This window comes from Musa acuminata, chromosome BXJ1-4 (assembly GCF_036884655.1).
Source record: "Musa acuminata AAA Group cultivar baxijiao chromosome BXJ1-4, Cavendish_Baxijiao_AAA, whole genome shotgun sequence".
Lineage (NCBI taxonomy): Eukaryota > Viridiplantae > Streptophyta > Magnoliopsida > Zingiberales > Musaceae > Musa > Musa acuminata.
Window position 1 is genome coordinate 4093068 of NC_088330.1, and position 61933 is coordinate 4155000.

The 61933-nt window shown below is 39.2% G+C and overlaps 8 protein-coding genes across 10 annotated transcripts; 5 read left to right on the plus strand and 3 right to left on the minus strand.

Annotated features, from left to right (window-relative positions):
• Positions 1–494: 494 nt before the first annotated feature.
• Positions 495–13864, minus strand: LOC135642410 (uncharacterized). Its single transcript, XM_065158544.1, has 8 exons — positions 13524–13864; positions 13103–13198; positions 8000–8083; positions 7004–7164; positions 5690–5807; positions 3687–3822; positions 1052–1230; positions 495–840 (listed from the first exon to the last, which is right to left on the minus strand). Exons 1-8 carry the CDS (start codon positions 13779–13781, stop codon positions 601–603), a joined length of 1272 nt encoding a protein of 423 aa, XP_065014616.1. The 5' UTR covers positions 13782–13864; the 3' UTR covers positions 495–600.
• Positions 13865–14224: 360 nt separating this feature from the next.
• Positions 14225–17792, minus strand: LOC103980626 (leucine-rich repeat receptor-like protein kinase TDR). Its single transcript, XM_009397074.3, has 2 exons — positions 14827–17792; positions 14225–14745 (listed from the first exon to the last, which is right to left on the minus strand). The coding sequence occupies exons 1-2, from the start codon at positions 17495–17497 to the stop codon at positions 14342–14344; spliced, it is 3075 nt and encodes a 1024-aa protein (XP_009395349.2). The 5' UTR covers positions 17498–17792; the 3' UTR covers positions 14225–14341.
• Positions 17793–24670: 6878 nt separating this feature from the next.
• On the plus strand, positions 24671–26680 carry LOC103981555 (probable L-gulonolactone oxidase 6). Its single transcript, XM_009398307.3, has 3 exons — positions 24671–25351; positions 25440–25695; positions 25783–26680. Exons 1-3 carry the CDS (start codon positions 24671–24673, stop codon positions 26595–26597), a joined length of 1752 nt encoding a protein of 583 aa, XP_009396582.2. The 3' UTR covers positions 26598–26680.
• A 1692-nt stretch (positions 26681–28372) lies between these two features.
• LOC135642420 (probable U3 small nucleolar RNA-associated protein 11) lies at positions 28373–32563 on the plus strand. 2 transcript variants are annotated; one of them, XM_065158558.1, is made up of 9 exons: positions 28373–28494; positions 28570–28793; positions 28889–28979; positions 29060–29151; positions 29224–29317; positions 29411–29490; positions 30961–31044; positions 31938–32037; positions 32139–32563. In XM_065158558.1, exons 2-9 carry the CDS (start codon positions 28738–28740, stop codon positions 32229–32231), a joined length of 690 nt encoding a protein of 229 aa, XP_065014630.1. In that variant the 5' UTR covers positions 28373–28494; positions 28570–28737; the 3' UTR covers positions 32232–32563. The 2 variants fall into 2 exon arrangements, with proteins under 2 accessions (XP_065014630.1, XP_065014635.1); XM_065158563.1 differs by having other exon boundaries at positions 28383–28494; positions 28565–28793.
• A 1294-nt stretch (positions 32564–33857) lies between these two features.
• On the plus strand, positions 33858–37699 carry LOC135672323 (monocopper oxidase-like protein SKU5). Its single transcript, XM_065180779.1, has 9 exons — positions 33858–34242; positions 34315–34424; positions 34634–34904; positions 34970–35108; positions 35373–35739; positions 35971–36336; positions 36426–36504; positions 37081–37280; positions 37366–37699. Exons 1-9 carry the CDS (start codon positions 34081–34083, stop codon positions 37466–37468), a joined length of 1797 nt encoding a protein of 598 aa, XP_065036851.1. The 5' UTR covers positions 33858–34080; the 3' UTR covers positions 37469–37699.
• A 4936-nt stretch (positions 37700–42635) lies between these two features.
• Positions 42636–49002, plus strand: LOC103980630 (uncharacterized). Of its 2 annotated transcripts, none has more exons than XM_018824434.2 (11): positions 42636–42870; positions 42944–43127; positions 43228–43302; positions 43391–43628; positions 43708–43832; positions 46448–46481; positions 46570–46616; positions 46785–46919; positions 48287–48351; positions 48422–48494; positions 48577–49002. In XM_018824434.2, exons 1-11 carry the CDS (start codon positions 42756–42758, stop codon positions 48707–48709), a joined length of 1224 nt encoding a protein of 407 aa, XP_018679979.2. In that variant the 5' UTR covers positions 42636–42755; the 3' UTR covers positions 48710–49002. The 2 variants fall into 2 exon arrangements, with proteins under 2 accessions (XP_018679979.2, XP_018679980.2); XM_018824435.2 differs by having other exon boundaries at positions 48425–48494.
• A 287-nt stretch (positions 49003–49289) lies between these two features.
• LOC103980631 (rac-like GTP-binding protein 5) lies at positions 49290–53742 on the plus strand. Its single transcript, XM_009397079.3, has 7 exons — positions 49290–49692; positions 51193–51280; positions 51408–51517; positions 51634–51697; positions 53100–53164; positions 53245–53310; positions 53402–53742. Exons 1-7 carry the CDS (start codon positions 49594–49596, stop codon positions 53501–53503), a joined length of 594 nt encoding a protein of 197 aa, XP_009395354.2. The 5' UTR covers positions 49290–49593; the 3' UTR covers positions 53504–53742.
• A 1674-nt stretch (positions 53743–55416) lies between these two features.
• Positions 55417–60322, minus strand: LOC135642441 (SKP1-like protein 1). The gene is made up of 2 exons (XM_065158595.1): positions 59902–60322; positions 55417–55771 (listed from the first exon to the last, which is right to left on the minus strand). The coding sequence occupies exons 1-2, from the start codon at positions 60208–60210 to the stop codon at positions 55598–55600; spliced, it is 483 nt and encodes a 160-aa protein (XP_065014667.1). The 5' UTR covers positions 60211–60322; the 3' UTR covers positions 55417–55597.
• Positions 60323–61933: the final 1611 nt, after the last annotated feature.

Below are 61933 nucleotides of genomic sequence, written 5' to 3' on the forward strand. Positions count from 1 at the left end.
TGTAGTCTGACCTAAATCCTTAAGGCAGCTTATTCGTCTCTATCATTTATTCCTCTCAGCAAAAAAAAATCGATATAAAAATCAGAAAATTCTATGTGGAATACATCTCTCCCAAAAAAAAAAAAAAAAAAAATTATATGCCGGTATTACCTCAGTATGGGTGAAGACGGTTCCGACCTCCTCCGCATATCGTCAGTCAAGTTTGATACTGTAATCCCTGACATGAGAAATAGTAACCACCTTTTAAAGCAATTTACAAAGAGGCATATATCTTGCAACTACAAAATAAAGAGATCAGCTGTTTAGGATCAAATACATAATTAACGCGTGGAGTACAATCTTTTGAATGTTACTCTACACAAAACCTAGCATCACCACAAATGTAGAACGAAATCAAGGCAGTTTCATCACAAAAACTTCCGACACAAAATCAATTTTCTTCTTTCGGAACACAGCCAGAGATTTATTCTCGCTTCTTGCAGATGCATGGTATCTAAATGATAAAATTACTTTTTCATGGTTTGCTTGATCATTCAGTATGTTGAAAAACAAGGTTGCCAGTTCGAGGCAGTTCAAAGAAGATTATTAGGCGACACCAACTCAAACAATTGCTGGGTCCTTGTAAATTTTGAAAATACGCTCAATCTCATCTACAACTTCGGGTGGCAAGGGCCGTGGTGCTGTACTGAATGCATCGATATCCTCTTTCAGCTGATCCATGTTGGTTGAACCAATAATTGTACTGGTCATGAAGGGGCGGTCACGCACAAACCCAAGTGCGAGTTGGACAGGGCTAAGGCCATGCTTCTTGGCAAGCTCAATGTATTTTTCAGTTGCCACCTGCAATATGAAATATGGTACAACATTGACCAAACTGAACAGTACAGTTGTGTATAGCAAATAACAAAGCTAAATAAACTGAAATAACAAGGAAAACATGGAGGCAAGGCTTAGAATCATGGAAAAGAGACAACACTATAAATTTCTCCTGCAAAATTGTTTATTACTACAATAGTACACTAAAAAAACATTGTATTGTCGATGGGCGTACCTTTGCTAATGATCTATTATATCTCTCCATATACCCGGGAAATAAATTTAGCCTGCCACTTTTAGCAGCTTCAGAGTTGGTATCTAAATACTTACCACTGAGTGTACCACCACCCAGAGGGGAGTATGCAAGAAGCCCAATGTTGCAGTTTTTTGGATGGCATACCTCCACAAGATCAACTGGAACATAATATTAGAGGCGTATTGAGAAATTGCAGCACATAATATTAGAGGTATAAGGTTTTCAATGATCTGAACTTATTGAATTGACTAAACTTTAAGATGGACACCACGAAACTAGCTACATTGGACTAAGCTGTCATTATGCCACAAAAACTTAATTGTGGTATTATAGCAGTCAATTCACTTATGGTCTTGATAAAGTATCCCAAGCAACAATTCGAGTATAAATTTACAGTGAAATAAGCAAAAAATAAAAGTTAGAGGTCGACTAGAAAAGGTCATATAACTTTGGAAATAAAAGCATGAGTAAGGTTAATATGAAGTGGTTCGTTCTATTCACCTGCTAACAATGTGGAAGCAGAGACCTTATGGTCCCACACCAAAAATACCAGTACTGGAAAGAATGATGCCCTAATTTTGATATCTTACTTCATGTGATAAAAATTTCAGAATAAGAATGGCTTAGAAGATATTAGAGACAAGGGTGGTTAACTGGTGGTAGATAATTTAATGCATGAACTGTATACAATTCAGGGAAAAAATGTTACCTAGAAAAAGATCAGTAAACCAAAGGGTTTTATCAATAAAAATACACTTTTAGTCAGAGTTCCCCAAGAGTAAGTGAAAAGTTTGGATCAATTGCTGCAAGATAAACAGGAAGTCCCAGGAATTGCAGTTGATATTGCATTGGTTCATCGGAGACAGCATGGTAAATGCTTTAGTGATGGTTTCGTTATCTCCTCAGTGTTCCTAGCTTTCAATTTTCCCAGTGATTATTATCCACACCTTTACAACTTTAATCCGCTTGTTAATTTAATTCAAAAAGTGCCTTCTAGTTTCCTGTTCATCTTATTTGTTTCTTTGATTATTTTTCTTGTTGCTGCTGATCTAAAAATCCATCTTTGATAACAAGGCTGCTTCAGTCAAGTTTTAAGGACCTTGAAATTGATCTTTCATTATAAAATCAAGGAATCATGGATAAGTTAAATCCCCTGCCTACAGCTTCAAACCCTCGATGACAAAATATTGATCTCCTGTGACACCTCATCTGAGTTTTTCATTTTCAGTCACATTCTAAGAAACCTCCATGAACAAGGATTCTCCAAGTCATGAATTATGCACCATCAAAACATCCTTGTCTGGCATCACTTTAAATGGAACCTTATAATATTATCGGTTTAGATCAAATCTATAGCCAAATACTACATGATATAAGCTGAGAATTAGAAGGTATATTGTTTCGCAAGTTCCTAGTGGCTCATCAAGAGAATCCCTCATCATGTTTACAAAAAACTTACTTATATACCATTGTTCCCTCCTTGACTACAGCTTCTTTTGCCACAGATGACTAGATATGTGACATAACCAATAATGACTTTACAGTCACTTGGCCACACTATGACAATCTACTAGATGAAAACCTAATTATTAAAACACGTTAACACCAACCTCATCACCAGGACCAGCTTCTCAAGTGGATAGTGTCCTATCCAATCTTTTCTCTATCCCTACAACCAACTCACCTAAGTTGGCCAAGAGTGTTAAATGATTCTAGTCAATTTGTCCACTGTACAGTTTGGATAATTCATAAGAAATTTTGATCAATTGGATAGATGTTCAAGGCTGTGGCAGGAACTTAATTGAATAAATTAAGTTGGAAATTTGGAGTATATACTTGGAGTCATGGTTTCTGGTTACTGGAATCTTGAACACTTGATCTTTCCATGAAGAAATAAAGACTGCTGGTTTTCATTGCAATCAGAAGTCAGTTTAGAAATGCTGTTGAATTGGAGATAGCTCACAGATATAGCCTGGCCAAAATGATGATTGCTTTGGTAGGAGAGTTTGCTGCACATATTTCAATTATTTATTTATTTTTTGTTTACAGAGAGGGTAAGTTGTGAAGGCAGATCTGGGCCCAGGACCTTCAAATGATCTGCCAAAATCTTTACCAGCTAAGCTAACTAACACCTTCAATTATTTATGTTGTATTGCTAAAGATCTAGATTGTAGCTTCAGGGTAAAATGCCTCCAAGGTTAATGTTTGTGTTTTATGGGGAAGTTTACTTGGTATTGCAGTCCTGTACACTTGGTGCTTCTACTTGTAGTAGAGAGCAGCTGGCTTAACTTTGCAAACCGTCAGACTATTAAAGGTTTTTTTAAGTGCTGAAGAAGGCTTTCGTCACTAGAAGTAACTTGCTAGGGTGACGGTGCAAAGTCCTTGTATAGTGGCTTGACCATCAGGAGTTATAATTTGAAAGATTCTTTAAAATGTTGATAAGAAATTGTTTGACTCACTGTGGTAAAGGTGTCCTGAGCATTAGATAATCATGATTGCAGAATGACCATTGTACTCTATGCATTTTGGTGATTATATATAATTGAACAAAAGAAAATCTCTCTTACATTCAGAAGAATTACTACAAGTTAAACATGCAAATAACAAGAATTACCTTCAAATCGGCACCTAGCAAGCAAACTATAGCTGTTTTGAATGCTGACAATTTTCGGAAGCCCCCCAACTTTTGCAGCGTGCACAAACTCCATTACTCCATAAGAAGTTTCATTAGAAACTCCTATATAACGCACCTGGGACATGAAGGTAAACATGAGATGCCAAAAACTAGAAAATCTTGTTATGAATTAAAAATACAGTTCAATCCACACAACACAATGTTCACAATGGCATAATTAGAAGGTTTAGCTGATTAAACCTGAACTTAGATTGCAATAAAGAAGTAAAATTTGTCAGTTTAACAGTGATGAATGCTGTAAGATACGTCTTCAACACAGTAAAATGCTTCCACAAGAACTCAATCACCCAAGGCGCTGATCCATAAACTAGAATGAGCACCAACAAATACCATATTTTAGTTATGCAAATGGGTGTTCACTAGAAAAAAAAAAATCAAATTACCTTTAAAAGCTTGTGAAGATTCTCAACCATGAAAACTAGTATTAAGCTCATGATCTCTCATATAACTGATTAGAGAAAGGTGAAATGTTTGCTTGATTTGAAAATTGAAATGCAAGCTCGCAGACATGGATCTGGCTGTTATCATAGGATTTTATCATATTAGAAGTTCACAAAATCAATGGCTTCAACCATGTTTGATAAGTTTTCTGCATTTTGGACATTCATTGGTTGCACTCATCCTCGTATCATGTGCACACATGTTTTCTTGGGGAGGTGGGGGTGGTAGGGTGAATGTAGCTATTTTTTTACTAAGACCAGAAATGCAATTTTAGCTCACAAAACATCCCCCTAATTGATCTCATCTTAGCAAGACTTCACCATTTATTCAGTGGCCTGAATATTACGTTTAAACCTTAAGTTGTCATCATCTCAGTGTTTCAAGAACAATATATTGAGGAATGACATTGACAAAAGAATTATGATAACTGGCATTGGCAAAATTCTGAAATAGATGGTAGGACAAAGAGGAGCAAGGAAATGTTAAAAAAGTGCAGATCAATGTCAGTTACTCTCAAGGTTTGTGTTTCCAGGTATCAGACTGGTATCAGTCCATGGGTGGACCTATACGGGTCTGGTCTGTCAGCATGTACCAAGGTATGAGGAGGAGAAGAAGAGGAGAGGAGCGAGGAGGAGGAATACTGAGTTCAGCAGGCAGTGGATGTCACAAGTAGTGGGCGGATGGCGGGCACTGCAAGATATATACATACATATATATATATATATATATATATATATATATATATATATATATATATATATATATATATATATATATACATTATGACAATAGAATAACCATAGAATGCTATTTTGTCGAATCCAGTATTTATTGGTCGGTTTTTACAAACTCGAGCATGAGTCGGGATGCGGACCATCTCTTTTAAGATGGTCCAGTCAGTTCATTTGTCTTTTTAGGGTTCTACAGTTACCTCTCTCTCTCTCTCTCTCTCTCTCTGGGCAATACTGCTTCTTAGCTGCCCATGTACAAAAATTGTGACAGGGTGAGTAATAAGATGGAGAGAATAAGAGACGATACGGTTCAAGCAGGGACAGGTAAAAGAGGATGGGGTTCAAGCAAGGACAGGATCTAGATGAGAAGCATATGCCAACCTGCAGACGAGAAACCTTGAACTTTTTAATTGTCATGAACACATGATGGGAGCAACAAAGAGATGTTCGATAACATATCAAGCTGTGAGAAATGTGAGGTTGGAAGCACAAAAACACCTTTGCCCAAAAGCACTCATGTAAATGATACATGGGGATGTAAAAGAAGGTGAGTCAAAAGTCTCTGGTTCTTCATTTTTGGTGATGCCAATCATGATTTAGCTTCCTGCCCTAACTCTATGCTCATTAGCAATTCCATGATATACAGTAATAAATCTATATTCTATACCACATACTTGACCATTCTAGTATAAAAGTAAGACCGATCGAAGAGTTTTTATGTTGAACCTAATGTTAGTCAGGAAATATTACCTTCCCTTCATCTATAAGCTCCTGGAAGGCCTGAAGTTGTTCAATAAATGGCACACTCGCCCTCCATTTTGCAGAATCATATGTCAATTCACCAAATAATGGTACATAGCGATCTGGCCTAAAATGTGTTACAAAAATCTCAAGCGTCAAAGCTTAAAAGTTAAATCAGTGAAAATATAAACAAAAGTATAATTATATATAGCATGCATAGGTATAATTATATAAAGCATAAATGAAACTAACAAGAGCATATTTAATCATATCCATCTTCAATTAATAACCATCGGCCAACTTATCTGAAGGTTCAAATGCTACAAAATAAAAGAAAAAACGGAAATATATTTACAGAAACAGATCTGGTGACTTCATCTTATGAAAAGCCATTTGTAATATGGGACAATGAGTAAAAGGTCCCTTCTCTAGAAGACTTCCGAGATATATTAGATCTCCCGACAAATCATAAACAAATTCACAATCCAAATTCATTAATTTTAACCATTTTCATGATACATTTTTTTATCCTCAAAATATCGATATAAGGGGGGGCATAGGAAAAAGTCCTATAGGTTATTTGCTAAGAAAGAATTGAGAGAACGAATGTTTTGAAGAATAAAATATATTCACCTTCAAAGGATCAAATTCTTTGTTGTGTTAATTTCATCAGATAGTAAAGTTTTAAATAATTAAAATATTGATGTCAATTGAAAATCATTTCTCTATTAGCAAAAATTATTCAGCAGTAAAATAATGTTAAACAAAAGAACAAGCACAAAGGTAAAAGACACTAGAAGTCAAAAAATGAAAAAAATAACAATCATGTTTTGTTGAATAAGTCCGACTTGTAAGAGGTGAGAACGAAAAATTCTCGGCAAGTGCCGATGTCTAGTGTTTGGAGCACAAATATGATGCTACACTGTGACAGACTCGTTGAAGCTGTAACTCATAATGTCATTTGTTGAGAGGCAGCCGACCTCTCAATAATCAAGCTAATGTAAATCATATGTTCACATCACTTAAGAAGTCAGAAGTATTCTTTTATTATCATCAAAAAAATGTCAAAAGTGTTATCCAGAAGTTAAAGAAGCTTCCAAAGTTAAATTTTAACAGAACATGCATAACCTAATATAGTTTTAATTGAAAGAAATATGCAACATTAAATTAGAAGCCTATCCAGAAAAAGAATTTTATATTCAAGAAATCCAATTAGATAAACACTGAAAGTTATGGATTCCAGAAATTTGTCAAAATCACCAAATTTAGTCTGGCTGCCCAGATCAGATTAGAATGTAAATCACTGACAAAAGAAAGGCTGACCAGTGTATCTGAAGTAAATCAATGTAGTCAGTTGACAGCCGCTTAAGGCTCTTCTCCACACTCTCTCTTATGTTAGCAGAATCAACACGCAAAACTTTTGCATTTTCTCGTTGATAACTTGATCGCTCAGAGTATCCAGAAACTTTAGTAGCCAATATTACCTACAGAAAGAACAAACGTATGACTCAAAGTGCCCAATCTTTGGATTGGATGACTTTAAATACCTCAAATTATTTTCTACAAAGAAATTTGAATTTCTGGATTATTTTTCTTATATATATATATGAAATCAAATGTCACAATTAAGTCAGGAGAAAATTTGCTACAGCATTCATATAATGACAAAAACAGGAAATCAGCAACAACTTTGTATGCAAAAAGCTGGCAACAAATGAACCATATTTAATAGGTTTAAACAGTTTAATTGGTCTAAAATTATAAGGCCCAAAGCAAACCCAGCTCTTCTCAAGAATAACTCCATCTCCAACATTCACAAACCATCACACACCAACATCTTTCATCCATACTGATGGTTCCATCTGGTATTTATGGTCCAATGCTAGACCAAGGAATTTGGCTCAGTACCAGTTCATACCAGGTTTACGCTCACCTCGCTCTTGACGGCCACCCGCTGCTTGCACCTCCTCTTCATATCCTCCTTCTCTTTCTCCTCCCTTGTCCCCTTTTCTTGGTATTGCATATATGTACCATGTGTTGGTACACCGGCTTAGAGATGGGACCCTTACTAGTCCAGATACTCAAAATGACAAACCTTGATCAATATTATCCTCTCCATTGTTCCTTTTATCTCCTTTTTCTGCTTAATCTTTGTCTCTACTCCTCCTTATTCTCCTCTCGTATCTCTACTATCTCCCCAAACTTCTCTCGGAGGCTAAAGGGCTTATATCACCAAAACAATGAAAAGGTATATTAAGAAAATTCTTTCAATAAACCAAAATTTAAATTTTAAGAAAAAAAAGTGTATATACCAGATACCTTATCACGAGGTTTAGACTTCATCCAGCTACCTATATAAAGATCCGTCCTTCCTTGTGTCTCCTTTCTTGGTGGCACTGGATACTACACAATGGTAAAAGTAGAAAATTTAATCTTACTAATCTGCCATTAATATGATAATTAACTGAAAATGTCACACAAAATCCTAGAGTGAAATAACAAAATACAATGTGGCTTATGATCAGAGATCTTATTCAAGTACTGGCCTGCTATATGCCACCCATACTGCAGTCTATTTATCAATGTGTGATGCAGAAATAAAAAAAAAATAAACAAACCACATAAGATTCACAAGTTTTGGCTGACGTCAACAAAAACCTGACTGAACTCAACTGAGATCAGTTGAAACACACTAAAAAGAATATGACACTAAGGCTTCAATCTATCTCTCTCCCATGTTATTACTAAACTTCCACCTTCGACCCATGACCACTGATGCGGAGGGCATCTGTTTGAGCCGTGGCCTCGGGGCCGACGCGGCTCGGTTCTGGGGTCCGGATGTCGGGGATCTCGGGAAGACGTCCCTCGGGGTCTCCCTGCGGTCGGGATCGGTCGTTCGGGTCGGGAGGAAGCTCCGCCGCGGCACCGGGAAGAGGTGACACCGTCTCGCACCTGCACACAGGTCGGGCCGGGAGCTCGGCCCGACCCCTCCGACGATCTAGTTAGAAGATGTGGAGGGGGTTTTAGGAGGAAGAAGTGTAATCAAGTGTGTTCAAACTTCAAAGTGTTCCCCCTGTTCGTTTAGAACTCCGAGGTATTTATAGATGAGTTGGATGTTACCTGATGTGCCCGCTTGCAGGGGCAGGACAATACCTCGCGTGGCGTCTGACATTGCCACTGGGGTTGCGTGGAGAACCGGGCTGCCGCAGGGCATGGGCGAGCTTCGGTCGATGTGCTCCTGTGCCTAGGCCGAGCGCACGGGGTCAAAGCTGAGGTGGTTGGCTGAGGGCTGGTGACGTCGGCGCACGTCGAGTCGGCATCAATGCTTGCCTCCTCGGGCAATGCGTCCACCTGGCGTGCTGACGTGGCGCGTTGCCATTTTTGCCCTTATCATATTCCCCCCCCCGAAAGGAGCTATGCGTTGGTTGTCACGCAAGGGGAGTCCGATGCATGGCTTCTGTCTCCAGGTAGGCTGGCCGTGCGGACGCAGTTTCGGGGAGATCGGAGCCGCGGGGGCGAGGAGCACGACACAGGCGGGTGAACCGCACAGGCGTGCCTCGGGAGCAGGGGGCCGAGGAGCACGACGCGGGCGGGTGAACCGCGCAGGTGTGTCCCGGGAGCCGGGGGCCAAGGAGCACGACGCAGGCGGGTGAACCGCGCAGGTGTGTCCCGGGAGCCGGGGGGCCGAGCAGCACGACGCAGGCGGGTGAACCGCACAGGCGTGCCTCGGGAGCAAGGGGCCGAGGAGCACGACGCAGGCGGATGAACCGCGCGGGTCTGCCTCGGGAACATAGGGACAAGGAACACGACGCAGGCGTGCAGGCCGCGCAGGTCTGTCTCGGGAACATGGGGCCAAGGAACACGGCGCAGGCGGGCTAGGGCCGTGCAGGTGTGGTCTCGGGTGGCGTAAAGCCGAAGAGCCGAGGAGCACGACGCAGACGGGCAGACCGCGCAGGCGTGGTCGCGAGGGCCATGCGGCCGAGTAGCACGTGCGTCGGGCTGACCGCGCAGGCGTGGTCGCGAGGGCCATGCGTCCGAGGAGGTAGGCTCGGGCCAGGAGACAACTCAGGCGGGCAGGCCGCGCTGAGGTGAATTCGACAGTGAATGACCGAGAAGCTCGACGCAGGCAAGCTGCGGCCGAGTGACACCGCTCAGGCGGGCAGGCCGTTCTAAGGGGAGCTCGGCAGAGTGTGGGCGAGCCGTGTGAATGCAAAAAGGAGGGGGGTTAGACCTGAGCTAACCGTGAGCCGAGAGGCGATCAGGCAATCATGAAGCCTTCGCTTGGAAGAGACTGAGGAAGGGGCTAGATTCCTGGCACGAGGATTACACCGGATAGCAAACGCGGGTGCTTGACCGCTGCTACGGGGCCCGTCGCCCAGAGTCATTCCTCTTTCTTGCGGTCGCCCAAGCTTCCGCCGCAATGTACCGGCTGGCTCGCTGGAGCATATTTTGTACTGTGGTGGGGGGTCGCTCTACGAGGGACCAACAGAATCTGGAAGGTCGCAAGCCTACCATGAACGCCTGCACCAACAAAGAGGGGTGAGTGTCCAGTAAGCTCCGGATTTGCGTGGTAAAGCGATCCACGAAACGTGAGAGGGGCTCGTCCTCTCTTTGTTTGAGTCCGAGGAGTAGTGCCGCGGAGGGCCTCGGTCGGGCATGGGCTGCGAAGTGGAGCTCGAAGTCCTTGGCGAGTTGGCCGAAGGAACTGATCGTTCCGGTCTTCAGGCCGGCGTACCACATGCGGGTTGGACCCCTCAGGGTCGTGGGAAACGCCCTGCACATTAAAGCGTCGGACGTCCCATGCAGCGCTAGTTGGGCACGGAAAGCGGCAACATGGTCCGCTGGGTCAGTGGCGCCGTCGTATGCGTCCAGAGAAGGGAGCTGGAAATCCGGGGGAACGGCGTGATCTCGTATCTCTGGTGCGAACGGAGATCCTCGGTGTGTGTCCACCCCGGGCTCTCCCTCTGAGTTGCGAAGCTCCTTCTCTAGTTCGTCGAGCCGCTGACTAAGAAGGCATAGCTGGGCTCGCAGGGAGTCCGTTGATTCCGAAGATAATACCTCGGGCTCCGGGCGGCCGTTCGGGTTTGTCCTTACTGGATCCCCGAGTGGGGTCGGTCTGACCCGAGGGGAAGTGGAAGACTCCGAAAGCGTCATGTGGGCCCGAGCGGGCGGCTCTTGTTGCCGTAACGGCTGAGTCATAAGTGGGGGTGTCGGTTGGAAGACGAGCGGGATGATGGTTTGCACCATATCCGTCAGAGCTCGGACTTAACGAGAGAGGTCGTGAAAGGCCTCGGATGACACCGGCGAGGGGACGCTCGGAGCGTCCTCGGGCGGAAACAGATCAGGATTGTCGAATGAACGCCAGCCACGTTCAGAGGTCGCGGGGAGGTCGTCGGGATCAGCCTGAGGATCCCTCGACATCGGGCCCTTCCTCTAGTGCCAAAATGATACGGAGGGCATCTGTTTGAGCCGTGGCCTCGGGGCCGACGCGGCTCGGTTCTGGGGTCCGGATGTCGGGGATCTCGGGAAGACGTCCCTCGGGGTCTCCCTGCGGTCGGGATCGGTCGTTCGGGTCGGGAAGAAGCTCCGCCGCGGCACCGGGAAGAGGTGACACCGTCTCGCACCTGCACACAGGTCGGGCCTGAGCTCCCGGCCCGACCCCTCCGACGATCTAGTTAGAAGATGTGGAGGGGGTTTTGGGAGGAAGAAGTGTAATCAAGTGTGTTCAAAGTGTTTCCCCTGTTCGTTTAGAACTCCGGGGTATTTATAGATGAGTTTGATGTTACCTGATGTGCCCGCTTGCAAGGGCAGGACAATACCTCACGTGGCGTCTGACATTGCCACTGGGGTTGCGTGGAGAACCGAGCTGCCGCAGGGCATGGGCGAGCCTCGGTCGATGTGCTCCTGTGCCTCGGCCGAGCGCACGGGGTCAAAGCTGAGGTGGTTGGCTGAGGGCTGGTGACGTCGGCGCACGTCGAGTCGGCATCAATGCTTGCCTCCTCGGGCAGTGCGTCCACCTAGCGTGCTGACGTGGCGCGTTGCCATTTTTGCCCTTATCAACCACCACACACCAATTCCTTCCAGGCTGAGAGAAACGGTGACAATTCCTCCACAACAACAACAAGAACACAACATATGCATATAAAAAATGTTATTATTAGGTCAATTTTATCAGTTTCCTCCCTCCCTCCCTCCTCTCCTTTTTTCCTCTTTTCCCAAACCAGTATCAATGGTACACCTGAGCACACCACTAATAAAATGGCAACACTTAATCTTATTAATCATGATGAGCTTGTTATGGTTATTTTGATAGAGACTAATTGTCTCCTGCATGACTTGAGTAAGAATTACTGGAAGATACTGATAGTTTAAATTACTAATAACCAACCACAGAGATGGATGGGAGTGCAATTTACATCAAGTTACTTCATAAATTGCCACTAGGTCAACACGGACCTAGCTTAACCTTTTAAGCAACCCAACTTCCTTGCACATCAAGATATGATCATATAATTGCTCCTTCACTTATAAAATTGTAATCTACGCTAATCAAATCAAATATCAACATTAAACTTTTTACGTTCACAGCACATCAACTCAACATGTTGTTTGCAGATTAAGATTATATCATATGGCCTTCTACTCATTGGTGATTTGCTAATAACCAAATCTAACTTTAAACTTGACCTACTCAGTTCTGCAACCTATCATGACATCAAGCTCATCATTTTAGCATAAAAAACATTACAGTAAATTTAGTATCTAAAAACAATATAAATGGAATAATGTTCACTGCCAAGATGGTGGTAAGTCATGCAAAGAGACTTGGTTCATGAGAACCAATATCAATATTTTCCCTGCTTTATTCCTAGCACTAGATCAGAGAGCAAGAAAGATATGATGGGTATGCAGTTGTTGTTAAAACAAAGGTGATGTGTGAAAAAGAAACGCAAGTAGCTAAAGTGCTTATTCTTTATTTTCATCCAGATAGGATCACTAAGGCATCAGGTTCACAAGTCAAAAGTTGGGCACTATTTTTTCCATGTTTGAATAAGAATTTATGTTTCTTCAGCTTCCTTTCTGTGATGATAAGTCAAAACTCGTTCTTCTGTTAATGAAAAAGGATCATTGCAAGCTACAGCATTAATAAAGTGTTTATCGTCACAAGTTACACATGAAAGAACCATTACTTTTATCTTTGTAAAAAGATAACAATGACCATGGCACTATAGCAATGACACCCTTAATCAAATTCTCCAGAGGATGAAGCAGAATTTATCAAACATCATTATTCTCTTCCACAAAATTTTAGACCTCAATTCTAAAGAATAGTTACTAGCAACAAAGACCTACACATAATCAATCTGCTGATAGAAATATTCACTGCAAATGTTTAAAGTGATTGCAAAGAAAATAATAGACCATCTCCGCCGTATCCAAGGCATTGATGCCATGCAAGAATGCATAACTGAGCTGATCGTGGGCCTCCTTCTCTGTATTCTGCTCCCCAAATGTCATCTAAGACAGCAACAACATGCGACAAACGATATATTAAGTAGCATATCTTTATGCCAATCTGACCATGATGTTGAAATTTTCAACAGGAAAAGAAATATATAAAGGAGAATCAATTCGGACTGAATTAAATTCCGTTCGGTTTGGCGCTCAAAACTAAATCACATTACGGAAGAAGAATCAATTCGGACTTTCAAATGGCCGTACACATATGAAGATCGACACGAAAACTCCGATCGGGGTTCAAATTGAACGGGCGAACACAAAACACTACACATTTTGGAAGGGCAAAGGGCACAACAATATAACAGCGGTAAGAGCAAAATACGGTTCCCAGCGTGATTTCGCTAATGTGAAGATCGGAATCGCCGAGCTTCCGGTACTGCAAAGGGTTCTCTCCTCCGCCACTTAGCTTCGCCCTGATGCTGAAGGGCCAAGCCCTCCTCCTCTGCCTCCTCACACCAGCACTAACATCCGTCGAAGGAAGAAGAACACAGCACGATGCCTCGGAGAGATGGTTGGATTTCGGCGCCGATGACCGTAAGGTTGTGGTCATGGCATTGGCGGCGGAAGCCAACGTCGCCATCGTTATTCCTCAGCGGGAGACGCAACGCCTTATCGTTCCGCCCGATTGCGAGGCTAAGCACAGAACAGCAGAGAATGTTCGATGGTATACGTGCACGAGCTTGCCACGTGCCATGTACATATTTATGGCATTCAAATTTCGCTTAAGCGGACTTGAGAGCGCCCGACGGTGGTTAGGCCCAGCCACGAGCGAAAGACCACAACGAATGGACTCCGAGCGCGTGTCGGATAGCTTGTATTAGGGGGGAATATATATATATATATATATATATATATATATATATATATAACGTATTTAACCGGTGGTTAAATCACTTAATTATTCCTTCAATTTATTTATGGCGGTCCCTAAAACACTTCTATAACTTCATTACGTAGGCTTTATCAGAGGGTGGCATGTTAGGATGGTTTGCATGTATACATATTAACTTGAATTTAGCCATATGAATTGGAAAATAGAAGTTAATATTTCACGGTGATTGGTTTGTAGAGAGAACCCACGAAATAAAGAAAAACAAAAACCAGAATACACGCACTACACAAACACAAACATCTTCCGCGTCACTGTTGCAGCCGGGAAGCGCTGCCACCGAGGCCTTGATGCTGCTGCTGCTCGGCGATGGCCGCCTCCTTCCTGTTGGGCATTGCTTCTCTGAGCATGGAGAGCACGTCCCTCATCGATGGCCGGTCCTTGGGGTTCCTGCTGGTGCAGAGCAAGGCGATGCGGAGCACCATCATCATCTCTTCCATCACATCCTTGCAGCCCGCACCGGCGGACTGGTCGAGCACCTCCCACGAGCCTCCCCCTTCTGCCCTCAGCATCTTCCCCCTCACCCAGTCCACGATGCTGTTCCCCTCCCCGTACTCTGCCTCCACCGACCTTCTCCCGCTCACCATCTCCATCAGCACCACGCCGAAGCTGTATATGTCGCTCTTCTCGTCCACCTGAAGCGTGTACGCGTACTCTGTAGACCCAAGCCAGACAAGAAGGTTTAGCGCTTGCAATCATCGGATACCTCTGGATGCGACAAGGGTTGATTCATTACCGGGGGCAATGTAGCCGCAGGATCCAGCGATGACGGACATGGACTGGTTGGTGGTCCGTATGAGCTTTGCCACCCCGAAATCCGCCACCCGTGCCTCCATCTGCGCGTCCAGCAATATGTTGCTAGGCTTGAGGTCGCGGTGCACGATCACTGGTTTGCAGTCGTGGTGGAGGTAGCAAATGCCCTGCGCGATCCCGACCGCTATGCGGTACCGCGTCGTCCAGTCCAAGCTCATGCCGCAGCCCGCTCCTCCCTTTCCACCGCCGCTGCTGCTTCGGTCTCGGAGTAGGTCCTCCAGACTCCCGTTGGGCATGTACTCGTACAGCAGTAGCGTCGCCTCCCTGTTGGTACAGCAGCCTAGTAGCCGGACGATGTTGCGGTGCCTCACGGATCCCAGCACCTCCACCTCCGCCATCACGCCGCCTTTCCTCCTCATGAGCCTCCCCGCCTCCTTCTGCGGCCCCCAGAGCTTCTTTACGGCTATGACCTCTCCGCTAGGCATCTTCGCGCGGTGCACAATCCCCGTCGATCCCATCCCGATGATCTGGTCGCTTGACGACACACAGGCTGCAACATCCTCCGCCGTGAAGTTTAGACGCTGGAATGCCGTCATCCGCCACTGCCCGGGTCCCAGCTCCTCGTCGATCTCCTCCTCCCTTTGCTGAGTCCACCGAGTTCCGAGTATCAGAACGACCAACCCTGCTGCCACCGCTGCAGCAGCGATCCATACGATCGCCGCGCCTGCCGAACCCCGAGCGGTTTGCTGCGGGGCAGCCGTGCCTTCGACCTCACACGGCTTTCCCACCAGCTCGCCGCAGAGACCAACGTTTCCAGCGAATGCCGACGGGTGGAGGTTCCCGAGAACGGCACTGGCGGAAGGGACGGCACCGACGAGACGGTTAAAGGAAACGTTGAAGCTCTCCAGGGTGCTACAATTGTCGAACACCGGCGGAATGGTACCGGCAAGTGAGTTCCAAGAGAGATCGATGTCGGCTATTGATGGGAGCTGCGCCAGCTCCAGTGGAATGCATCCTGTAAGTCTGTTTCGGTCCAGTTTCAGATTTAGGAGCTTCTGACAGTGGCCTATGTCAGCGGGGATGCTCCCATTGAGCTCATTACCCTCCAGCTCGATCTTGTAGAGGTTCCGACAGCCGGAATCGAAGTCAGGTATCTTGCCGCTCAATCCACAGTAACTAGCCACGAGGATCTGAAGACTCGGCGCTCTCCAGATGGACTTGGGCAGCGGCGTCAGGAGCGGGTTGCCTGAGACGTTCAAGTACTCCAGTCGGGGGGCGTTTCCCAGGTCTTCTGGTATGCCTCCCGAGAGGCTGTTGCTGCTGAGGTCCATGTAGGTCAGGTTAGGCAATGAGCCAAAGCCCGTGGGTATGGGGCCGACGAGGCGGTTCCCCTCGATGCGCATGCGCCACAGGGACGTGCAATTAGCGAGTGATGGCGGAATCACCGAGTCGAAGAAGTTCGAAAAGAGGATGAGCCTGTCGAGCCGGTTCCCGTAGCAGAGACCTGGCGGGATCGGACCGGTGAGCGAGTTGGAAGACACATCCAGCTTCTCCAGCCTACCATGCACGCCAAGTTCCCTCGGGAGCTCGCCGGTGAGCGAGTTGTTCCACAGAAGGAGCGCTTGTAGATTCGGAAGCGTCCCGATTCCGGCGGGAATCTCGCCCGAGAGCTGGTTGTTCATGAGGCTGAGCAAAGTGAGGTCGAGTAGACTCGACAAGCCCGACGGAATTTGGCCGCAGAGAAGATTATCGGATAGGTCGAGCACCTTGAGAGCTCTCAGATCGGACAAACTCGCCGGAATTCTTCCGGAAATCCTGTTTTTGAAGAGGAAAAACGACTCGAGCTGGGTGAGGTTGCCGACTTCAGACGGCAACTCGCCGGAGACGTTGGCCGACGAGATGTCAAGGTAACGAAGATTCGTCAACCTCCCGAACTCGGGCGGGACGCCGCCTTGGTACGAATTATACCCAATCTCCATGTGCTCGAGCAGTGTCAGCGAACCGAGCTGGTGCGGCAGCCTCCCGGTTAGGAGGTTACCAGCGAGGTGAAGATAACGAAGCCGCGGCAAGCTGCCGAGCCCGAGAGGAATACCGCCTTCGAAGAAGCTCCCACCTAGGTTGAGATGCTCGAGCTGGCGGAGCTTCGTGATGCCGCGCGGCACCGGGCCTACGAAGCTGTTGCTGTAGGCGTCGAGGAGGGAGAGAGAGCGGAGCTTGGAGACGCCCGGCGGGAAGGTGGAGTTGAAGTCGTTGTGACTGATGTCGAGGGTCCGGAGACGGGTGAGCTCGAAGAGGAACGGAGGGAGGGGTCCGCCGAAGGAGTTGCCGCTGAGGTTGAGGTGGGTAAGGGACGAGGAGAGCAAGCGGATCTCAACGGCGATGGAGCCGGACAGGTTCTTGCGAGAGAGGTCGAGGGCGGTGATCCCACCGCTGGCGTCGCACGTGACGGCCGTCCAGAAGCACCACGGCCGTGGCTCACCGGATAGGTTGGCGGAAGGGTAGGAGGACCAGTCCCGTAGGGAGGAGAAGGGGTCGAGGAGGGAGGAGCCGAGGGAAAGGAGGGCGACGACAGGGAGCGGTTCTGCCGCGGCAGCTGCCGCGGTGGCGAGGAGGAGAAAGCAGAGGAAGGCGACGGTGCGTGTGGCGGCGGACATGGCGGGGGAGCGGAGGTGGCAGCAGCGCTAGAGGTGGTGGTGTGGATGGAGATAGGGTAGATAAAAGGAGAGGGAGGAGTGAGGTCTCTTTTTAGGAGTGGAAATGCTGCGGGGATGGGGAGCAGGGCCTGCGCCGTGGTCATCATTGGGTTAGCGCGGTGGGAGATGATCTCGTGCTCGGGTTTCATGCATGCTCAATCCCTTGTTCTTCTTCTTGTTCTTCTCCTTCTTCTTCTTCCTCTACATCACCTCCTCCTACTCGTCTTCTTTTCTTTTGCAGAATGGGAATGCGCTGCTGTACACTGTCTCTTTCGCTTTTTATTTTCATGCGCCTTTGTCTCTTTTATCATATGCATCGGCGGTGTGCAATCCATTCTGCTCGCTTTTTGGTTTCGGGTGGGGCAGCCGATTCGACTGCTCGTCCAGGCTTCGACTGGAATACTGTGGGGTGGTGCAGTCTTCCTCGTAAACAAATAGAATTCGTCTGTGTTGGGGTTTGACCGTGAAATAGGTCAAGAATATTTTATACGTCGGTTTAGGGAAACCTTCTCGGCGTTGTCAGTTATCACTTCCTTCGAATTCGTTATGTCAAACAATGACCCGACGACCGGAGGAGTCAACAGTCAACTTAATTTTCCATCGATATTTAGCATTGCGGGTTTGGTTTCACTGTTTCACCATTAATTTTCAGCATAGGATATTTGAAATTGATATTTCCGAGAATATCAAATTATATTTAAAATTTAAAATATAGCATTGGCAACGATAGAAAATAATTTTAAAATGATTATAGTACGTTGTGCCCTTAGATGTGCATTGATGTTAAAAGCGATTATGTGTATTTTTCAACCTCAATATAATCATGTTATATCGAATCTACGAGACATATGCATGCTACAATACAATTAATAATATATGGGGGACGAGGTCGATGATGTATCGATTATATAGTATCGAGATGTTATGTTAACTACGTGACTAAAGTGACGATCAGTTATAAATTTTAATTTTAGGTTTTGGTACATTCAAAGTAATTTTTACTAATTTTGTATATTTTATCAAATACTAAATTAAACATTCCTTAATGTTTTGAATCAAACCCAAAAAAAGAGAAAATTGTGAAAAGAGATTAATAGACCAAAAACCTAAACCAACTTTGTCTGAGAAGCAATACAGAAATATCGAAAAGTGAAGCTCTCCACAACCAAAAAAAAAAAAAGAAGCAAATTAGAGACTTACAAAAAATGAGTTAAATTGGCTGACATATTTAAAATATATCAAATGAGATTTTTACCTTAAGAGAATGATCACGAGAGCTAATCTTTTTAAAATATTTCTTAAAATAATTATCAATTTATGCCGATCAGTAGTTTTCTGATTTTTGATGGTATGTATAACTAAAAAAATTAAATTTATTGAGTATAAATCATTAATTCAAAATGCTTAGACATAAATGAATCATTCAAATCATCTTTCATTTTCGACTAAGATGCGTTCTGAGAGAGAAAGAGAGAGAGAGAGAGAGAGAGAGAGAGAGGGTTGAGGCGTGCTGTGGCAAGCGTGAATGATGTCTCGGAGAATGTGTGTAAGTAAGAAAAGTGGAAAGGGCGGAGGAGAAGCAGTGTTAATGCTGTCCGGATGCGTGCTACGGGGATGATGATGATGATGGTGATGATGATGATGATCTCGGTGGGGGCTCCCCTCCATGATTCGTTAAGGACGCCTCTTTTCTTCTTCGTCTTCATCATCATCATCCTCCCCGGCGTGAACCCTTTACCTTTATCGCGGGACCCACTCTCTCTCTCTCTCTCTCTCTCGATCGACCAAATTGCCCTTCGTCTCCTCTCCTTGCTTTTCCTTTTCTTTTCCTCGACAACCATTTCCACCCCTATTTGGCTCGTCGGGTAACGTGATGCCATGCCGACGTCATCTACGGGCCCACACGTCACGCATGCGTCAGCGCCACCTGAGATACATACATATCATGAGAGAATACGGTACGTGAATACTCTTAACTTTATGTCGTATATGTCGGACCGTATTATCAAATTGATCGTTTCGATTCAATTATTGGATCGGATGCATAAAAAAAAATCAAAATAAAACATTAATAATATAATTTATATAAAAAATATTTAACTTATTTTTTATTATTTATTTAAAATAATATTTATGTCTGATATGAAAAATAAATTAAAATCGATATGGTTCGATGTAATTACCACTAGTGTTTATGTTTGTAGTATTGGTTGATGATATTATCGATTTAATATTTTAGATTTGTATTATATATAATTATTAATAATTCTAATTTTGGATAAGAAAAATGGTATGCAATTTCAAGGTTAAAAATGACATCATTGCAGCACACACATTACAAGTAACATTATTGTATTTGAAGACCAAAAAGCTACCACTATATCACATCTTTTATCTGAACATTTATTTTATTTGTGGAGTAGCTATAAGCTTTAGACATAGTTTTTGTAAGGTTATTTGTTAGCTTGATTCCTGTCCAATATTAATGACATAAAATCCATATATATATATATATATATATATATATATTGTTACAAAAATCGATAAATAAATGGTAAATTTCATTTCATTTCATTTGTAAAAATGCATAAAAACACATGCAGTTAATTTACATTGCCATGATTAAACAAGCCATAAGAGGCATGAGAAGATTATCATACCCTATTATGACTAAAGAATTAGAATATTTTGATTATCCGATATAAAATATCGTCGATAGATTTTAGATTCGAGTCCCTTAAGATCATCTTATATTTAATTAAATATAATATTCATGGATGATATTAATTTTTTAACCGAATAATCAAATTATGTAATTAATTTCTTAAATAAGACATCGAGACACAGTATTGTTGCACTTACCAAACCTTTTAGGAAGCCATATGGAATTCTAAAGAGTTAATGATTGATGTTCTCATTAGAAATACATGAATCTTCTTTGTAGTGTGGATGTGGAAGTTTTTGAAAGAAAGTTTTAGAGGAACCATTGTGAATAGTTGAGACAACCATATTCATTTTTTATGCTTACGAGACCTAAGGTTAGATTATAATATATTGGTGTTACCAAGATGCAAGCCAAGGTCTTCTTGATACTTCTCCTCATGGTAACCTAGAAAATGAGCTTCTTATTCCAAGGAACTTTATGTTTTTATTAGAAATATTAATACTCGATGAGATAAATGAGAGATCCATGGAGAGAATAATCTCATATCATTAAAGATTAAATATCATTAATCTCATATATATATATATATATATATATATATATTTCTGATTAAATTAGTGCCTATATATATATGCTAAAATTGACCTATTTGATTTAAACTCATTATTACTATATTTATAACATGGTATCAGACTCAGTGGATAAAAATTGATTAGGATGAGTTAAAAGAAAAAAGGTTTGAGTCATCATAATGGGTGGATCGATCCTATCATCCGAAAAGATACGAGGAAGATAATCGATTAACATATGAATAGGGAAAGATGTTAAAATTATTTATATGTGTGAGATAAAAAAAGGAGATTGAGAGGATATATGTTTGATTTGGGTGGATCGATCCTAAATGATAAGAGGAAGTTAATCAATCAACACATGAATAGGGAAAAATGTTAAAATTATTCATATGTGTGAGATAAAAAAAAAAAAAAGAGATTGAGATGATAATCTCATATTGCTAAAGATTGAGAGAGTCAATATATAACAAGTTTGATCGGTAATACTAAAGTTTGTGCTTTTGGGTTGAATTAGTGTCTTTGATCTTATATATACTAACATTGACTAGTTTGACTCAAACTCATCAATACTGTATTTCTAACTTTCATTTGTATTGGTTAATCCTCCTAAGGTGCTTTGAGCTCAACATATACTAGTTATAAAAATAATTTTATAAATAACCAAAAAGAAAAAAAAAAGAAAAAGAAAAAAGAAGAAGGGTATGATACCAAGAAGCCAGTTAAAAACGAGTAGACACGGTACTAAGAAGCCAGTATGGTGAACAATTACAAGCTTTTGAATTTGTGGTTGTTGAGCAACGATTTGCTACGTAAAAACCTTGTGGTGGAGTATTCCTTAATAGAATTGACTTTTTATTTAGGTACTTTATCATTATTTCATATTAGTAATCATGGTTAAGTCATGTGGCTACCTATTATTTTTTTATTTATTTTTTTATTTAGGATGGGCCATTAATACTATAGTAGGGGGTGCATTTTAATCTAATGAATGGGTTCAAAATAAGGAGAACCAAGAAGTGAAACTTAAGGGTGTGCTACCACTAGTAGTTTTTCTTTTCAATCCTAGTTTACTATGAATGAGATGGAAGACGAGCTAATGAAGTGATTTAGGATGGAACAAGAGTAAGTTTAGAATGCATCGAGCAAAAGATTTGTCATTTTTTATTTATTGGTTAAAACATGATGAATAGTACTTTAGATTGAATAATGAATCTATTAATTTAGTATCGATAATATTACTTAACTTAAAAGTCAACGAGTTATGATAAACTAAGATGATATAAGAAAATTAAGAGAAAAACACATAGGATTGTTAACTTTTTAAGTTAAGTACCGATAATATTACTTATCTTGGAGAAATAATTAATCTGGTTCAATTATCGAATTATAATAAGCTTAATTGGATCGAGCAATAGGTCAATTTACTAGACCTTAACAAATTATTAACTACTGTTATCCTAACTTAAGAATTAATCTAAGTATATTAGATTAATTATTGGATATAATGATGGTTGGAGTCAATCCCATTAACAACTTTGACAATAGTTGGATCCGGTCAAACTTTTCCTAACCCAAATCTCCTCGAGAGTGATTCCCATCAAGTGAAAGTGACTTAAAGGGGATTATAGTGTTTCTATAATCATCTCTTTGCGTATTATGAAGAAGATTCAAATTACAAACGGCAAGAGTATGCCAATGGTGCAATTAAATTCTCCAAGTCTAGACTTGAGAGCTTAATTTAATTGTGTAGATCATAATGAATCAAAACAAAAGAATTTAATGTCATTCTTGCCGAAATATCGACGGTTTATCCTTTAAAATGTAGTTTGAATAGCCTCTTTTGTTTGGTTAATGAGATCGCTATAGTTTCAATTTTTCCGAGGATGATACATATAAGCAATAAGGTATACATTTGATGGTTGAGTCTCAGTTAGCGTCATGGATTCAAGTGATGGCAAGTGATATGGGCAATTGATCCGACTTTTTTGTTTTTCTAGTTTTTATAATGTCTAGAACCCTTCGAAGACATGAAATATTCGTATCTTATATCTCTAAATATAAAGTAAGAAATTCTCGTTGATAGAAAAGATAGAAGATAAAAATTAAAGATAGAAGAACCTGTATTCCTGATATGTTTTTCTTATTTATACAGATTAATATGGAAGATTTTCTTCAACAAAGCAATAAGATTTTCTCGTAAAGTTGACGAAATCTTATTTGCTATCATACATATTGATGAGGGTAATAATGACGATAAGACTCGGGTTGACGTCAGCTGCCTCAGATGATGCCTCGCGCCTCTGTTAACTTGACAGCATCTGGTCAACGCTGACTGGAACGCCAACCGAGGCACATTAACATCCTGTTCAGGCTCGATCCTTCACGCCACGCCAACGTCGATGTCAGACGTTACCGGAAGTACGATCCTACTCCCTACGAGCGGGCACATCAGGCAATGATAACCTTCACTATAAAAACCCTCGCGCTTCGAGGAAGAAAAGGAAGAAAGAAGGGAGGACAACCAAAAAACCCCCTTTGACTATTCACTAACTTGATCGTCGAAGGGGTCAGGTCAAGCTCTCCCGACCCGACCTATGTGCAGGTGCGAAGACAGAGGCCTCCCACTAAACGCCCAGACGAGGAGCCCCCTCTCGGAGGAAATGATGACCCCTTCGCGATCGGACCACCGCAGTCGGTCTTTTGTAGTCTCAAGGGTCGTCCCAAGAAGATCCCCCATCATTCGGACCCGAATCAAGCCATGTCGGCCCCCAGGCCACGGCTTAAAGTTGTTTACACCAACACATATCATAACCCGCTTCAGTAGATTCCTACAAAGGAATCTGGTAAGAGTGTGTTTCCGATAATTAAATTGGTTTCAATTTGTTGGTTGTGAGCGAAGAATTACCTGTAAATATAATGATTTCACGAGAATAGGGATCATATCAGTAAACACGTTTGCTTGTGCTACCGTTGTCTCTTCTCCCTATGGCCGGAGTGATAGGGCAGCTAATACACAAGTGAGAGTCTGTGGTTGTTGCTAATCGATTTGTTCTTGCTCTCCGAAGCCTCTATTCTCGTCCCATCTGTTGTCTTCTTACAATTAGTGCCCGAACATTAATATGATATGCTCGAAACCATGTCCATGGAATTAAGACTAATAAAATCCGGCCTGCACATAATGATTCAATGGAAGCTAGCGAACGAGTGTTGTTTGAGCATCAAATAGTAATATCCGGAGATTTAGAATCCCCAGAGATCTTAAGAAACCTTCTACTTCCAAAAGATCCTGTCATCCACCTGAGTCTGTACTCTTTCTTTTCTTAGATCTGCTGCTTCTCTTCTACTGCTTTTGGAGGTCAGCGTTCTAATCCAAGCTTCTATTAGTTTCCTTATTCCACGTTTATAGCGCATTGCTGTTTGTTGCTCGAAAAGAAGACGATCCAGCAATAAGATCTATTGGACAATATTAGTGCAGCATAACAAAGGATATAAAGCGATCCAACTTGTCGGTGGGAAGCTCCCAACCCACTCTAACATGAGTTGGAGAGCTCACTGGCATTCGACCTAAACCATACTTGTTCTAAGAGCGACAAATAGTTTGCCGCACATATACTAATCAATCCTTATGAGGAGATACTTTGTCGGACCTCAGAGAAGATGACTCTAACAATCGTCAACCCAGATAGATAGCAGATGCTACTTGCACTCATCCTTTGTCTTCTCTCGCACTGTGTTCCCAAACACAGCACAGTGTTAGGATCGGTGGAGGACCTCGTCCACCTGTTCTCAGTATGCGAGGTGGAAGCGCCACTAATGTAGTCATCATAGAATTTGCGTGCACGCCATCGTCTACTTAAGGGGAAGCCTCTGCTTCGTACTCGCACAGCTCGGTTCATCATGCAAGGGTTTAGGAGACTAGTTAGGGCCGGTCTCTTGCTGCACTGCCTCCTCCGATGGATCTATCTCGTGAACTCCAGTCCTCCACCCGATCCGGTGCAGTGCTCGTCAGGCACTTCCGACTGCACCGTCACCAACGCCTACGGGGCGTTCCCCGATCGATCCGTATGCTCGGCTGGCGATGTCGTGTATCCGACCAGTGAGGCGGAGCTTGTCAAGGCCGTGGCCGAAGCAGCAGCTTCCAAGAGGAAGATGAAGGTCGCCACGCGATTCGCGCACAGCATCCCGAAGCTGGCTTGCCCCGGCGGCAGTGACGGCCTCATCATCAGCACGCGGGACCTCAACCACATCGTGAGCACCGACGTCGCCAAGATGACGATCACGGTCGAGAGCGGGGTGATGCTGGAGGACCTGATAAAGGCAGCAGCGGCGTCCGGGTTAGCGCTACCCTACACACCCTACTGGTGGGGCTTGACGATCGGCGGCTTGCTGTCGACTGGTTCGCACGGGAGCTCGGCGTGGGGGAACGGGAGTGCGGTCCACGAGTACGTGGTGGGCATCAGGTTGGTGACGCCGGCATCGGCCGCAGAGGGCTACGCCATGGTTCGGAAGTTGGAGGTGGGTCACCCTGACATGGAAGCGGCAAAGGTCTCGCTCGGAGTCCTCGGAGTTATTTCGCAGGTACGCTGGCTCACTCGAACTGCATCAGATATGAGTGCAGCTCAAGATTACGTATGAAAGAAGCTGTGAGTCGTGTGCCGTGTGTCAGGTAACGCTGGCTTTGCAGCCGCTGTTCAAGAGGTCCATCACATTCTCAAAATACGACGACGCAGATCTTGCAGAAATGGCTGTCACTTTCGGCAACCAGCATGAGTTCGCGGACATGGCGTGGTACCCGGGCCACAGCAAAGTTATCTACCGCATCGACGATCGAGTCCCCTCCAATGCTTCCGGCAATGGCCTGTTCGACTTTACAGGGTTTCGTTCCACTGTAACCCTAGCAATAGAAGTTAACAGATTGGCAGGTAATTGAACGTGGATCAGATTTGCATGCATGTCAATCTGAGAGCACTCATAAACGCTGTCTGTGATTCTTTCTAACGCACGAGAAGAGGAGAAATTGGAAGCAAAGGGAAACGCATTGGGGAAGTGCCTGGACTCCAAGCTCACCACATCTTTGATCTCGCTCGGTGGCTACGGACTGACGAACGATGGCTTATCGTTCACGGGCTACCCGGTGATCGGCAACCAGAACAGGCTTCAATCCTCGGGAAGCTGCATCCGTAGCCCACGCGACGCTCTCCTCACCGCTTGCCCTTGGGATTCCAGGCTCAAGGGAGAGTTCTTTCACCAGACCGCGGTCAGCATCGGCTTGTCCAAAGCGAAGGACTTCATCCTTGACGTGCAGAAGCTGAGGGACATGAACCCCAAAGCGCTGTGCGGCGTGGAGCTGTACGACGGCATCCTGATGCGCTACGTGAAGGCTTCTACCGCTTACCTCGGCAAGCAGGAGGACGCCATAGACTTTGACATCACCTACTACAGGAGCCATGATCCGATGACCCCGAGACTCCACGAAGACGTGCTAGAAGAGATAGAGCAGATGGCACTGTTCAAGTATGGCGGCCTCCCGCACTGGGGGAAGAACAGAAACTTGGCGTTTGATGGGGTGATCAACAAGTACGTGAAGGCCCAAGATTTCCTGCGGGTGAAGGATGCCTATGATCCCCAAGAACTGTTCTCCAGCGAATGGACGGATCAGGTTCTCGGTGTGAGGGGGACGACGACGATAGTGAGGGAGGGTTGCGCATTGGAAGGGCTGTGCATCTGCTCCGAGGACAGCCATTGTGCTCCTGATAAGGGCTACTACTGTCGTCCCGGTAAGGTGTACGAGGATGCCAGAGTTTGCACCCGCCTATCCAAATAGCACCTTACTTTTTGGCTGTTATCGAAAGATCTAAGTCGATGCAAAGAGCAAAGTATCAATCTGAAAGAATAGTCCATCAATCATAGTTGGAGCCAAGAGATTTGCTTGAGTTGTGTTGGAGTTTGAGATAATATAGGATTCATATAGTCTATTTTTGTCGAGAAGGGAGAGAAAAATTGAAAATAATAAAAAAATCAAGTATCAATAAATAAAAATATTTATAAAAAATCGATAACTTCGATAATTCTTATTTATATATATGTAGAAAATTATATTATTTATCACATAAAATCAATTTAAAAGATACTTGAATTATCTATTGCCACTCAAATCCAGTATATCCTCTCATACGAACATTTGTCTCTTTTTTTTTGTGTATAGATTATATATATATATATATATATATAAGATATTTATAAAAATTAAAAAAAATAATTTTATTTAGTTTTTTATTTTTTAAATGATCAGAAGAAAGGAAATGAGTACAACAAAATCATTTAATTTCCCAATAACATGTAACAAATCTTTGACTTATATTAACTATCACATCAACACATTTTGCTTTATTTTATAGCCCAATTTGGCTTCACTGAATTTGAGCCGTCTTTTTATTTATTTATTTATTTATTTATTTGTTTACTTATTTTATTTAAACAGCAAGCATCACTTGACTCTAATTCTACGTAGATTCTTTTCTGAAAGAAATGGGATGGTGGCAAAAGAAAAAGGAGAAGATGACAAGAGAGAGAGTGAGAGACATAAAAGACAAAAAAAGTAAAAGAATAATAAGTCATTTCGGCAACAAGGAATAAATAATAGTATTCAACGAAGAGGAGAGAGACAAAAGGAAAGGATAGAAGAGAGAGAATGACATACAAGTAATAAAGTGTGCATTGAGAAAGTGTTTTTTTTCCTAAAAATAAAAATAAAAAGTATCCATATTTAAAATAAAAGTATCATCATCAAAATTAAATTAATTATCTTAATTTTTTAATATGAGACTAATAAATAGTGTTATAGAGTAACGTAATTCGCGTTCAAAAAAACCAAGTGAATCAAATCTCTCATAAAAGAAGACTTAAAAGTGACATTTATAAATGCACATTTACTTTCTTTCTATACAAAAATTAAGCAAACATGAGAGTTGGAAGCAACAAAATTGTCATCCATCAATATTTATAGGATGCTAATATATTTTTTAAAAAAATTAAATTATCTTATGATATTATAAAAAATTAAGAAATTATCAAAATGATCCAATGAAAAACTAATATGATACATATTTTCTATAAGATGAAATTTTAATATTTTATTTTTAAAAATGTATTTGTGTGGTTATAATTTTATTTATTATATATTTGGGTCATATGGATTTTTTTTTAATTATTTTTAATTTAAACAATTAATAAAATATAATATAAATATAAATATTAAAAATATAAATTGATTATAAAAATATTAAATAAAAATTTAAAAATATAATTTTACCAAACAATACTTACGTCAATCTATTGCTTATCGAACATTAAAATATTCTATAATTATACATTTATTCAAACTTTTTTCTTCAATTATAAATTAAAAATACAAACCAGATATGTGAATAAATGAAGAAAATAATAATAACATTAATCGAAATTTCTTTGCTAGCGTTGACCAGTACGTTGACATTGTCAATTAACCGGACCATAATTGGACCAAAGAAACGGCTCAATAGGCCGGGCCGGGCCGGGTTAGTTAATGCCCATCAATCGGACGGTCATCCTCCGGACGGTGCGGGCTCCTCTTTTGGGAACGCCAGATTAGGTTTCGGGCAACAAAGAAGCGGTCGTCTGCGGCTCTCTCGTCGTCTGCTCTTTGGAGTTCGCTCGGCACCCCTGCTTCACCATCCGCTTAGGTACGCTTTTTTTTATCTCTTTTCGATCTCTGGGTTTACATTTATGGGTTCTCTTTTGCTTTGGATGCAGAACAGGCTAAAATCTCAGTCAGAACCAAAGTTTCAGATTGGAGACGGAAGAAGGGGTTAATTTTGTGCCGTTCCTATCTCCTGATCGGTCACGGCTCGTCGCTGGACCTCTTCCCTTATCGTTTTGTGCCCTTCAAGTAATTCTATCATCTCGGACTGAGGAATCGAACAACCATGTCGTCTCTGAGGAACGCTATCCCTCGAAGGACTCACAAAGAGCGAGCTCAGCCGTATGTGAACTTTCTTGGATTGTTCCTTTGTTTTCTTTTCTTTTCCTTTTTCCTACGCTCACGATTGCGATAATTTGCGCTCGTTCATATGACAGCCAACAAAGGAAGAAGTTTGGGCTTCTCGAGAAGCATAAGGATTATGTCCTGCGAGCACGGGCATTCCACCAGAAGGAAGATACTCTGAGGGTGAGAAGCTTTTGTTTCCTCCGCGTGTTATTTGTGGCTTTGGGGTCTCATGTGTTGGTCTCATGTGTTGCATCTATCAGAAATTAAGGGAGAAGGCAGCTTCTAGAAATCCAGATGAGTTCTACTTCAAGATGGTTAACACACGAATGGTTGATGGGATTCATAGACCCAAGTAATCCTCGATATCTAACCCTTGATTGGCTAGATTTCATTAATATAATAATACTGACACAATGTCCTTCAGGAGCGAAGCAAACAAGTACACACCGGAGGAGCTCATGCTGATGAAGACACAAGATATTGGATATGTTCTTCAGAAAGTTCAAAGTGAAAAGAAGGTTCAATCGTTAAATCACTTTCTATTTTGCCTATAGCGATTGATGGTACTATGGGGCATTCAATTTCTTATTATGATTGTTTGTTCATTGTAGAAAATTGAAAGATTAAATTCTGCCCTTCATACACTGGATCATCAGCCTGAGAACAAGCATGTGTATTATGCAGAGGATAGGTATGCCTGAGGCCCATGCCGTTTCTTGGTGTTGAATATTATAGGAGCTCACATGAATTGCAGGCGATGGATTATCATTGTCCATGTAGAGCATTGAGGGCTATATGATTTAGTATATATCTGGTCTTTCAAAATACTTGGTTGCCGAAATGAGTTAAGAGAAAAGGCTCTTTTTCTTTATGATCTTATGTTACTCATATAATAAGCCATCTGGTTGACATCATTGGGATTTCTTGATTTTGCCTAATATAACTACATCACTTGCTTGCCAGTATGTTGTTTTTTCTTTTATGTTCTCATGAAATATAACTAAATTACTAGCATCCTGTGGCCCTTGTGGATCAGCGGCCAGATAAAAGAACATTTGGTCAACCCATGTAGAAGTTATTTGATATGATAGTCTAGCATCCTGCTTGTTTCAATCAATGACAACTGGACAAATATGTGATATATATTTAGCCTTTAACTTTGAGGTTTAATTATAGGAAACATGTGTACTGGAGTTATATTGTAATGTATAGTTGATGAGTCCTAATGGCCCGCCTCAAAAGGCGCATCAAGGGGAGGAGTGTTGGGGGTTTTTATGACCTTGGCTCTCCAACTCTTTTACCTATTTGGCTTTAAATGTTGCCTCATCAGAGCCCTTGTTTGGGGACCCATCAAGGTTTCTCCAGCTTGGATGAGCCATCATTCAATGAGATCCTTCACCAGGCCATCACCTACTCGGGCTTGGGTGCCCACAAGGTGTTATCCTATCTGAGCTACGTCCTACATGTCTTTGTCCTTTTTGGGGTGTCTCTCATGCAATGTGTCGAGGAAATGAGGCTTGAGGCTTTTATAAGGTCTTGGTTCTCCAATTCTCTACCTGATATGAGATTAGATATGGATTAATTTATTTATTCTTTTTGCTAGTGCAAACAAGATAAGTTTAAGAAAAATTGTGCAAATATACTATGGTCCTTTGGGTAAATTGTAAAATCTAAAATATAAAAGTTCAGCAACAATATAATAGAGTGCTAGATTAAGATTGTTGATACATATTTGACACCTGGGAGCCACCTTGATTGGGGAAAATGTAGTTAGTAGGTTATTCATTAGCTTGTCACAAGGCAGCTATTGGTTATGCCCAGTAATAACAAGTAGGCCTAAACTAAGGTGCATAATTGTTTATCCTCTTGGTAATAAGGGGAGTTCTGCCATGAAGTTTAGCTAATCTGCTTGACAGTTTAAAGATGAGATAAAGCAAAGTGTACAGAATTAATATGATTAGTTGTCATCATTATAATTTGTAATGTATGTTCACAAGCTTTGGTTTTTTCCAGTTAAAGAACATATTGTTTTTTCTATGTAATTCATGTGGTTTCTATATCTTATTTTACCAATAACGTATAGTTTTCTCTTTATAGTTGGTCTCTTGTTTCTATCTTATATTTATTCTAAAATTTTGCTTCACCCCTCATTATGCAACAGAGAAGAAGTCAAAGAAATACAATCTAGACAATTGGAAAAGAAGGATTCACTTACTTCTGTAAAGGTTCCAGGTCGTATAAAAAAGTAAGTGAAATTTGATATTGGATTTTCTGATGAGTTTCCATTTATGCTCATAAATATTCAATGATATTTTCTGGATATTAAGTTTGTTTATTACTAGTCATTAGTAATTGAAGTCATCCATCCAGATGAAGTATTGGGTTATATTTATTGTTTAAAATCCTTTTGAACTCTCAAACCAGGGGGTGTTGTTTGTTGGAAGGTTTTTTTGTTGAGGGGGCGTTTGGTTTCCCACTGTTATACATGCCTGCAAATATAGTTGTAGGCAATCACTTGCCTATAAGTTGGGGTGGTGTTGCTGTTGTTTGGTAGTCTGTATATGTGGTTGGGCCTTGCACCTGCAAGAACAATTCGATTCCTTTGTTCCATGCAAATGGAGTAATATGGTAGCTCTCCTAACTGGAGCACGATATTATTCTCATGTCATCAATGATAACGTAAATATATATCACTCATCAAATATAGATTTTTTTATATGTAGGGTTATCTTTTGTATTTTGCTTTATTTTATGCTTAATGGTGATGAAAGATCTATGTAGCTGATCCCGAATAATCGTAAAATTACATCTTTGTTCTTGTATATTTTATCATTCTATATTTATATATAGTTTATTTTATTGTAATATTATATATAACTTAAGTTTTGATGACATTTAAAACTTACATATTATGAAGTTACACCTTTTGCCAGCAAACTTAGATGAAGCCTATACGTCTGGTGTAAGTGCCAGAAGTAAATCTTTAACTAGCCTATACGTCTAATTTTTCTTTTATTTTTGTAAAACTTTTCTTTTTTTATTTTGGCGTCTGGTGCTTGTCATTCTGTGCCATGGTGCTTTAATATGTATGATGCTTTACCTTAGCTTTTCTGATGTTTACGGCTCTCTCATTCCCAGGAAAACAGCTGCATCTTACAGAGAACTGGAAGCAAGGCAGAAAAGGGTTCAAAACCTGGAAAAGCTCTACTCCGATATGGCCTTGCAAAAGGAATTGCAGGTTACTGATTCTTGTATTCTCATTTAGGAATAAGGTGCATGCAGGTCATTAACTTAAATTACTTGGAGCAACTAAGGTGTATTCTGTCTTTCATGCTGCAGAAATCTGGCAGAAAGCGTAGACTTCGTGAAGATGAAATTGTTCAACCGACGAGTAGACCCGTGTATAAATGGCGCACAGAACGCAAGCGTTAGATTATGTTCACCGTCGTCGACACTAATTTGATGATACCCATCTTTATGAAACCAGTGGTTGGCTCCAGGAAATAGATTGATCCAAAGAACCTGCGCAGGTTCAGCTGGAATTTTCCTTTTTTCTCTCTATCATGTTACCCGGATCTCTTTGGGGGCTGATTCCGAATCAAGAATCTTACTTTCCCTACTCGTTCTTTTTTAGTTCCTTTCACCCTTTGGGTGCTTGAGAGAAGAAAGGAGGTCGAGGTGGACCTGTGTGAGTATGGGTATATGTCTGGATTCGAATCATACATACTTATTTGCAAGATATATACCTTCGGCTTCGAATTTAATCCTCTGTTTTTATTTATTTATCCATCTAATTATCAGTCACATACATTAATCGAAATATAAATATTCCCAGAACAATATATTCTTACTTCTAGAAATGGCCACTCTCATATTAGATTTGCATATTATCATTTCACTTGGTTACAAATAAAAAAAAGTGTAGGAAAAACAAAAATAAAAAGAAAACAACAAGCGTGGTTATTAAACCTAGAAAATGAGCAGTAGTTTGATCAACCGATTAGATCATCCGTGTATAGAACTCAAGCAAGCAAGATAAATCTTCAAATACAAAATTAGTAGTTTTGGTAGCTTGAACGACCAATCCTTTTTCGATAGAATAATTTACGTTCATAAAAATATATATAAAAAACAATTTAAGTCAATCTCAATATGTACTTTAGATATATCTTCCTGAATTACATCTCACAATAATAACTAACTACGGTGGAGGTTATATGAAGATGATAGACAACTACAGTAAGAAAATGACAACACCATCATTATTTCTTGTATCAAAGGTATTCTTATGCTCCATCATAATTAATGCAAGTCATTCTCATCTAATCATGCTTTCGATTTTATTCTTAAAAAAGAACATGTAATACTCTGGAACATGGTCTTCTGGACATGAGAAGGACAATGGACCTCTCCTTTTTTCTTTGCCGTCTTCCCCATGTCGTCTCTCCTTACATCGTCATCGACCTCTCTTGTTGCCTCTCTTCTATGGAAAAGCATTACTCTTTGATGTTGTTATAAGACATTATCAATAAAATGGCTACAAATAAAATAATTTTCATAATATATAATTAAATCAAGTCTATCACGTCCTCCTAAATCACAATAAAACATTATTTTAGTGACTCTTGCGTATCATCATGCATGCTTCTTGCGTCTCATCATGCATGCATTTTATGTAAATCTACAGCTCAATATGAGCTGCAAAATTGAAGTCAATCCAAATCCAAATCGAAACTAAAACTTTCCTTACATATCTATTCTCTTTCTCGATTATTTTGATTAAGCGGATCGGGGAGGCTTTGCTGAAACCCGACCCGCTGTCTTACCTACACCTTTCTGTCATTAATTAATTGATTACCCCCTCAATTTAATCTGAGGCAGTAACGTTACCAGTCAGTCATCTGATATGCCCAACCGTTCATCTCCCATTTTGCAGCTCGTGGTTGGGCAAAGAGGAGGAGGGGAGGAGTTAAGGAAGACAAGCAAATAATAATAATAATAATAATAGAGAGCGTACTCGAAATCCCAACGGGTAGTATCCGATTTGGGAGATGAGTAAGAATAAAAAAAAGGAAAGGATTGGTTAACTTTCCTTGCAAGGGAAAATTGGGAAATGAAATGAAACAAAATCGCTGGAAAATCTCAATCAATGAGGCGCGTACCAAATTATAAGACCGATTTGGGATTTTATGCTGCTGGTGGTTCAATTTGGTGACTCTGTTTTCGGTGCAATTGCTTTTCCTTCTTCTTCGTCTCTGTTGGGAACGAAAGGGAGCGAGCGATGGAGGAAGTGGTGGCGGGACGGGCGGCGGCGCTTGTTGTCGTGCTGCTGCTAATGGCGGCGGCGGCGGCGGCGCCGCTGTGCTGCGCGAATGACCCCACCGCTTACTTCGACTGGGACGTCTCCTACGTCACCGCCTCACCTCTCGGCGTCCCTCAGCAGGTACGTTGATCGTAATCCTCGCCCGCTCCTCCGCACACCTTAATGCTCCTCCTCCCCTACGACTGTTGCTAGGTGATAGCGGTGGCGAAGCAGTTCCCTGGTCCCATCGTGAACGTGACCACCAACTGGAACGTCGTCGTGAACGTGCGCAACAGCTTGGACGAGGATCTCCTCCTTACATGGTCTTTTCTTCTCTCTCTCTTTTCTTCTTCCCTATTCATATAGATGATCTTTGGGAAGAAAGAAGATTGGATTGTTGGAATTCGGTCCATTCTGGTTCTTGTTGGTGATGAATCTTGATGTATCTGTATGAATGTATGAATTCAAGAAGAATTGAGTCCGGTCTCTCTTTCTTTCTTGTTAAGGTCTTAATGTGAATCTTGATGGCCAGGGATGGGATACAGATGCGGAAGAACTGTTGGGATGACGGGGTCTTGGGCACCAACTGCCCCATCCCGCCGGGCTGGAACTGGACTTACGAATTCCAGGTGAAGGACCAGATCGGCAGCTTCTTCTACTTCCCCTCCCTCGGCCTCCAGCGAGCCGCCGGCGGTTACGGCGGCATCATCGTCAACAGCCGCGACGTAGTCCCGGTGCCCTTCGCCAAGCCCGATGCTGACATCACCCTCTTCATCGGCGATTGGTACATCAAGAACCATACGGTGAGTTCGACACATAGCAAGCGCCACTGGAATGATGCATCACATTCATACCGAGTAACCTGTAGGACTTGAGGAAGATGCTCGACGATGGGAAGGATCTCGGCATGCCTGACGGCGTTCTGATGAACGGGAAGGGGCCATATCGCTATAATGCCACACTCGTTCCGGACGGTATCGACCATGAGACCATCAATGTCGAACCAGGTGATCATCCTCTGTTTGCCAGTACAGAAGCCTTTTTCTCTTTCTTCTTCTCTAGAATCGAATTATGTTTTGGCATCCTTCGATTCAAGTCACTCTTTACTGGACCATAAACTGCAAATCCTTCGATTCACCGAGTAATTTGCAACATTGTTTGGTGGAAGTGCAGCTCTTCTCATGCTCATTCACACATCTATATTCCTGTCGGTATACTTCAAATTGCTAACCTATGTTGTGGTCTTTCGACAATGTTCTCACTTGGAACAGGGAAAACATATCGCTTCCGCATCCACAATGTCGGTGTTTCTACTAGCTTGAACTTTAGGATCCAAAATCACAACCTACTTCTCGTCGAAACAGAAGGAACGCACACTCTGCAACAGTCGTATACCAATCTAGATATACATGTTGGACAATCCTACTCTTTCCTGGTCACCATGGATCAGAATGCAAGCAGCGACTACTACATCGTTGCAAGCGCCAGGTTTGTGAATGAGTCGCTTTGGACTAGAGTGACTGGTGTTGCCATCTTGCACTATTCAAACTCAAGAGGGAAGGCATCTGGTCCTCTTCCTGATCCTCCTAATGATTTCTATTACAAGGGCTTCTCAATGAACCAGGCAAAATCCATCAGGTTTGTTTGCAGTCCGAGTCTCAGCTACTCTTCTTATGGTTTAGTACATAGGAAACCTTTGGTGCTCTTATTTCTTGGCTAATGGTTGTGCTTATAATTTATGGTGATCCATATGTAGATTTCTGTGCATTCTGCAAAAGTAGTTCCTAAGAACCTAGAAACTGGAGATTGTTCTTCTCATCCACTTAGCCTGTTTCATCTTTTTGCCTCTAATCCATCAAAGCTTTTCAGGACAAATCTGAGTGCTGGCGCTGCTCGTCCTAATCCTCAAGGATCATTCAGATACGGTTTGATTAATGTGACTCGAACATATTTGTTGAGAAATATGCCACCCGTAATCATCAATGGAAAGCTTCGAACTACATTGAATGGTATCTCGTATTCTCCCCCTACCACTCCATTGCGGCTTGCTGATCATCACAACAAGACTGGAGTATATACACTTGATTTCCCCACTAGACCACTTGATGAACCACCGCGAATTGGAACCTCTGTGATCAATGGGTCATATAGGGGTTTCATGGAGATCGTTTTCCAGAACGATGACACAAGAGTTCAGACGTATCACATTGATGGATATTCAGTTTTCGTAGTTGGGTGGGTACTACAGGCAACTTCACTTCCTTGTGTTTCCTACTACATCTATGTTTCTTTTGCTCAGTTGATCGACCGTATGCTTATGACAGAATGGACTATGGGGAGTGGACAGAGGACCGTAGAAACAATTACAACAAGTGGGACGCTGTTTATCGCTCTACGACTCAGGTATCTACGATGAGTTTTACCTTGTGTTCTTTGATCTTTTCCATGTCATAGTCATATTTGTTTTATGCATCAAAACATGACCTATTAAAACACCTGATCTATCAAAACAGTTCCTTTATATATATACTCATCCAGGATAATTTTTCTTCTACCTACAATGACCATGAATGAAGCCACAATGTATACTAATTGTTGGCCTTCATTTGATCATGAATATTCTAGATTTGCTCTTTCTTAATTTGATGAATTTGTTCATATCAAAGCATTTCATTGCCTTGTGCTTTCAATCCCTTTATGCTAAAAACTTAATCCGCTGAGAGATTAGTGTTACGTCCTGAAGTTCTGTTCTATCCTCCCCTAATATTATCGTTTTTTACTTTCATTCTTCTGTGGTATGAAAAATCTTCTTCACTCTTATTGTATGGCATGATGATGGTTTGATCTGGGATTTCTCTCTACATCTCTTGTTCCACTTTCTGCAGTCAAAATCACAAACATGAAATCTCAGGCCATATTCTTAATGCGAAAACTGGTTCGTCGATCAACATGTCCCCACAATTTTTGTGTTCTTCCCAGGTGTTCCCGGGTGCATGGACTGCCGTGTACGTCTCACTGGACAATGTGGGGATTTGGAATGTGCGTGCCGAGAATCTGGATACATGGTACCTCGGGCAGGAGGCCTACATGAAGATCGTCAACCCAGAACGTACTAACAAAACCGAGTTGCCTGTGCCAGATAATGTCCTCTATTGCGGTCTCCTCCAGTATCTGCAAAAGTACGTCATCCCCTTCTTCAAAGTTTCTCCGGCTGTCGTGTACTCCCTAGCGTCTAACACTCGCTTCACATTTTAAATCCTTCAGGCCTCAGACACACAAGCATTCCTCGGCTTCCTCGGTTTCAAACGGAGGCAAGCTCCTCCTCGCTTGGATTCTGCTGTTGGCTTCGCTCGCGATGGTCCCTTAATACGACTGAACCAGGCAAAAGAACGCCACTGTTGTTCTTATGTTTTTTACACCGATAGGAACGTGATTTGGTCTAAGTAGAGCGTAGAGCGTTCCTGGTCGAGGATCAAAGGTTTGCCGACCTTTTTCTTTTCCATAGAACATCTTGCTTGTCCTCTATGTTAGCTAATTTGTCATCTATGACGGTATGACTATGATTCTTCGACCAACATATAACCGAAGTAATGAGTTAGTTGGATTGCCATATGATGATGTATCGTTGTTTGGTGCGTGAAAAAGATGATGTTAGACACAGTAATAAAGAAATGGTAATAATAAATGCAGTGTGTAAAAGTAGCCATGTGAACGTGGTTGGTACTTCAGACTTGGAATGTTCAGAGCGGGCAGCAGATAACGACACTTGCACTCATCTATTGCATGCAGCCGCTGCTAACTACCGAGTAAAGACAGCCAAAAAGAGAAAACGAGCTAACAACTTTTCAGGATACGTGCAGAAGAAAGAACAAAAATAATGTGCAGATATATAATTATTTTGGGAACACCATACCGAAAAAACTGGCACAGACATTAAAAGCGTACACCTTTGAGGAATATATGATCTTTTGATAGTTCAACAAATAATACTAAGCATGGTGGTATCATCTTTGCAGTTCAAATAGCATTTAAGTTACAATCACATCCAGATAAGTATATTCTCAAGCTAGATTTGGGGACTCCTTGGGCTATTTCACATTGAGATTTAAAAAAGAGTAGCCTTTTTTTTTTTCTTCTTAAAAACCTTCTTTTTTTAAAATTATTTCTAATGTTTTTAGATCAATTTTACCTTCAATTGGCTGAGGTCTTAACCATCTAACAAAACTTCTTGCGAGAAAACTAGTTGGACTATTAGGTTTAGCTCCTTTAGAATTGTTTATTATTAATATATGTAACCTTATCTCTATATATATATATATATATATATATATATATATATATAACATATTTTTGTGATTCAAACCCTACCATTATACTAAGTTTCGATGTCGACTATATACTCTGTATATCCTAAGCTGTAAGCTTCTTTTTTTTTTTTATTTGAAAGTTGTAACTTCAATTATTTTTATTTTTAAAAATTAATTTGTTAAATTCACAGTTTCATTTATTTGCAGCATTTGATGTAGTGTTCTTATAGCCTAAAAATAATTTTCTTATGATAATTGATAATTATTCTCACTACTTTGTTATATCAAGGATCTTGACATCATACATTTATTGTCATCTATGCTAGCTCATTATGTTGTCTTACGTTATATTAATAGGCTAGATAAAAGTTATAACGTGATATATATCTATCATAACTAAGTTTTCTTTTTTTAAAGATATTATTTAAAAAATATATATATTCTTGAAAAAGAAATTTTATGGCTTAACTAATGCATGTAACGCTTACAAAAAGATATAAAAGAGATTTTGGCTATAGGCCCCTCCACAAAAAGAAGATTTGGAAGATCGATTAAAATTTGTCAATCAATCAACATAATAATTTTTCTCAAGAAAATATAAGAAATCTTAAAAGTTTGACATAAAGAATCATAATTATATTACTGTTATATAAAAAAATTTAATATCAAAAATTAAAATAAATAATAATATATCAAATATACGATGCATACCTTTCGGTGTCATTCGAAATGTCTTTATCTAAATTCAAAGACTATAACAATGTCAATATATAAGGAGAATTGAACGCTTAGGAGGTGATAGAAGAGATGTAATCTCTTAATAACTATTTCTCTTACCCACGTTCAGTCTATTTATAGATGATGATATAGGGTCTAGAATAAATAATTATGAAGGTCCTTTCCACTAAGGTATCTCATGAGAAATCCCAATATAATTTTATCTTATTTCTATTAATCGATAATCATAATCATAAATCAATTATATCTATAATATACCCTATATAATATCATATAATCTAACAACGATGTCACGTAATCTAACAAATGATTATTGAGAACGAGCTTATGTTACTACAATACTTTGCAACAGGTGTGAGACAGATTTAGAAGACTTATATTTAGACAAACTTATCTAGCAAATGAAAGACTTTGAAAGCTAATGTGTTGATCATTATATAGACTAATATTTACTATTGATGTTGATAGAGCCATTTCCCTCAAATGGAAGTCATAGGTAAAGGATTAGGTCCAAGTTATCACCTCAATTTACATTTTAAATAATAATAGAAATTTGGTCAATTTATTGTTCCACAAAAATTTATGTGGAATGATAGGTTTAGAGAATGGACAGTATGTTATGACAGAATAGAGCACAGATCACATGGGGGATACAAAAGGTGACACCAATTAGATCAAATGTATGACCCTCCATAGAGGGGTTTAGATTAAGATTTTTTTCTTCAATTATAATGAAACTTATATTTTAACTAAACTTTTAAATCAATCCATATTAAAGTTATATAGGTTTATTTAATATTCTAACATACTTTAATGCACACATTACTCGCGCCTACGTTTTATCATGTTTATCAATTTTTCGTCTAAATAGGTATAAAAAGTTTTGCGTACATACTAATAGTTTATTGGATCGAACTTCTCATGAACTTTTGATATTTATAACAAATGAAGATGTATCGTCTTCGAAAGAGTCGTATCGAATATAATCCTAATAGAATTTATTATAAGATAGAAGATATAAGAAGTAGATTGACAAATTCCTCTTGAGATGTCATCAAGAAGAAATAGGAAACGATATCAATAATAATAATAAAATAATAATAATGCAATTAATATCACTTCTACAATCAATTCCAAATTGCGATCACAAAGACATGTTTGCATATCCAACAACACAAAGCCAAATAAACAGCACATAATTCTTCCCTTTTCCTTTATTTTATTTCTTCTCCATGCAAACAATAACACGTTCCGGAGGAGTCACATATTCTCGTGCAGAAGCGAGAAGGTGCCATTTCAACCGTGTGATGGCTTCTGTTCCGCCGCCGTGGTCTCTTCCTCCGTGCTCCCCTCCACCACGTTGGTCTCGTCGGCGTCCGCGTCGCCGTCTCCTCCGCTAGGCCCATCCGCTTCGTGCTTCGCCTCACTCGTCTCTGGTTCCTCCTCGATTCCCGTCATGGCATTCTCGCCGGATTCGGCGGCCACAACCTACGCACATGTACAGTTTGAGATCGAAGAAGGAAGATGTCTCGAGATCGATAATCCACGCAAATAATATTGGGCTTCCACAAACCTCAGCGGCCTCGGCGGCGGCGGGGGCGGGGGCCTTCACGTCGGCCCGTGGCACCTCAGGTGTCTCGCAGTAGATGTCCTTGGGTTTACTCCCACAGCCACCCATGGATTCCTGCGGAGACGGAGGCGGTTGTGCTGGGGAGCGTCGGAGGGAAGGGCGAGAGAAGGCAAGGAAGGAGCGCCTATTTATACTGTCTGGGTTAGAGAGAGAGAGAAGGATTGGGTCTATATTTAGACAGGTGAAGGATGGTGGAGAGGCCGACGACACAGATAAGCCGTGGATGACTCCTTCAAATCGTTGCAATGTTCGTGTGCAGATCTGTACATGAACGTACTCTCATTGACCATTTGGATTCATGACGAGGCTTTTGCGTTGACCATCTCGATTCACATGTCAACGACATATGGTGGCATTTATTCTTGCTATCATGATCGATAACATTAGGGGTCAAAATAAATCCACCCATAAAGCTCACATTCTGTCTCGGTAAGTATTTATTTGTCCGTAGAATTAGAGTGAGGTGAAAGAAGTCTTAGAAGGGTTTGAGACATAATGATAATTTTTACTGAGGTTTGGAAGAGTTCAGAAGATCAGTAGTTTATTAAACAAAATTTTAAAATATATAAATATAACTGGTAAACCAAGAAATTTTTTTACAGTATTAATCTATAAACATAAGATAGTTATTGACATTAAGAGAAATTAATAGGAAAATAATTTTTTTTTTATAAAAGTATAGTTAAAAAGAAGAAAGATTTTAGCATAAGTTATATTATATTGATTAAAAAATACATCGTGATAAAGTGAGGCTAATTTATATATTATCTTCGATAATTAGTTATCTTTAATATTTCGATTCATGTACCTTTAAAAGTTATATTAAGATTTATATACTTACGAAAGTTAAACATTTAATTCTGTTTCTTCTCACACTATCAGTTTTACTAAGAGAAATATCGTACGTACTTAGTAGTAGATTACAATGATGTTGAGTTTGCACATGCTCAACAATAAACCATACAGTATTTTCATTAGTATAGTTGATAACGAGGAGAAATAAAATTAAATATTTTACTAAGTATAGGGATTTCAATATAATTTTTGAAAAATATAGAGATCGAGATGTTAAAGATAATTAGTCTTGAAAATGTGTATAGATATTTATTATGGTAAATTTTATCAAAGAAGGATGTATATTTAAATTATATGTATGTAAGGTGGTGTAATAACTAAATTTAGAATTATGGATAACATATATTAAGTGAGAGAGAAATATATTATTTTTTCATAATCAACTTCTATTACAAATACCATGATATCCAAAACTCACTTTAAAAGAGCTTTCTAGATATGTTCCCAAATATAAATATTTGTCTCAAAAATATCAATTTAAGTACCAAAAAGATATTATCAAAAATATCCTTAGTATAATTTTATAGGGTTCGATAATAAGTTCAAAGTCTGATAAAGACGGTATTATAAGAGAAGAATCCCGATTGACTTCAAATTATCATTTGATTTAAACCACAAATAATCAACTTAACACTAGGAAAAAAATATTTTTTATTATTAAATAATTATATATATGGTTGATGAATAAAATGAGAAAAATTTATGTAAGATAGTATTAAGTTGACCTATAAATACTCTAGTTAAAAAATAAGATAATTGATATTAATAGAAAATATAGGGTAAATATTAAGAAAATTTTATTATAAATTAATATTTTTTAATTATCTTAATTTAAACAAAGAATTACTATGAATAGACCTCAACGACATAGCTTACTCCATCCAATGGGAAACGACGATTACATAGGAAACGAACAATCCCCATTTCCATTTTATTTTATCTTATTTCTTATTGCTACGATGCCAATCACACTTTCCCGCCAAAATATTCGAACCTCCCTCCATTTCCCTCGTTTCCAACCCCCCTCGTTACAGCTTGCTTGTTCTCATCACCTACGATTCCTCGTCGCCACCAGTCTTCCCTCGATCGATTGCTCCCTCTCCGAGGCCCGAAACTGATGCAAAATGGCAGCCCATGGAGATGACCTCGACCTCCTCCTCTCCCTCCGAGACGAGCGAGTGCTGGAGACCCCACCCGCGTCCCCCTCGTCCCGTCGTCCTCTTCCTCCTCATCCCTCAGGTGACTCCTCCTCCTCCTCTTTCGATTCTTCCTCCTCATACTAAAACTTATGATCTGATTCTTTACGTTCTAGGGTACACTTCGGATGACGGGTCCCCGAGAAGTTCTCGACCGGCCAACATGTCGGTGTTCCGCGATGCTGTCAAGGATTACATGGATGATAATCCGGTAACGGTCGAAGCAGTTCCCCACAAATCGACCAAGCCAAGGAGGTCAGACGAAGTCGAAGTCGAGAAGTTCTCAGGGCTCAGAATTAGGTTGAAAATAAACGAAAATCGACGTTGAATGCTCGTCAGTTCTCTTTTTTGGTCTGATTGTTTGCCTGAATTCTTTATTGTTTCTTTTTGTGGTCGTCAGGAGTTCATTGGTTTCCTCTGTTGAGCTTGCTAATCGTTTCTCAGATGTCCGTTTCGTTCGCATGCCTACCATCAGGTATGCTGTTTGATTTAATGCTTGGCTGAAAAAAGGGAAAGAAAAGTGCCGTTGTGTGCTTAAACCTTAAAACTGTGTTCTTTGTTAGGAATTTGCTTGCCGGTGATACTCTCTCTGGATGTTGGGCAACGGTTGGTGTCCTAACTGAAAACGGAGCTCCTAAATTGAGCTCAACTGGGAAGAGCTACTGCATATGGAAAATGGGGTGTTTGAATGAAACAGATGTGTCTGTTTTCTTGTTCGGAGATGCATACAAAATGAACTGTAAGGAGCGCGTAGGGACGGTATTTGCACTTTTCAGTGCTGGAGTAAGGAAGGATGCTGGGGTATGTGCTGTATTCTTAACTTCAAGAATATATCAAGAATGATGTCTATGTTGTGCTTATGTTGGTTGAATTTAATTAGGGGAAGGGGTTTTCTCTGAGTGTTTATTCAGCCAGTCAAATGCTCAAGATGGGGACGTCTGCCGACTATGGCATCTGCAAAGGCAAAAGAAAAGATGGGATGGCTTGCACAATGGTCATAAACAAGTATGTTTGCCGTTTTCTCACCCTGGTCTCCTTTGATGGTCAAATCATGTTTGGAAACCTTGTGGCCTTTGGCAGTTTCCTAGCATTATGGTGGGAATTGCAATTGTCTTTCTCCAGCGATTAAACTGCTTGGTGAAGTTGGGAATTTATTTATTTAATGTTGAAACCAGCACAATGCTGATCAGATTTCACTGCTAAATACTACTTTTGAATTGTTTGAGGCATGATAACACTGAGGGAAATCGAATTGCACTTTTTCATGAGATGATCCTTTCACTAAGCTGACCAACTTTGCTTGAATTGGTCTGTTATAACATGATACACTATAGATTTTAATATGAATGGTTGATAGTTTTTTTCTCCATTTTGTTCATAATCGACTATAGATCCAACTATAATGTTGTAAAAAATTATAATCACTTAACCTAAGATATATACAAACATCCCATGGCTACTGACTAACAAACTAGCTGAACTCACTAAAATGTTAATATGATTATTCTCTTAACCCATAGGGTCATGGTCATGGCTGTTCTCCCAAGAGCAACATGCATGAGTAGTTTCTACCTAAATAATCATAGTAAAGACAAGCAATATTCAGGTGATAATGGATTATGGACCTATGCCTGCTAAGTAACTATAAACACCCTATGCTCAATCATAGGAACTGTCAGTTTGGAGGATTACATTTGGAATGATAGGAAACAAAGAATAAAGACAAGATCATGAGATGCTTGGTTGAGCACAAGGACTCGATAACAAAATATTTTGAGATTCCATGTTCCATATTATGAGAAGATTCAATCACAAACTAATTTTAGATTTCTGCACCAAACCAAGTAGAGACTTAATTTTCAAATTCCTAACTTACAAAAATCTTAGGCTGCTTGCTTTTAATTACTAGGTCTATGGTATCCTGTCTATTCTTTTAGCACACATCTTTAAGAGGGTAGGCAACTGGGTTCATGATAAATGATACTGAGAAAATTTGTGGATGCACTTCTTATGTGATAACCAGTAGGTTGAGTTGATGTCAAATGTGTTCAATTGTGCATGGATTTTTTGGTCAAGGACATTCTGGTTATTTTTATAGCTTGATTATTGAAACTTGAGCTTTGTTTACATTTGTATCCCCTGGCCCACTAAGATGAAATGACCTCATCTATGAAGCTTCTCACTTCGGTAGCAAGAAACTTCCACTTGCATGATACTAGTGTCAACTTTATTAACCAGAAAGTCTTTACTCTACACATAAACATTTAGGAAAAAAGAGAGGCTTTTCTGTAATATCGTGGATCAAATTGTTCAAAACATTTCAATGTTGAAACGCAAGTATTCTTGTTAGCAATTTTGATTGAAAATTTAGTCATTTGGAAAACTTTTATTTTTTGTTTTCCTACATTTTGATTTACTCTGGAAATCCATTACCAAGAAATCCATAGGTTTCTTCTTATTCATATGTGAAACTAATCATTGTCATAAAAAGCAATCTTGAAGGAAAAGTTTGGTCATTTTTGATACTCGAAACACCTCTAGACTTCTAGCCATAAACCTCTTTACATGTGACCTCTAAGTCTAATCTTTTTCCCTTTAAGATTTCTTTCATATCTGATCAAGTTGGGGTCTTCTAGGTGCAAGGTATCATTTGGAAGTTGCTTGGGGTTAAAACTATTCTAAATTGAGCTTAAAACGATTATAAATTCTTTCAGGAGGAACTAGGGGGTTATAATATCCTACAGTATCATACTATAATTAAAATATTTAAAGCATATAATCATTTAGGTAATAACATTCAAATTCTGCTACATACTATAGAGTTAAAAAAAATAAACATATCCCCTGCCATTAAACTCACACATGTTTAACATAGACCATACACATTCCAATACTTTACCAGTGACTCTTAGGTTTACTATTTACATTAGCTATTCTGCATACTAAATTAACTTCTACGGCATTTAAATTCTTCCACATACTGGTCCAATTAATTCAAATAAGACAAGCACTACAAAGATAGTCAAATTTTAAAAATGTTGCATGCTGTAGCAGTGAAAGGGACAGATTCCTCTCCTATCAAGTTGTCCATTAAGCTGCACCTGCAAGTAAATTCCAGCATCTCCTAGTATTCTTTTGAATTTCTTCTAGAACAGTCTGTAGAAACTAGTCTTAATTTTGTAACATTTCTGAGGAAGATGGAGGCATAAAGAGAAGTAAGAGAGTTCTTGGTGAGAATATTCTAAAAGGTTAAATGAATACTTGTGATTTCTTTCTAATTCATCCTTCTTTCCTTTTTCAGTTTTTTCTTTGTTCTTATATCCCTTTGAATTTGGCAAAGGAAAAAATTTGGTTGTTTTAAGCACTTCTATGTCATCTGTAACATTCTAGGTACTGCATAGCAACTGGATTAAACGCTATCGCTAGTATCATGCCTAATCTTATTTTAGCAAGAGTCATCATTTTGTTTTCCAAATATTTTTTGCTGTCTTTGCTTTTCTTTCACCACTGAAATGTAAAATTTTCTTTCCTGGCTAATTTCCTATAAATTGCTTATTTACATTATTGGCAAACCAAACACATTTGATTTTGCATCTTTTTTTTGCTTTATTATTTTTCAGATGTCAAGGAATATACTGTAAATTCCACTCATCAGTAAGAATGATCAACCAAGTTCATTTCATGTAATTCACTCATTACACAATTGAATAAGCTATTATTTCCTCAATTTTCTTTTTATCAGAAAGCTTCCCAGATGTATACTTCCAAGCGATCTGAGCTCAGGGGTGGGTAAGTAATATTTTTTTTGTTATACTGTTTTAAATATGTTTCTGACTCATCTATCTTATACTTAAAGCCAGTCAGTTGAGGTTCTTTTTTCTACAGTTCATTGACTTTCTACAACATTCTTATTGACTGGTCAACTGTTTGTATGTTCCATTTATCTTCGGGAAACAGGAACTTACAAACTGCATTCAAGCGTGAGGCAAAAGGAATTTATATGGTTGATCCTTTAGCTGAGAGATCAAACTCGAGAAAGCCACTCCAGCCAGTGAAAGTGATGTCTATTGATGGACTCAGAAAAGCTTTGAGGTATTTGGTATTTTGCTTTGGTTATCTTCCTCATAGAAGCATGCGATGTTTTGTTTATATAAAAATATATTCTTGCTGAAATCTGAAACAAAATATTTGTTGATAGATCCTCAGACTATCAACTCTGTAAAATTGGTATGACTATGTAACATGTAATAACCACACGAGTTCTCTTGCTACTAAATTTGCACCTTTCATTGAAGAATACATTTGTAACTAAATCTGAATTACAGCTGCCGGAGTTTTCTCAAGTTAACTCTTATGGTACAAGAGAAATATGTGTAATGGTCTTGTACAAATGATTGTATGATCATGTCATCTGTTCTTCATGATTTATTTTCCTACTAAATAATGCAGTCGCCTCAGTGAATAAATTTTGAACTAATTGGAATCCAAGCCGCTGTTTTTCCTCTAATTTTTTAGTGTAACTTAAGAGAAGGGTAATGGTCATGTAGGTGGAAGTTTTCTGTCCTTGAATACAATTTTCACTGTAGAGTTTGTTTTATATGTAAGAAAATCTTTTACTTCATGATGCACTCAGTATTAGTCATCTAATCAACAACACTATTGTCGGATACCCTTACATCAGCCATCTCAGGTTGGCTCAGATGATTCATGACAACTAAGTCCAGGAGATGCTTGAGACTAGAGTGACCTTTGAGGAATTCTTGCTCTTCACCAGTGTGTTACATGTCAGGAAGAAGAATTAATTTGTACCTTTTGAGTGGATTATAAGAAAAATGATATCACAACCAAAAGTAAATACTTGTTTTTAATTAATAAATGAATTATCAGATGAGTTTGCTGGTGCATGTTATTTCTCTAAGTTTTATTTTAGATGGGATAATATATAATTAAGTTGCACTGTAAAAATTTGTGAAGATTGTCTTCAGAACAGAAGACCAATATTATGAGTTCAAGGTGATTTCCTTTAGATTCACTAATGCATCAATTTTTAAGGTCTCATTGATGATATTTTTTGAATCATTACAATTATGAGTTCAAGGTGAAGTTTGTTACAATAATAATATAATCTCTAAAGTTCCTCTTCTTTCTAATCTTTTTCTTTCTTCCTTTTTTTTTTTTTTTTTTTTTTCCTTTTCTATCTCACCAACTTAACTTGAGTTAAGATGGACTTGCTGGCATTTAACCTTTTGCTTCTGGTTTCTTTTGGTCCTTAACATGTTTCTTCAATTATTTCGAGATCAAGCCTGGTATGTTTGATGGATGAGATTCAAGTTGAACCTTCTATTAGGATGCCTCAGGAACCAGATTAAATCTGTAGATGCTCATATCTGAACCAAATTACTCTTGCAAGTATGCATGTACTTGTGCATTGATATGTTCCTCTCTTTATTACTGACCAGTAAAGCTGATAAGGTGACCACCATTAGCCACTCACAGGGAATCAGGTTTCTTACACACGTCACAGGTACGAGATTATCGTCCTTCCATTTATGTCTCCTTAAGCTAATTTATTGAATCTTTCTGTTTGCATTTAGTAGCTCAGGAGGCAAAAGATTCAAATAAAGCATCCGTACGCAATCATCAATCTGAGCGTAGGCCGGAGAAGAGGTAACTAATATACTTTTCGAATCATAAACTTGCTCGCCTTTTATGTATTCATTTCATCCCGCTGATCCAAGTTTTATTTTAGGTCATCTTTAACGAAGGAAAAGGTATCCAAGGCACCCATACAACATGAGCCACAAGCCAAAAGGAGGAAAGTTGATCACGCATCACAAAACATGATTGAACTCGACATTGTTAGTTCAGATGATGAACATTGACAGCACATGGAAGGAGGCCGAGTTGAACCTTAATTGCCATGCACAAGGTTTGGGTCACAGCACTTGGGAATGGTGGTGCTTGTGCCATTTCAAACACGTTTAGGTGAGGGCGTGGTTTTAGGTCTGCACTCACCGCATGAAAGCAAGAATATTTCTGCCTCGTACTTGAATTCTAATTCCCTCTTTATCATTTATCTTGTAAAAAAAATAATCTTATAACTATGTAAAATCGAATTAGATGTAAGCTTTTGGATTTAAATCTGAATTCGGAAGCCAGAGAGGTGTGATTTGGATTATGTTAGGTCAATCTAATTCTGGCATGCATCGTATTACAATAAATTGTAGGCGTTTCATCTTAGCTAATAACCTCTCAAATGGACCTCCACTTCAGCGATATGGGCCCACAACTGAACCAATGACATGGAGAGTAGAAAGACGGGTTACGTTACAGGGGTAGAAATTGCACTTGATCACCTTAGCTGTCGGAGATATTTCTGCTCTTTCACCCTCTCTCTCTCACACACGAAATGACATTTCATCTCTCTGTCGATGTATCTGTCATCGGGAGGTTGCTTCTCTCCGCGACCGCGTCAAACGCATCATCTACCGGCCGTATCTTCCTCCTTTTTCCGCCCTTCCCGCTCAGTTCAAACCCAAACGTGCACTTCTTTCATCCCTCTGATAAGAGGAAACGAGAAGCCAAAGATCAGAAAAAAAAAAGATCTCTTTCCTCTTACCTGCTCTTGTCTTCATGATGGAGACCCTGAGAGGTTTGCGGGTTCCGCCTTCCCTCTCTGGTTTTGGTTTTTCAGACTTGTAATAGCTGCGGCCGCGGCGGCGGAGGAGGTCGAGGGAACGAAGCGTGAGCAGGTAGGTGGGGGGAGATGAGCGCGTCGAGCTTTGTAAAGTGCGTCACGGTGGGCGACGGGGCCGTCGGCAAGACCTGCATGCTTATTTCGTACACCAGCAATACTTTCCCCACGGTAAGTGCTAAGCGCGATAAACAGATAAAAATCATATGAAATTTGTGGATTCTTTCTTATTTCATTTCCATGGAGAAGAGCGCAGTTAGGAATTGATACCTTTTTCAGATTGTTCAAGGGAATATAGATGGAAAAATGCTTCCTTTTTCTGTTTTCCTGCTCATTCTGTAAGTTGAATTGTATCTACAATGTTGGGTTATGTGGTTTTGGTTGGCTGATCTGAGAAAGCGTTGGACTTGTACTGTAATTGGTTCGTTAACTACAAGAAAGGCTTGTTTAGGAGGGGGGGAACTCTTTTTTATCACACCTAATTAGTTTCAATATATCTATGGAATTCTTCGTTTTAGATCTTAGGAAGGGCTTATTGGGGTAGTAATTTAACTTTATGCAAAAATCTTGCGTCATTCGTAAAGCAATAGTTCAAAACCTTTCTACTTTGTGTGTAAGTTGTTGAATGCAAATAAAATGAGAGAATATATAGAATGTACGATTTGAAGTTTTGCATATTTGCTACTAAGAACCTCTAAAGACTATTTTTTTTGTCACATTCTTTTAAAAATACATACATGGCGCCATTAAAAAATTATTTGGTCATATATCCTGTTCTTTTAGATTTTCTCTATATTATCAACTTAACCATGGTTAGATACTTTGTTTAGTTAAAACCTTTTTGAACTTTCTTTCATGTCTTTTTAACATCACATTTTTCGTTGCGGTGTGAAAAAGTTAGAAAATTAGTTTTAGTTTTATGAAATATCGGTCAAAATATATTATTATTTCCAACCTTACCTTATTTAAATTATTATTCAACGTTAACATCCATTTAAGTACCTAACTTGGAAATTTAACTTGGTGTTATATGTTAACTGATATTGATTTTATAATAACATATATGTACTTTAAAGTGTCATGTTCTGTATGTTCTTAGTGGCAGATATGTTTAAATCCTGAAAATATTGCTTGTGCTTTTTGAATCTTCTCCTCTATGGTAATTTATGGTTTTTGTGTTCGATGAAGATACATAAACATGGAATGTATACACATAAAAACATGCACATACATATACGCATGCACATGCACAAGCACACATCTGTATAAACAAACCTCCTATTTATATGTTTTCAAATCTTTCTGCTTTCTCAAATCCAACCTTGTGCCCAAATCCGTATTGCTTCTCGCTTCAGGCTACCTAAGTTCAAAAACCAGTGCACTGTCTATCGAAGATATAGTATGTGATGTGCAGAAAATGATGGCTTTATTCCAATTTTTAGCCAGTAAACTTGGTCCTTCTTCCAAGTCTCCAGAAGTTAAACTTTTAGCCTCATCTAGCATTTCAGATTTTATGAAAATAGGCTGATATTTCAATGAATCTGGTCCGTGGTGATATTCATTGTATCTTTGTACAACAATTCATTCAAGCTGGTCCTTCGGTGATTGTAATACGATCTTGGGTGACAAGGAACTTGTTTTACTTATATTTGTTTTATTTTTCTGGTACAGGATTATATTCCAACTGTCTTTGACAATTTCAGTGCAAATGTTGTGGTTGATGGTAACACAGTTAACTTGGGCTTGTGGGATACTGCAGGTAATTCTAACCTTTTTCTTTGTTGCACCCTCTTTCTTCATTCTTTGCTTTTCTCGTGTTCCATTGGCCTTTGCTCTGGTCTAAATTATTAGCAGCCCCAATCTAATACCATACTTTAGTGGAACAGGCCAGGAGGATTACAATAGATTAAGACCTTTGAGCTACCGAGGTGCAGATGTTTTTCTTCTGGCATTCTCTCTTATAAGTAAAGGAAGCTATGAGAATGTATCTAAGAAGGTAAGAAATTGATTGTTTACCTTTTTATCTTGTTTGAATATATGCTTATTGTTATTTCATCACTTTATTGTTTGCTCTATTTTATCTTAATCGGTTTTTTCTTTATCACTCTGCAGTGGATTCCTGAATTAAGACATTATGCACCTGGTGTGCCTATAATTCTTGTTGGAACAAAGCTTGGTAATAATCTTAACTGAACATAACTTGTTTTGATTTTCTAAATTGCATATGTATTTGTACTTTCTCATACATGTGCCTTTGGCCAACTACATTTCTCTGTTTAAAGAGCCATACTGTTTAACCCTCATTTCTTGTGCATCTGATTGGACATAGTCATTACACTTAATGGCAAAGGTGAAATTGACATACCAAGGCACCAGAAAGAGTCTGAATTAGTTTTTGTCATAACTACATAAATGACTAACATTATAGCTAAAATTATGGACTCCTGTAAATAGAAAGCAGTCTGCTTTTGAGTTGACAGAATCAACACGCTTAAGAGCAAAGGTGAAAGTGGCAAACCAAATCCATGTAGATGGCAAACTATTTGTTTGCCTTTCGACTAAAACCTGAAGGAACGTATATGTAAACTTATTCATGAGCTGGACCATACAAGAAAGCATTAATGATATCAAGTTGATATAAATTTAGCAACCGGTGTGAAGAACTTGATACGACTTTCCAGTGTGTTGCCTTTAACTACAAGATGACCCTTGTAAAGTTTAATGTTTCCATCATGCTGATGCTTTAGTTAAGAAACCATTTGCATTCAATGATTTATTTTCTTGTGGTAAAGATGGTAGAGAGTGAGTATTATTACTTTCTAAGGCTCCAATTTCAGCCTTCATTGCTGCACACAACTGTTGTAATCTAATTGCATCTGAAGATGCGATAGGCTCCTCAAAAGATACGGAAATAAGAAATGGATGATGAGATGCAGAAAAAATTGTTATAGGAAACAAATTGAGCAGTTGAATGAGTTATATATGATGGCTTCATGAATCTCGAGGAAGCATTTGATGGACCACTGGTGTTACTGTTACAAAATATGATCAGGAAGTTGAGTTGAAAGAGTACAAATAACAGTACTGGTGTTGCATCTTAGACTGGTTTGGGTTATTAGATGTTAAAGCAAGGCTTTCTTTTGCGGACGAATGATGATTGCAATGAAATTTTGGCTATATTACAAATGATATGTTGGTACGGAGACAAGATTTTCTTTCATAAGGATTGAGGTTTTGTTTTGTTCTTGATTCCTGTAGCATACTTAATATAATGGGATAATGATTTGTTCTTTTCTTGGTTTCCCTGAGATGATGGGATGAGGATCGGCTCATTGCATCTCGGGATATGCAGACCAGGTTTACTTAGTTTCTCATTTTTTACCTGGACAGCCAATTCGGCAAATTTCCTTATATGTAGGCTAGACGATAGATTTGGTACAAAATGATTAGCTTAGGATCTCTCTGACCTATCCATACACATTAATGAGTGGTCTTTGTTTAATTCCTAAATTAAATTTGTGAAAGTTTTATATAATTTACTTATTTCAACGAAATATATGTTGTGGCTTTGTTCACAGATCTACGGGATGACGAGCAGTTTTTCATAGATCACCCTGGTTCGACTTCCATTACTAACGCTCAAGTAAGAGTGAATATCTTGGCTTTTAATTAGAATCTCATTTGGACTGTGTTCTGCTTATGATGATTCTCTTATTAATCAAGGGCGAGGAGCTGAGGAAGCAAATCGGTGCTCCTTGCTACATCGAGTGCAGTTCAAAGACCCAAGAAGTATATAATTTCCGCTGCTGTTATTCTTTAGAGTCTTTATAGTGTTGCCGATGGATATATTTCAGTTTTCATATAAATTTGTGATGTGCAGAACATTAAGGCAGTGTTCGACGCAGCTATTAAGGTGGCACTTCAGCCGTCGAATCGAAAGAAAAAGAAGAAGAAAGCACAGAAGGGATGCTTCATCTTGTGATCAGATGAGTTCTCAAATTGTTTTAAGGTTTTACTGTTTGGTGTATATCAAGAGCAGTTGCAACACATGGAAGCATATCTGAAAAATGATCCTTTTTCTTTTCCTCCTTTTCTTGTGGTTTGTAGTTTTAGTGCATGTATCTTCGGATGATCTATTGTCATGTTGTGGAGAAAATCTTGCTCGAATCAGTTTTCCTTACACAAGAATAGTAATCTAAGCTTAAGCTTTGCTTTCTACAATTGATTTTTCAGTTAAATCTTTTTTTTTAAAAGATGAACAAATTACTATATTAAATGATGTACATGATGTTCACATGCATCATTCGTATATCAATATTGTTTAGCTAAATCTTATTTACAGTCTCGTGAAAATGATCAGATGGCATTTATTTATCATTATAGTTTCATTTTTTTTTTGGATATCGATGCTATCTGATTCTTTGCTTTCATTAATATGTTGCCTACTATATGATGATTAATCCTGAAAACATAAATAATCTTTATGTCAGGATTGAAATCAAATACTTAGATCTAATTTAATGATGCGTATCTTTTGATGTTATCTATTGAGATTTCTGTTTGATCTGCAAGGTATCGTCTTTAATCCTATTCTACTTATAATCTTATATATAAAATATATTTTTATATTTTATGTAGTGGATTACATTTTAAGATGCAACATGAGATGGATTACATTTTAAGATACAACATGAGACTTATATTTAATAAGTAGATTCATAGTTTCTAACTTTTTCCGATCTATCAATTATTTTTCTTAGATATAGAAACTAAATACAAAAAAATATCAAAAGTAAAACCATGAGACAAGTGCGGGTTCGTGTTTGATTAATATGGGTTGTACGACTTCAATCCCCACACGCTTGCATATACTTACGCACGTGTTCAGACGCACCCGTGCATGCATGCACGTGCACCGACGTAAACACACGCACACTAATACATCCACACGTCCATATGCACAGGCGCCCGCACGTGCACACGAACGTGCATACACACCCACACGTACACGCATGAACACACGTGCGCATACGCATACGTGCACACACGTACCCACACATGCAAATGCATACGCGTGTACGTTTGCATGCACACGCACATGCATACATCAATGCAAACACACACATTGACATGCGTCGACGCTCATGCGAACACGCAGCATACAACTCGTTTACACAGACACTATCTCAGCTAATCTACCGCGTTGTAGATCCGAATCTGGGAAACCTCCAGTGTTCCACGCGGCAATCCTCGTAAAAAATGGCAGACAAGTCCACCAGAATGTAAAGGAATCCAGTCCCCAAGTTAGGTTCAGCAAATTGTCCATATATATTGATACGAGTTTTACATTGATACACCATAGTATTGTCAATTCAGTATTATTCGATATATATCATGAATTATATTATTTGATTCGATATATATCGTCAATTCAGTATTATTCGATATATATCATGAATATATCATCAATTCAGTATTATTTGATATATATCATGAATTATATTATTTGATATTGATCGATAAGAGGAACTATGACCGATATAGACCGATAAGAGGAACTATGAATAGATAATACTGATATATATCATGAATTATATTATTCGAAATATATCAGAATTATATTATTCGAAATATATCAATAATTGATCACGATACACCGATAAAGACCGATCAGAGGAATCATGAATGGATACTACACATCTCGAACAGAAATTGACACCGGGACCCTTCCAAATCAATCTCTAGTACATCTGCCACAGCTGCTGCCGCAATTCAATCGCTTGTTTCTAATAGCAGACGCAAAGGAGAAGCCTCGTATATATAACTGGGGTCTTTTAGCACGTCTCACGCTCGCCACAAGCAACGAAATAACCATTTTTCTAGAGAAACACAAGGTTGCCGAGAGTGAAAAGCCAGTGTCTTTGGGTGATCATTCGGTTTCCAATCTTACATACAACACATAAAAGTCGGACATCAACCACAAGGTTATTAGCCAAGTTCAAAACTAACCCTAATAGATCCACCACCACATGGGAATAAAAGAAGATTAAGATGTCTGAAGGACTGCAATAAGCCATCACTCGAAAGCCCATTGATTCTCCCTCCGAACCTCTTCCTCTTCCTCAGGCGTGAAGTCGTTCTTGATGTTGAAGGTTTTGCGGATCTCCTCTGGGGTCTTGCCCTTGATCATGTCGGCCACAGTCTGGCAAGTCAAATCCAGCAGGCCCTTTATGTTTAGATAATTTGCAGCCTGAGTGAACCACAAGATCATTAAGAGGTAAATTGTGACTATAAATACAGGGATAAGATAGTTGTTGGCAGGTGATCTGTTTGGATAAAACTGAACATTTAGTTTAATGATGCTTAATTTTCCAATTGAGAGAAAAAGAAACCAGAACTGAGTTTCATCTGGTATGGGTACATCAACTACAAAAATGAATGCATGATAATTAGAAATCTTAAGGTTCCAAGCATATATAAGCATGAAAGCTGAGTTTCATCAGGTATAGATACATCCAACTACAAAAGAGAATGCATGAGAATAAGAAATCTTAAGGTTCCGATCATATAAGCTTGAGGTAATCCACGTGGACCAAAATATGCATGGACAAGCCAAAAATCATATACATGATATATGTACCATAAGAAAGCAGAAAACGATCTGTATGTAAGAATGCAGAAAGGCCCATATTTCTCAGTCGCTGCAAGCTTGCAACACAATCTGGATAGGAACTTCAACAGCAATTGCAAATAATTCCCATTTGGCTACCACACTTGGATAAGTAGGCCAGTGGTCCGGCCCTTGAAAATGCTTGAAATGTCCATGCACACCACACTTGGATACTTCCTTGCATATGTTTGCTTCAAAACATAATAGGATTCTTATGCCATTGACACATTATAAGTGTATTGCACACATGCAGGATGTTTATAACATCCATTTAAGGCTTCAGGACGTCTTAGAAATTGACAATATGCACAAACGTGGTATTCCAAACTATCCTTTGTGCATCATGGAGCAGACTAACCCCTAATAACATCAGGAGGTAGTCAGCTCAGAGAATAAGATATCCTAAAAGTAGGTGTGGCTTAGTGCTAGAGGCATAAATAAGTCCAGGCAATCAACAAACAACATTTTCTTATCTGATTAGGACTCCAAAGGCTTAGATCAGAGGTTGTATGATCATACCTGGAGTAAATCTTAACAAGTAGAATAGCACATGATATGGGCAAGGCCATCAAGTATATTTATCTTCATATGTTATTGTAATTATCTATGTTATATAACATAGGCAACTTATGATCATGATATATGAGCTTACAAAAAGCAGACTGACCATTTCAAACACAATCTATATGGAATGGACAGCTTATTGCATGGAGCTCCAGCTTATGTGAGATTTATGGAGGCTCAATGTACATAGCCTTATCGCTAGACATACTTAGGCCATTTTCGTGAAGCTTAAGAAGACAATTCATACTCAAAAGCACTAGAAGACTTATGAAGATCATTACATACTACACCTATATAATACATTAGCGTAAACTATGTACTGATGGTACAAGAGTCAACAAATGTTGGTATCAAGTAGACACAACATATACACAAAAGAACAAGGTTTGGCATCAGTTGCATTTACAAAATAATTTTAAAAGACCCTAAGCAAGGTTGCTAAAATGCATTGGCAATTAGAGACAGCAATCTCGTAAAAGGTGTAGGCAAAAGGTATAAGCATGTAGGCAAACATCTAGGACAAAATTTTGTTCTAAATGAGGTCTATGTGGCTATACATAGAGTCACGTATGCATATGTGATCATATGACCTACCTGCATCAGGCTGTGTGGCCATAACGAGCAATGTTATTTTATATGCGAAGTCTATCATGCATATGTGAATTACGTAAGTATGAAAATGTAATCACATATGTGGTTCACATTTTCTTTTTGTTGATATTGTTTCAAATCTTATATATGATCCATGATAATATGACATTATCACGTAGACATTTGATCACTTCTTATAACTTAGCAATTCAACAAGTTCCTAAAGAGCATAATGACATCATATACATTATTATTTTGGTCTTAGCATATATTTACCTATTAATATGCTTGATCATATACTTATATTTATACTCGTGATATTATTTAAATATTTTAGTTGAACTGCACCCGGTGTTTCATATGCTTTCATATACCACACACATGTTATGTGGTGCCACCACCCACATATTGGGATGGTTTTCTAAAACATCAAGAAAAAAGCCTAAACATAATATACATTTATACATATGTATAAAAAATTCATGTGCAGATTAGTAATCCATAAGTTCCCAATAGACACATGATATATCATATGTACTACTCTTGCAATAACTTTTCCATTAAGGTTATACAAGACGGAGTTCTTATTCATTGTTGCATATTGGCTTTTCTTGTTGGAATATACAAAAAATAAGATACAAACCTAACTAGAAAGGAAGAACAATAAAAGCATATTATACAATCAAGATGGATGTCATTCATCGTTACTAAAAGACACGCATGACAACAAGATCTGACAAGCCCAGATATTGTTTATCTGTTCACTGAGATATAGTAAAACTGTTTTTACTTGTCACAGAAGACTGTGAAAATGAAGCATTCTCAAAACTACAGATATCTTCATGCCTTTCATAGTTTCATCACTTCCATGTACTTTGAGCCAGAGGATAGTCCAATGCACAAGTCTCTGGATAATGTGGGGATTGGGGAAAGTTAATATGTGTGGCCTTAACCTTATGTGAAGAGTTTTATTTCTATGGTTTGAAACTATGTCATCCAAGTCACAATAAAGCAACCTTATTGGAGCACCAAGAGCCGCCCCTCAGCCAAATTCCAATACCTTAACTGATAATTATTTGTAATTTTGTAACAAATGATTCTTAAGGGTGAGCTTGTGGGCCTAGGTGGCTGTCCAGGCCTCAAGTACTCAAGCAATTGCTTGGGTAAGAACTTTTAAATGGACAATGAACTACCAATGATCACCTAACGACTAGCAATCAGTCATCGATCTTGAGGTCTATAGATCCATGATCCTTTTGAGCTTCATTACTGAATATTGCTAATAATAGATTTGCAATCTGTAGTCAACCAAAAACTTCTAATGATCAACGTTAATACGCTGTTATTTACTGGTTCACAATATACCAACGGCAAGTGATTGCTGGTTCAACGATTGCCAAGTTACAGGTGCACAAACTCCAATAGTTGATGCCCTGTCAACCATCTAACAATCCACCAATGACTAGTAATCTACTAATTGATCTATGAATAATAGTCAAGCTAATCACATCGAGAAAGGAAAAGAAAACAAAGATTCAAATATAAACATAGTCAGAAGTCCAGTCATATTAACTTCACAAAAAAAAAAGGGGGGAAAAAAGTGCTTTTGTTGGTCATTCACAACAATCTTAAATGATTTCCCATCCAAGCAGACTGAACATGAAACAATGTTGGCAAAACAAGAAGCTCCACATTAGTCTTCTCTCCCCCAAAAAAGCTAATCATCAGTCTTTAATGTCACTGTAAATATATTGTCAAGAAATAATTCCAATATTGCATTTGAGCTACCGACAAATTATAGAACCTTCTAGGACATCTTTCCAACAAGAAGTAGGATAAAAAAATATGACTTTGCAACTTTCATTGGGAAAAAGAATAATAATGACACTAAAATAGCAGAAAAATGGAAACCTAAGGCAGCATGGGACCATAAGTGGCAAACCATTAAATAAAACTCAACATCATTAGGCGCCAATGTAAGTGGACATAAGTGGACATCTTTCCAACAAGAAGTAGGATAAAAAATATGAATTTGCAACTTTCATTGGGAAAAAGAATAATAAGGACACTAAAATAGCAGAAAAATGGAAACCTTAGGCAGCATGGGACCATAAGTGGAAAACCATTAAATAAAACTCAACATCAATAGACTCCAATGTAAACACAATAAATGACCCAAATATGCTGGAACTTCATGAATACACAACCAAATTAATTTCCCGACTACATTATTATTCATTATATATTTATATCAAATCTCGTTAATTTGTCAGGAAAAAACTGATAATGATAATTTTCTTCAAAATCAACGCATTTCCATGTGAACAAACACATTAGACTTATCCTACATTTATAGTCAGCCATAAATAATCTCTCCTGCAGCCAAAACAAGCTAAAACAAAATGAATAGCATAACGAGTAGTAAGTATCTCCAAGATCGTCGATCGTCGATCGTCAATTAAACGTGTATACATATAGACCAAACCGAATCCATCAGTAGAACACAACCAACGAAAATGACAATAACAAAAGGGGGAAAGAATCAAAGATCTCACCAGGATGAGATCGAAGAGGGTGGCCTGATCGACCTTCACAAACTCGGCGTCCCAGGACTTGAGCTCGTCGTCGGCGAGCTTGGAGGCGTCGTCGGGGGACTTGGAGGAGGCGGCGGCGGAAGCATCGACGTGCTTCTTGCAGTACTCGATCACCTTGGCGAGGATCTTGGAGGTAACGTTGGGAAGCGGGATGCCGTTCTCGGCGCAGTCATCCTCGATCATGTGCTTGATGGTCTGCGACTCCATGGCTACCGCCTCGTCGACCTCGAACACCTCACCGTCCGAGCTCTTGAGCGTGATCGTCTTCATGGTCGCTGCGGTGTAGGACCGAGGTCGGAGGCAAAGGATCACGCAGGAGGAAGAAGGAGAAGAGGAAGCCCTAAGGAGACCGCTGAAGTGATAATGGCCCAAAGACAAAAAGGGCTTTCGAATATGTGATTTTATCTGCAGATTCTAATCGAGTCGCTCACTTTTCTCGAGCGGATTCCCACAAACTTTTCCACCCTTCATTTCTCTCTCTGTCGTATTTGATAAAATGATAAAAATATTTTTAAAAATAGATGGATAATTTATCGATTTTTTTTAAATATTTCGTTTTTACCAAAAAAATATTTTTTTTAAATGATAATATTTTTGATTCGGAATGGATCGGATCGAATTTTATTGAATATGAGAGTATAAATAAGGTATTTTTAATCGAATTGATCTAAATTTCTCGATAACTATAAAATATGATTATGAAATATTTAATGTTATTTTTTAATACTTTTGGGTTGGTTCGATAATTGAGTGTAACTCATTGAAATTTTATAAAATCTTTTCATATAAATTTATATTAATTAATTTTTAAAAATAAAATATTTTGATTAAATAGGTGATTGAATATAAGTCGAGTGTAACACGATTATAACTTGCGTGTTACTCTTTGAATCTTATAAATTTTTTTCTAAAACTGCTGAGTGAGATGCTAATATGTTTAGTATTATTTTTTTATTTATATAAATTTAAAATTATGATTAATTTTTTTAAAAAATAATATATTTTTATTTTAAATATATAATCGAATATAACTCAAATATAATTCGAGTATAACTTGAGTGTCACTCGATTTGGACTGGTTCATCTAAAAATAATTGATTCAATTAAAAATATTGAGTCAAAAGGATAATCATCATCTTTTTATGATTTAAGTGAGAATATTTTATTAAAAATTATGAAAATATCATCTCGTAAAATCTCATTAGTAGAGATTTTCTTGATAAAATTTAAAAAATAAATGATATTTTTAAATAAAAATTTCTTGCTATAAATATAGTATAGTATTATTATATTTATAAGTTAACGATAAATCATGCTAAATTATAATATTTAATTAATAAAAAAATAAAAAAATAAATATTTTTTTAAAATATTAATATTAAAATATCGATAAAATATAATCTTAAATTAATTTATATTTAGATGTAAAGTTATGTATGTTAACCTCCTACATTAGTGGGAGTCTTCGATACACCATTTATTATTAAAAAAAATATAAAAATAATATAAAATAAAAATAAATGCTATCTTTATAAATGTGATAGCTAAGAATCATGATAATCAAATGCTATCTTTATAAATGTGGAATTATAATCGTCTTTGAGTTTACTTTCATGCTAAAAAGAATGGATATTAGAGATTTTCATAAGAATCATTCATTTATATCATATAAAGAGATATAAAAATAAAGAGATATACTTTATCATAGTTCTAAGCTCAAATCTCATTTTCATCATATATCTTATATAATAAAATAAAAAATAAAAATAAACAAAATAGGAAATTCATCATCTAACAAAAACAGATTTTGAGCCATATTGTAAAAGCACTACTAAGCTTAAATCATCATAACATTTAGTAGCCAAAAGCTGGTTATTTTAGGCCACATCATGAACCCAAAATGTCAAACAACCGGTCAACACAATCAACATAGTTCAGCAACAAATCAGTAACCACAAAACACAAGGAAAAAAAATGGTTGACTTTCTACGTA

Coding starts and splice junctions, on each gene's coding strand:
- LOC103980630 (XM_018824434.2), top strand. CDS start 42,756: ATGGCAGCCCATGGAGATGACCTCGACCTCCTCCTCTCCCTCCGAGAC. Junction 43,128..43,227: donor TTCTCAGGGCTCAGAATTAG/GTTGAAAATAAA, acceptor TGTGGTCGTCAG/GAGTTCATTGGTTTCCTCTG. Junction 46,920..48,286: donor GGACTCAGAAAAGCTTTGAG/GTATTTGGTATT, acceptor ATTACTGACCAG/TAAAGCTGATAAGGTGACCA.
- LOC103980626 (XM_009397074.3), bottom strand. CDS start 17,497: ATGTCCGCCGCCACACGCACCGTCGCCTTCCTCTGCTTTCTCCTCCTC. Junction 14,746..14,826: donor CTGCGGCTACATTGCCCCCG/GTAATGAATCAA, acceptor TTGGGTCTACAG/AGTACGCGTACACGCTTCAG.
- LOC135642441 (XM_065158595.1), bottom strand. CDS start 60,210: ATGAAGACGATCACGCTCAAGAGCTCGGACGGTGAGGTGTTCGAGGTC. Junction 55,772..59,901: donor CCCTCTTCGATCTCATCCTG/GTGAGATCTTTG, acceptor TGGTTCACTCAG/GCTGCAAATTATCTAAACAT.
- LOC135642420 (XM_065158558.1), top strand. CDS start 28,738: ATGTCGTCTCTGAGGAACGCTATCCCTCGAAGGACTCACAAAGAGCGA. Junction 29,491..30,960: donor GTGTATTATGCAGAGGATAG/GTATGCCTGAGG, acceptor ATTATGCAACAG/AGAAGAAGTCAAAGAAATAC. Junction 31,045..31,937: donor GTTCCAGGTCGTATAAAAAA/GTAAGTGAAATT, acceptor TCTCATTCCCAG/GAAAACAGCTGCATCTTACA.
- LOC103980631 (XM_009397079.3), top strand. CDS start 49,594: ATGAGCGCGTCGAGCTTTGTAAAGTGCGTCACGGTGGGCGACGGGGCC. Junction 51,281..51,407: donor GGGCTTGTGGGATACTGCAG/GTAATTCTAACC, acceptor TTAGTGGAACAG/GCCAGGAGGATTACAATAGA. Junction 53,311..53,401: donor GCAGTTCAAAGACCCAAGAA/GTATATAATTTC, acceptor TGTGATGTGCAG/AACATTAAGGCAGTGTTCGA.
- LOC103981555 (XM_009398307.3), top strand. CDS start 24,671: ATGCAAGGGTTTAGGAGACTAGTTAGGGCCGGTCTCTTGCTGCACTGC. Junction 25,352..25,439: donor TCCTCGGAGTTATTTCGCAG/GTACGCTGGCTC, acceptor GCCGTGTGTCAG/GTAACGCTGGCTTTGCAGCC. Junction 25,696..25,782: donor AGAAGTTAACAGATTGGCAG/GTAATTGAACGT, acceptor ACGCACGAGAAG/AGGAGAAATTGGAAGCAAAG.
- LOC135642410 (XM_065158544.1), bottom strand. CDS start 13,781: ATGGCGACGTTGGCTTCCGCCGCCAATGCCATGACCACAACCTTACGG. Junction 7,165..7,999: donor AGTCTAAACCTCGTGATAAG/GTATCTGGTATA, acceptor TTCTTTCTGTAG/GTAATATTGGCTACTAAAGT. Junction 5,808..7,003: donor GATTTACTTCAGATACACTG/GTCAGCCTTTCT, acceptor AACACATTTTAG/GCCAGATCGCTATGTACCAT.
- LOC135672323 (XM_065180779.1), top strand. CDS start 34,081: ATGGAGGAAGTGGTGGCGGGACGGGCGGCGGCGCTTGTTGTCGTGCTG. Junction 34,425..34,633: donor GAGGATCTCCTCCTTACATG/GTCTTTTCTTCT, acceptor CTTGATGGCCAG/GGATGGGATACAGATGCGGA. Junction 35,109..35,372: donor GACCATCAATGTCGAACCAG/GTGATCATCCTC, acceptor CACTTGGAACAG/GGAAAACATATCGCTTCCGC.